Below are 67,174 nucleotides of genomic sequence, written 5' to 3' on the forward strand. Positions count from 1 at the left end.
CAGCCCAGTGTCCTGTCTGCCCACAGGGCCAGCGCCGGGTGCCCCGGAGGGGTCAGACCGAAGGGCCATCCAGCCCAGTGTCCTGTCTGCCACAGGGCCAGCGCCGGGTGCCCCGAGGGGTCAGACCGAAGGGCCATCCAGCCAGTGTCCTGTCTGCCCACAGGGCCAGCGCCGGGTGCCCCGAGGGGTCAGACCGAAGGGCCATCCAGCCCAGTGTCCTGTCTGCCCACAGGGCCAGCGCCGGGTGCCCCCAGGGGTCAGACCGAAGGGCCATCCAGCCCAGTGTCCTGTCTGCCCACAGGGCCAGCGCCGGGTGCCCCGAGGGGTCAGACCGAAGGCCATCCAGCCCAGTGTCCTGTCTCCCCACAGGGCCAGCGCCGGGTGTCCCGAGGGGTCAGACCGAAGGGCCATCCAGCCCAGTGTCCTGTCTGCCACAGGGCCAGCGCCGGGTGCCCGAGGGGTCAGACCGAAGGGCCATCCAGCCCAGTGTCCTGTCTGCCCACAGGGCCAGCGCCGGGTGCCCCGAGGGGTCAGACGAAGGGCCATCCAGCCCAGTGTCCTGTCTGCCCACAGGGCCAGCGCCGGGTCCCCCGAGGGGTCAGACCGAAGGGCCATCCAGCCAGTGTCCTGTCTGCCCACAGGGCCAGCGCCGGGTGCCCCGAGGGGTCAGACCGAAGGGCCATCCAGCCCAGTGTCCTGTCTGCCCACAGGGCCAGCGCCGGGTGCCCCGAGGGGTCAGACCGAAGGGCCATCCAGCCAGTGTCCTGTCTGCCCACAGGGCCAGCGCCGGGTGCCCCGGAGGGGTCAGACCGAAGGGCCATCCAGCCCAGTGTCCTGTCTGCCCACAGGGCCAGTGCCGGGTGCCCCGAGGGGTCAGACCGAAGGGCCATCCAGCCAGTGTCCTGTCTGCCCACAGGGCCAGCGCCGGGTGCCCCCAGGGGTCAGACCGAAGGGCCATCCAGCCCAGTGTCCTGTCTGCCCACAGGGCCAGCGCCGGGTGCCCCGGAGGGGTCAGACCGAAGGGCCATCCAGCCCAGTGTCCTGTCTGCCCACAGGGCCAGCGCCGGGTGCCCGGAGGGGTCAGACCGAAGGGCCATCCAGCCCAGTGTCCTGTCTGCCCACAGGGCCAGCGCCGGGTGCCCCGAGGGGTCAGACCGAAGGGCCATCCAGCCAGTGTCCTGTCTGCCCACAGGGCCAGCGCCGGGTGCCCCGAGGGGTCAGACCGAAGGGCCATCCAGCCCAGTGTCCTGTCTGCCCACAGGGCCAGCGCCGGGTGCCCCGAGGGGTCAGACCGAAGGGCCATCCAGCCCAGTGTCCTGTCTGCCCACAGGGCCAGCGCCGGGTGCCCCGAGGGGTCAGACCGAAGGGCCATCCAGCCCAGTGTCCTGTCTGCCCACAGGGCCAGCGCCGGGTGCCCCGGAGGGGTCAGACCGAAGGGCCATCCAGCCCAGTGTCCTGTCTGCCCACAGGGCCAGCGCCGGGTGCCCCGAGGGGTCAGACCGAAGGGCCATCCAGCCCAGTGTCCTGTTTGCCCACAGGGCCAGCGCCGGGTGCCCCGAGGGGTCAGACCGAAGGGCCATCCAGCCCAGTGTCCTGTCTGCCCACAGGGCCAGCGCCGGGTGCCCCCGGAGGGGTCAGACCGAAGGGCCATCCAGCCCAGTGTCCTGTCTGCCCACAGGGCCAGCGCCGGGTGCCCCGAGGGGTCAGACCGAAGGGCCATCCAGCCCAGTGTCCTGTCTGCCCACAGGGCCAGCGCCGGGTGCCCCGGAGGGATCAGACCGAAGGGCCATCCAGCCCAGTGTCCTGTCTGCCCACAGGGCCAGCGCCGGGTGCCCCGAGGGGTCAGACCGAAGGGCCATCCAGCCCAGTGTCCTGTCTGCCCACAGGGCCAGTGCCGGGTGCCCCGAGGGGTCAGACCGAAGGGCCATCCAGCCCAGTGTCCTGTCTGCCCACAGGGCCAGCGCCGGGTGCCCCGAGGGGTCAGACCGAAGGGCCATCCAGCCCAGTGTCCTGTCTGCCCACAGGGCCAGCGCCGGGTGCCCCGGAGGGGTCAGACCGAAGGGCCATCCAGCCAGTGTCCTGTCTGCCCACAGGGCCAGCGCCGGGTGCCCCGAGGGGTCAGACCGAAGGGCCATCCAGCCCAGTGTCCTGTCTGCCCACAGGGCCAGCGCCGGGTGCCCTGGAGGGGTCAGACCGAAGGGCCATCCAGCCAGTGTCCTGTCTGCCCACAGGGCCAGCGCCGGGTGCCCCGGAGGGGTCAGACCGAAGGGCCATCCAGCCCAGTGTCCTGTCTGCCCACAGGGCCAGTGCCGGGTGCCCCGAGGGGTCAGACCGAAGGGCCATCCAGCCAGTGTCCTGTCTGCCCACAGGGCCAGCGCCGGGTGCCCCGAGGGGTCAGACCGAAGGGCCATCCAGCCCAGTGTCCTGTCTGCCCACAGGGCCAGCGCCGGGTGTCCCGAGGGGTCAGACCGAAGGGCCATCCAGCCCAGTGTCCTGTCTGCCCACAGGGCCAGCGCCGGGTGCCCCGGAGGGGTCAGACCGAAGGGCCATCTAGCCCAGTAGCCTGTCTGCCCACAGGGCCAGCGCCGGGTGCCCCGAGGGGTCAGACCGAAGGGCCATCCAGCCAGTGTCCTGTCTGCCCACAGGGCCAGCGCCGGGTGCCCGAGGGGTCAGACCGAAGGGCCATCCAGCCCAGTGTCCTGTCTGCCCACAGGGCCAGTGCCGGGTGCCCCGAGGGGTCAGACCGAAGGGCCATCCAGCCAGTGTCCTGTCTGCCCACAGGGCCAGCGCCGGGTGCCCCGAGGGGTCAGACCGAAGGGCCATCCAGCCCAGTGTCCTGTCTGCCCACAGGGCCAGCGCCGGGTGCCCCGAGGGGTCAGACCGAAGGGCCATCCAGCCAGTGTCCTGTCTGCCCACAGGGCCAGTGCCGGGTGCCCCGAGGGGTCAGACCGAAGGGCCATCCAGCCAGTGTCCTGTCTGCCCACAGGGCCAGCGCCGGGTGCCCCGGAGGGGTCAGACCGAAGGGCCATCCAGCCCAGTGTCCTGTCTGCCCACAGGGCCAGCGCCGGGTGCCCCGAGGGGTCAGACCGAAGGGCCATCCAGCCAGTGTCCTGTCTGCCCACAGGGCCAGCGCCGGGTGCCCCGAGGGGTCAGACCGAAGGGCCATCCAGCCCAGTGTCCTGTCTGCCCACAGGGCCAGCGCCGGGTGCCCCGAGGGGTCAGACCGAAGGGCCATCCAGCCCAGTGTCCTGTCTGCCCACAGGGCCAGCGCCGGGTGCCCCGAGGGGTCAGACCGAAGGGCCATCCAGCCAGTGTCCTGTCTGCCCACAGGGCCAGCGCCGGGTGCCCCGAGGGGTCAGACCGAAGGGCCATCCAGCCCAGTGTCCTGTCTGCCCACAGGGCCAGCGCCGGGTGCCCCGAGGGGTCAGACCGAAGGGCCATCCAGCCAGTGTCCTGTCTGCCCACAGGGCCAGCGCCGGGTGCCCCGAGGGGTCAGACCGAAGGGCCATCCAGCCCAGTGTCCTGTCTGCCCACAGGGCCAGCGCCGGGTGCCCCGAGGGGTCAGACCGAAGGGCAATCCAGCCCAGTGTCCTGTCTGCCCACAGGGCCAGCGCCGGGTGCCCCGAGGGGTCAGACCGAAGGGCCATCCAGCCCAGTGTCCTGTCTGCCCACAGGGCCAGCGCCGGGTGCCCCGAGGGGTCAGACCGAAGGGCCATCCAGCCAGTGTCCTGTCTGCCCACAGGGCCAGCGCCGGGTGCCCCGAGGGGTCAGACCCAAGGGCCATCCAGCCCAGTGTCCTGTCTGCCCACAGGGCCAGCGCCGGGTGTCCCGGAGGGGTCAGACCGAAGGGCCATCCAGCCCAGTGTCCTGTCTGCCCACAGGGCCAGCGCCGGGTGCCCCCGAGGGGTCAGACCGAAGGGCCATCCAGCCAGTGTCCTGTCTGCCCACAGGGCCAGCGCCGGGTGCCCCCGAGGGGTCAGACCGAAGGGCCATCCAGCCCAGTGTCCTGTCTGCCCACAGGGCCAGCGCCGGGTGCCCCGAGGGGTCAGACCGAAGGGCCATCCAGCCAGTGTCCTGTCTGCCCACAGGGCCAGCGCCGGGTGCCCCGAGGGGTCAGACCGAAGGGCCATCCAGCCCAGTGTCCTGTCTGCCCACAGGGCCAGCGCCGGGTGCCCCGAGGGGTCAGACCGAAGGGCCATCCAGCCCAGTGTCCTGTCTGCCCACAGGGCCAGCGCCGGGTGCCCCGAGGGGTCAGACCGAAGGGCCATCCAGCCCAGTGTCCTGTCTGCCCACAGGGCCAGCGCCGGGTGCCCGGAGGGGTCAGACCGAAGGGCCATCCAGCCAGTGTCCTGTCTGCCCACAGGGCCAGCGCCGGGTGCCCCGAAGGGTCAGACCGAAGGGCCATCCAGCCCAGTGTCCTGTCTCCCCACAGGGCCAGCGCCGGGTGCCCCGGAGGGGTCAGACCGAAGGGCCATCCAGCCAGTGTCCTGTCTGCCCACAGGGCCAGCGCCGGGTGCCCCGGAGGGGTCAGACCGAAGGGCCATCCAGCCCAGTGTCCTGTCTGCCCACAGGGCCAGCGCCGGGTGCCCCGAGGGGTCAGACCGAAGGGCCATCCAGCCAGTGTCCTGTCTCCCCACAGGGCCAGCGCCGGGTGCCCCGGAGGGGTCAGACCGAAGGGCCATCCAGCCAGTGTCCTGTCTCCCCACAGGGCCAGCGCCGGGTGCCCCGAGGGGTCAGACCGAAGGGCCATCCAGCCAGTGTCCTGTCTGCCCACAGGGCCAGCGCCGGGTGTCCCGGAGGGGTCAGACCGAAGGGCCATCCAGCCCAGTGTCCTGTCTGCCCACAGGGCCAGCGCCGGGTGCCCCGAGGGGTCAGACCGAAGGGCCATCCAGCCCAGTGTCCTGTCTGCCCACAGGGCCAGCGCCGGGTGCCCCGAGGGGTCAGACCGAAGGGCCATCCAGCCCAGTGTCCTGTCTGCCCACAGGGCCAGCGCCGGGTGCCCCAGGGGTCAGACCGAAGGGCCATCCAGCCCTGTGTCCTGTCTGCCCACAGGGCCAGCGCCGGGTGCCCCGAGGGGTCAGACCGAAGGGCCATCCAGCCCAGTGTCCTGTCTGCCCACAGGGCCAGCGCCGGGTGCCCCGAGGGGTCAGACCGAAGGGCCATCCAGCCCAGTGTCCTGTCTGCCCACAGGGCCAGCGCCGGGTGCCCCGAGGGGTCAGACCGAAGGGCCATCCAGCCAGTGTCCTGTCTGCCCACAGGGCCAGCGCCGGGTGCCCCGAGAGGTCAGACCGAAGGGCCATCCAGCCCAGTGTCCTGTCTGCCCACAGGGCCAGCGCCGGGTGCCCCGGAGGGGTCAGACCGAAGGGCCATCCAGCCCAGTGTCCTGTCTGCCCACAGGGCCAGCGCCGGGTGCCCCCAGGGGTCAGACCGAAGGGCCATCCAGCCCAGTGTCCTGTCTGCCCACAGGGCCAGCGCCGGGTGTCCCGAGGGGTCAGACCGAAGGGCCATCCAGCCCAGTGTCCTGTCTGCCCACAGGGCCAGCGCCGGGTGCCCCGAGGGGTCAGACCGAAGGGCCATCCAGCCCAGTGTCCTGTCTGCCCACAGGGCCAGCGCCGGGTGCCCCCAGGGGTCAGACCGAAGGGCCATCCAGCCAGTGTCCTGTCTCCCCACAGGGCCAGCGCCGGGTGCCCCGAGGGGTCAGACCGAAGGGCCATCCAGCCAGTGTCCTGTCTGCCCACAGGGCCAGCGCCGGGTGCCCCGAGGGGTCAGACCGAAGGGCCATCCAGCCCAGTGTCCTGTCTGCCCACAGGGCCAGCGCCGGGTGCCCCGAGGGGTCAGACCGAAGGGCCATCCAGCCAGTGTCCTGTCTGCCCACAGGGCCAGCGCCGGGTGCCCCGAGGGGTCAGACCGAAGGGCCATCCAGCCCAGTGTCCTGTCTGCCCACAGGGCCAGCGCCGGGTGCCCCGAGGGGTGAGACCGAAGGGCCATCCAGCCCAGTGTCCTGTCTGCCCACAGGGCCAGCGCCGGGTGCCCCGGAGGGGTCAGACCGAAGGGCCATCCAGCCCAGTGTCCTGTCTGCCCACAGGGCCAGCGCCGGGTGCCCCGGAGGGGTCAGACCGAAGGGCCATCCAGCCCAGTGTCCTGTCTGCCCACAGGGCCAGCGCCGGGTGCCCCGAGGGGTCAGACCGAAGGGCCATCCAGCCCAGTGTCCTGTCTGCCCACAGGGCCAGCGCCGGGTGCCCCGGAGGGGTCAGACCGAAGGGCCATCCAGCCAGTGTCCTGTCTGCCCACAGGGCCAGCGCCGGGTGCCCCGAGGGGTCAGACCGAAGGGCCATCCAGCCAGTGTCCTGTCTGCCCACAGGGCCAGCGCCGGGTGCCCCGAGGGGTCAGACCGAAGGGCCATCCAGCCCAGTGTCCTGTCTGCCCACAGGGCCAGCGCCGGGTGCCCCGAGGGATCAGACCGAAGGGCCATCCAGCCAGTGTCCTGTCTGCCCACAGGGCCAGCGCCGGGTGCCCCGAGGGGTCAGACCGAAGGGCCATCCAGCCCAGTGTCCTGTCTGCCCACAGGGCCAGCGCCGGGTGCCCCGAGGGGTCAGACCGAAGGGCCATCCAGCCCAGTGTCCTGTCTGCCCACAGGGCCAGCGCCGGGTGCCCCGAGGGGTCAGACCGAAGGGCCATCCAGCCCAGTGTCCTGTCTGCCCACAGGGCCAGCGCCGGGTGCCCCGAGGGGTCAGACCGAAGGGCCATCCAGCCAGTGTCCTGTCTGCCCACAGGGCCAGCGCCGGGTGCCCCGAGGGGTCAGACCGAAGGGCCATCCAGCCAGTGTCCTGTCTGCCCACAGGGCCAGCGCCGGGTGCCCCGAGGGGTCAGACCGAAGGGCCATCCAGCCAGTGTCCTGTCTGCCCACAGGGCCAGCGCCGGGTGCCCCGAGGGGTCAGACCGAAGGGCCATCCAGCCAGTGTCCTGTCTGCCCACAGGGCCAGCGCCGGGTGCCCCGAGGGGTCGGACCGAAGGGCCATCCAGCCCAGTGTCCTGTCTGCCCACAGGGCCAGCGCCGGGTGCCCCGGAGGGGTCAGACCGAAGGGCCATCCAGCCCAGTGTCCTGTTTGCCCACAGGGCCAGCGCCGGGTGCCCGGAGGGGTCAGACCGAAGGGCCATCCAGCCCAGTGTCCTGTCTGCCCACAGGGCCAGCGCCGGGTGCCCCGGAGGGATCAGACCGAAGGGCCATCCAGCCCAGTGTCCTGTCTGCCCACAGGGCCAGCGCCGGGTGCCCCGAGGGGTCAGACCGAAGGGCCATCCAGCCCAGTGTCCTGTCTGCCCACAGGGCCAGCGCCGGGTGCCCCGGAGGGGTCAGACCGAAGGGCCATCCAGCCCAGTGTCCTGTCTGCCCACAGGGCCAGCGCCGGGTGCCCCGAGGGGTCAGACCGAAGGGCCATCCAGCCCAGTGTCCTGTCTGCCCACAGGGCCAGCGCCGGGTGCCCCGAGGGGTCAGACCGAAGGGCCATCCAGCCCAGTGTCCTGTCTGCCCACAGGGCCAGCGCCGGGTGCCCCGAGGGGTCAGACCGAAGGGCCATCCAGCCCAGTGTCCTGTCTGCCCACAGGGCCAGCGCCGGGTGCCCCGAGGGGTCAGACCGAAGGGCCATCCAGCCCAGTGTCCTGTCTGCCCACAGGGCCAGTGCCGGGTGCCCCGAGGGGTCAGACCGAAGGGCCATCCAGCCCAGTGTCCTGTCTGCCCACAGGGCCAGCGCCGGGTGCCCCGAGGGGTCAGACCGAAGGGCCATCCAGCCCAGTGTCCTGTCTGCCCACAGGGCCAGCGCCGGGTGCCCCGAGGGGTCAGACCGAAGGGCCATCCAGCCCAGTGTCCTGTCTGCCCACAGGGCCAGCGCCGGGTGCCCCGAGGGGTCAGACCGAAGGGCCATCCAGCCAGTGTCCTGTCTGCCCACAGGGCCAGCGCCGGGTGCCCCGAGGGGTCAGACCGAAGGGCCATCCAGCCCAGTGTCCTGTCTGCCCACAGGGCCAGTGCCGGGTGCCCGAGGGGGTCAGACCGAAGGGCCATCCAGCCCAGTGTCCTGTCTGCCCACAGGGCCAGCGCCGGGTGCCCCGAGGGGTCAGACCGAAGGGCCATCCAGCCCAGTGTCCTGTCTGCCCACAGGGCCAGCGCCGGGTGCCCCGGAGGGGTCAGACCGAAGGGCCATCCAGCCCAGTGTCCTGTCTGCCCACAGGGCCAGCGCCGGGTGCCCGGAGGGGGTCAGACCGAAGGGCCATCCAGCCCAGTGTCCTGTCTGCCCACAGGGCCAGCGCCGGGTGCCCCGAGGGGTCAGACCGAAGGGCCATCCAGCCCAGTGTCCTGTCTGCCCACAGGGCCAGCGCCGGGTGCCCCGAGGGGTCAGACCGAAGGGCCATCCAGCCAGTGTCCTGTCTGCCCACAGGGCCAGCGCCGGGTGCCCCGGAGGGGTCAGACCGAAGGGCCATCCAGCCCAGTGTCCTGTCTGCCCACAGGGCCAGCGCCGGGTGCCCCGGAGGGGTCAGACCGAAGGGCCATCCAGCCCAGTGTCCTGTCTGCCCACAGGGCCAGCGCCGGGTTGCCCCGGAGGGGTCAGACCGAAGGGCCATCCAGCCCAGTGTCCTGTCTGCCCACAGGGCCAGTGCCGGGTGCCCCGAGGGGTCAGACCGAAGGGCCATCCAGCCCAGTGTCCTGTCTGCCCACAGGGCCAGCGCCGGGTGCCCCGGAGGGGTCAGACCGAAGGGCCATCCAGCCCAGTGTCCTGTCTGCCCACAGGGCCAGCGCCGGGTGCCCCGAGGGGTCAGACCGAAGGCCATCCAGCCCAGTGTCCTGTCTGCCCACAGGGCCAGCGCCGGGTGCCCCGGAGGGGTCAGACCGAAGGGCCATCCAGCCAGTGTCCTGTCTGCCCACAGGGCCAGCGCCGGGTGCCCCGAGGGGTCAGACCGAAGGGCCATCCAGCCCAGTGTCCTGTCTGCCCACAGGGCCAGTGCCGGGTGCCCCGGAGGGATCAGACCGAAGGGCCATCCAGCCAGTGTCCCTGTCTGCCCCACAGGGCCAGCGCCGGGTGCCCCGAGGGGTCAGACCGAAGGGCCATCCAGCCCAGTGTCCTGTCTGCCCACAGGGCCAGCGCCGGGTGCCCCGAGGGGTCAGACCGAAGGGCCATCCAGCCAGTGTCCTGTCTGCCCACAGGGCCAGCGCCGGGTGCCCCGAGGGGTCAGACCGAAGGGCCATCCAGCCCAGTGTCCTGTCTGCCCACAGGGCCAGCGCCGGGTGCCCCGAGGGGTCAGACCGAAGGGCCATCCAGCCCAGTGTCCTGTCTGCCCACAGGGCCAGTGCCGGGTGCCCCGAGGGGGTCAGACCGAAGGGCCATCCAGCCCAGTGTCCTGTCTGCCCACAGGGCCAGCGCCGGGTGCCCCGAGAGGTCAGACCGAAGGGCCATCCAGCCCAGTGTCCTGTCTGCCCACAGGGCCAGCGCCGGGTGCCCCGAGGGGTCAGACCGAAGGGCCATCCAGCCCAGTGTCCTGTCTGCCCACAGGGCCAGCGCCGGGTGCCCCGGAGGGGTCAGACCGAAGGGCCATCCAGCCAGTGTCCTGTCTGCCCACAGGGCCAGCGCCGGGTGCCCCGGAGGGGTCAGACCGAAGGGCCATCCAGCCCAGTGTCCTGTCTGCCCACAGGGCCAGCGCCGGGTGCCCCCAGGGGTCAGACCGAAGGGCCATCCAGCCCAGTGTCCTGTCTGCCCACAGGGCCAGCGCCGGGTGCCCCGAGGGGTCAGACCGAAGGGCCATCCAGCCAGTGTCCTGTCTGCCCACAGGGCCAGGGCCGGGTGCCCCGGAGGGTCAGACCGAAGGGCCATCCAGCCCAGTGTCCTGTCTGCCCACAGGGCCAGCGCCGGGTGCCCCGAGGGGTCAGACCGAAGGGCCATCCAGCCCAGTGTCCTGTCTGCCCACAGGGCCAGCGCCGGGTGCCCCGGAGGGGTCAGACCGAAGGGCCATCCAGCCCAGTGTCCTGTCTGCCCACAGGGCCAGCGCCGGGTGTCCCGGAGGGGTCAGACCGAAGGGCATCCAGCCAGTGTCCTGTCTGCCCACAGGGCCAGCGCCGGGTGCCCCGGAGGGGTCAGACCGAAGGGCCATCCAGCCCAGTGTCCTGTCTGCCCACAGGGCCAGCGCCGGGTGTCCGGAGGGGTCAGACCGAAGGGCCATCCAGCCCAGTGTCCTGTCTGCCCACAGGGCCAGCGCCGGGTGCCCCCGAGGGGTCAGACCGAAGGGCCATCCAGCCAGTGTCCTGTCTGCCCACAGGGCCAGCGCCGGGTGCCCCGGAGGGGTCAGACCCGAAGGCCATCCAGCCAGTGTCCTGTCTGCCCACAGGGCCAGCGCCGGGTGCCCCGGAGGGGTCAGACCGAAGGGCCATCCAGCCAGTGTCCTGTCTGCCCACAGGGCCAGCGCCGGGTGCCCCGAGGGGTCAGACCGAAGGGCCATCCAGCCAGTGTCCTGTCTGCCCACAGGGCAGCGCCGGGTGCCCCGAGGGGTCAGACCGAAGGGCCATCCAGCCCAGTGTCCTGTCTGCCCACAGGGCCAGCGCCGGGTGCCCCGGAGGGGTCAGACCGAAGGGCCATCCAGCCAGTGTCCTGTCTGCCCACAGGGCCAGTGCCGGGTGCCCCGGAGGGGTCAGACCGAAGGGCCATCCAGCCAGTGTCCTGTCTGCCCACAGGGCCAGCGCCGCGTGCCCCGGAGGGGTCAGACCGAAGGGCCATCCAGCCCAGTGTCCTGTCTGCCCACAGGGCCAGCGCCGGGTGCCCCGAGGGTCAGACCGAAGGGCCATCCAGCCAGTGTCCTGTCTGCCCACAGGGCCAGCGCCGGGTGCCCCGAGGGGTCAGACCGAAGGGCCATCCAGCCAGTGTCCTGTCTGCCCACAGGGCCAGCGCCGGGTGCCCCGAGGGGTCAGACCGAAGGCCATCCAGCCAGTGTCCTGTCGCCCACAGGGCCAGCGCCGGGTGCCCCGGAGGGGTCAGACCGAAGGGCCATCCAGCCCAGTGTCCTGTCTGCCCACAGGGCCAGCGCCGGGTGCCCCGAGGGGTCAGACCGAAGGGCCATCCAGCCAGTGTCCTGTCTGCCCACAGGGCCAGCGCCGGGTGACCCGAGGGGTCAGACCGAAGGGCCATCCAGCCCAGTGTCCTGTCTGCCCACAGGGCCAGCGCCGGGTGTCCCGAGGGATCAGACCGAAGGGCCATCCAGCCCAGTGTCCTGTCTGCCCACAGGGCCAGCGCCGGGTGCCCCGGAGGGGTCAGACCGAAGGGCCATCCAGCCCAGTGTCCTGTCTGCCCACAGGGCCAGCGCCGGGTGCCCGGAGGGGTCAGACGAAGGGCCATCCAGCCCCAGTGTCCTGTCTGCCCACAGGGCCAGCGCCGGGTGCCCCGAGGGGTCAGACCGAAGGGCCATCCAGCCCAGTGTCCTGTCTGCCCACAGGGCCAGCGCCGGGTGCCCCGGAGGGGTCAGACCGAAGGGCCATCCAGCCAGTGTCCTGTCTGCCCACAGGGCCAGCGCCGGGTGCCCCGAGGGGTCAGACCGAAGGGCCATCCAGCCCAGTGTCCTGTCTGCCCACAGGGCCAGCGCCGGGTGCCCCGAGGGGTCAGACCGAAGGGCCATCCAGCCCAGTGTCCTGTCTGCCCACAGGGCCAGCGCCGGGTGCCCCGAGGGATCAGACCGAAGGGCCATCCAGCCCAGTGTCCTGTCTGCCCACAGGGCCAGCGCCGGGTGCCCCGAGGGGTCAGACCGAAGGGCCATCCAGCCAGTGTCCTGTCTGCCCACAGGGCCAGCGCCGGGTGCCCCGAGGGTCAGACCGAAGGGCCATCCAGCCAGTGTCCTGTCTGCCCACAGGGCCAGCGCCGGGTGCCCCGAGGGGTCAGACCGAAGGGCCATCCAGCCCAGTGTCCTGTCTGCCCACAGGGCCAGTGCCGGGTGCCCCGAGGGGTCAGACCGAAGGGCCATCCAGCCCAGTGTCCTGTCTGCCCACAGGGCCAGCGCCGGGTGCCCCGAGGGGTCAGACCGAAGGGCCATCCAGCCCAGTGTCCTGTCTGCCCACAGGGCCAGCGCCGGGTGCCCCGAGGGGTCAGACCGAAGGGCCATCCAGCCAGTGTCCTGTCTGCCCACAGGGCCAGCGCCGGGTGCCCCGAGGGGTCAGACCGAAGGGCCATCCAGCCAGTGTCCTGTCTGCCCACAGGGCCAGCGCCGGGTGCCCCGAGGGGTCAGACCGAAGGGCCATCCAGCCAGTGTCCTGTCTGCCCACAGGGCCAGCGCCGGGTGCCCCGAGGGGTCAGACCGAAGGGCCATCCAGCCCAGTGTCCTGTCTGCCCACAGGGCCAGCGCCGGGTGCCCCGGAGGGGTCAGACCGAAGGGCCATCCAGCCCAGTGTCCTGTCTGCCCACAGGGCCAGCGCCGGGTGCCCCGAGGGGTCAGACCGAAGGGCCATCCAGCCCAGTGTCCTGTCTGCCCACAGGGCCAGTGCCGGGTGCCCCGAGGGGTCAGACCGAAGGGCCATCCAGCCAGTGTCCTGTCTGCCCACAGGGCCAGCGCCGGGTGCCCCGAGGGGTCAGACCGAAGGGCCATCCAGCCCAGTGTCCTGTCTGCCCACAGGGCCAGCGCCGGGTGCCCCGGAGGGGTCAGACCGAAGGGCCATCCAGCCAGTGTCCTGTCTGCCCACAGGGCCAGCGCCGGGTGCCCCGGAGGGGTCAGACCGAAGGGCCATCCAGCCAGTGTCCTGTCTGCCCACAGGGCCAGCGCCGGGTGCCCCGAGGGGTCAGACCGAAGGGCCATCCAGCCAGTGTCCTGTCTGCCCACAGGGCCAGCGCCGGGTGCCCCGAGGGGTCAGACCGAAGGGCCATCCAGCCAGTGTCCTGTCTGCCCACAGGGCCAGCGCCGGGTGCCCCGAGGGGTCAGACCGAAGGGCCATCCAGCCAGTGTCCTGTCTGCCCACAGGGCCAGCGCCGGGTGCCCCGGAGGGGTCAGACCGAAGGGCCATCCAGCCAGTGTCCTGTCTGCCCACAGGGCCAGCGCCGGGTGCCCCGAGGGGTCAGACCGAAGGGCCATCCAGCCCAGTGTCCTGTCTGCCCACAGGGCCAGCGCCGGGTGCCCCGAGGGGTCAGACCGAAGGGCCATCCAGCCCAGTGTCCTGTCTGCCCACAGGGCCAGCGCCGGGTGCCCCGAGGGGTCAGACCGAAGGGCCATCCAGCCCAGTGTCCTGTCTGCCCACAGGGCCAGCGCCGGGTGCCCCGAGGGGTCAGACCGAAGGGCCATCCAGCCAGTGTCCTGTCTGCCCACAGGGCCAGCGCCGGGTGCCCCGAGGGGTCAGACCGAAGGGCCATCCAGCCAGTGTCCTGTCTGCCCACAGGGCCAGCGCCGGGTGCCCCGAGGGGTCAGACCGAAGGGCCATCCAGCCCAGTGTCCTGTCTGCCCACAGGGCCAGCGCCGGGTGCCCCGAGGGGTCAGACCGAAGGGCCATCCAGCCCAGAGTCCTGTCTGCCCACAGGGCCAGCGCCGGGTGCCCCGGAGGGGTCAGACCGAAGGGCCATCCAGCCCAGTGTCCTGTCTGCCCACAGGGCCAGCGCCGGGTGCCCCGGAGGGGTCAGACCGAAGGGCCATCCAGCCAGTGTCCTGTCTGCCCACAGGGCCAGCGCCGGGTGCCCCGGAGGGGTCAGACCGAAGGGCCATCCAGCCCAGTGTCCTGTCTGCCCACAGGGCCAGCGCCGGGTGCCCCCAGGGGTCAGACCGAAGGGCCATCCAGCCCAGTGTCCTGTCTGCCCACAGGGCCAGCGCCGGGTGCCCGGAGGGGTCAGACCGAAGGGCCATCCAGCCCAGTGTCCTGTCTGCCCACAGGGCCAGCGCCGGGTGCCCCGAGGGGTCAGACCGAAGGGCCATCCAGCCCAGTGTCCTGTCTGCCCACAGGGCCAGCGCCGGGTGCCCGGAGGGGTCAGACCGAAGGGCCATCCAGCCCAGTGTCCTGTCTGCCCACAGGGCCAGCGCCGGGTGCCCCGAGGGGTCAGACCGAAGGGCCATCCAGCCCAGTGTCCTGTCTGCCCACAGGGCCAGCGCCGGGTGCCCCGAGGGGTCAGACCGAAGGGCCATCCAGCCAGTGTCCTGTCTGCCCACAGGGCCAGCGCCGGGTGCCCCGAGGGGTCAGACCGAAGGGCCATCCAGCCCAGTGTCCTGTCTGCCCACAGGGCCAGCGCCGGGTGCCCCGGAGGGGTCAGACCGAAGGGCCATCCAGCCCAGTGTCCTGTCTGCCCACAGGGCCAGCGCCGGGTGTCCCGGAGGGGTCAGACCGAAGGGCCATCCAGCCCAGTGTCCTGTCTGCCCACAGGGCCAGCGCCGGGTGCTCCGAGGGGTCAGACCGAAGGGCCATCCAGCCAGTGTCCTGTCTGCCCACAGGGCCAGCGCCGGGTGCCCCGGAGGGGTCAGACCGAAGGGCCATCCAGCCCAGTGTCCTGTCTGCCCACAGGGCCAGCGCCGGGTGCCCCGGAGGGGTCAGACCGAAGGGCCATCCAGCCAGTGTCCTGTCTGCCCACAGGGCCAGCGCCGGGTGCCCCCAGGGGTCAGACCGAAGGGCCATCCAGCCCAGTGTCCTGTCTGCCCACAGGACCAGCGCCGGGTGCCCCGAGGGGTCAGACCGAAGGGCCATCCAGCCCAGTGTCCTGTCTGCCCACAGGGCCAGCGCCGGGTGCCCCGAGGGGTCAGACCGAAGGGCCATCCAGCCCAGTGTCCTGTCTGCCCACAGGGCCAGCGCCGGGTGTCCCGAGGGGTCAGACCGAAGGGCCATCCAGCCCAGTGTCCTGTCTGCCCACAGGGCCAGCGCCGGGTGCCCCGGAGGGGTCAGACCGAAGGGCCATCCAGCCAGTGTCCTGTCTGCCCACAGGGCCAGCGCCGGGTGTCCCCGAGGGGTCAGACCGAAGGGCCATCCAGCCCAGTGTCCTGTCTGCCCACAGGGCCAGCGCCGGGTGCCCCGGAGGGGTCAGACCGAAGGGCCATCCAGCCAGTGTCCTGTCTGCCCACAGGGCCAGCGCCGGGTGCCCCGAGGGGGTGGACCGAAGGGCCATCCAGCCCAGTGTCCTGTCTGCCCACAGGGCCAGGGCCGGGTGCCCCGAGGAGTCAGACCGAAGGGCCATCCAGCCCAGTGTCCTGTCTGCCCACAGGGCCAGTGCCGGGTGCCCCGAGGGGTCAGACCGAAGGGCCATCCAGCCCAGTGTCCTGTCTGCCCACAGGGCCAGCGCCGGGTGCCCCGAGGGGTCAGACCGAAGGGCCATCCAGCCCAGTGTCCTGTCTGCCCACAGGGCCAGCGCCGGGTGCCCCGAGGGGTCAGACCGAAGGGCCATCCAGCCCAGTGTCCTGTCTGCCCACAGGGCCAGCGCCGGGTGCCCCGAGGGGGTGGACTGAAGACAATGATCAAGCGATTTGTCTCCTGCCATCCCTCTCCAGCCTCTGACAGACAGAGGCCAAGGACACCATTTTATCCCCTGGCTAACAGCCTTTTATGGACCTAACCTCCATGAAATTATCTAGCTTCTCTTTAAACTCTGTTCTAGTCCTAGCCTTCACAGCCTCCTCTGGCAAGGAGTTCCACAGGTTGACTACACGCTGTGTGAAGAAGAACTTTCTTTTATTAGTTTTAAACCTGCTCCCCATTAATTTCATTTGGTGTCCTCTAGTTCTTCTATTTAGGGAACTAATAAATAACTTGGCCCCACGCAGAGCCCCAAGCGCCCCGCCAGCCAGAGGGACATCGGGAGCCACGAGCTGGGGCCGGGCGGTTCGGTCACTACCTCTCACTGGGCTCCGGCCCCCGGGGGCCGCATGTCTCGGGCCCGCCCGCCTGACCCGACAGCTCCCTGCCCCCGCGGACGGGCCGCCCTGCTGGGGCCCATGAGCCAGCGCTCACCAGGGCCCGGACCGACCCGCGGGGCTCGACGGCGTCGGGCGATGCTCGGCAGGGTCTGTGGGGCTCCAAGGCTGCCCTGGGGCAGCTCCCCCAGCACTTCGCGGGGCCTGGGGCGGCCGGGGCACAGACGTGAGGTCACCTGCTGCGCCAGCTGCCCGGCCCCTGGCCCAGGGCCTGACAACCCCCCTCCGGCACTGCCCCACCGCCTGACAACCCCCCTCCGGCACTGTCCCCCCGCCTGACAACCCCCCTCCAGCACTGCCCCCCCGCCTGACAACCCCCCTCCGGCACTGTCCCCCCGCCTGACAACCCCCCTCCGGCACTGCCCCCCCGCCTGACAACCCCCCTCCGGCACTGACCCCCCGCCTGACAACCCCCGGCTGGCACTGCCCCCCCGCCTGACAACCCCCCGCTGGCACTGCCCCCCCGCCTGACAACCCCCCGCTGGCACTGCCCCCCCACCAGGCACTGCCCCCCCTGCCTGAAATCCCCCTGCCTGGCACTGCCCCCGCCAGGCACTGCCCCCCCCCTGAAATCCCCCCGCTGGCACTGCCCCCCCCTGAAATCCCCCCGCTGGCACTGCCCCCCCCCGAAATCCCCCCGCTGGCACTCCCCCCCGCCTGAAATCCCCACCGCAGAGCACTACTTCTCCAGGGCCTGAAGCCACCCCCTCCCTCCGCCTCGGGCACTGGCCTCCCCCCCTTCCCCGGCTCTGGGCTCTCGGAACCCAACAGTCCTGGGCCGCAAGAGCCCCGCTCAGCCCCAGGGCCCCGGCTCCGCTCCAGCAGTGCCCGGCGCAGCAGCAGGGCTCCTTCCTCAGCCAGGCCCGGGGCCGCGGTTCGCTTCGGGGCTGCCCAGAGCAGGGGTCAGGCCCGGCCCCGCCGCCGGGGACCCTTGGGGGCACCCCAAGCCAGTGCTGCCCCTGCTCCCCCGGGTCTCAGGCGGGGGCTCATGGGGGAGACACCCCCGGCCTGGATCAGGGAGGGCCCTGGGCTGGGTGTGGGACTGGGGTCCCCTGTCCTCTGTGCTCAGTCTGGCCCCCCAGGCCTTGGTGGGTGGAGCACAGCCGGGAGCCACTTCCCACCCCCTACGGGAGCTGGGCAGCTAGAGAGATTGGGGGGCAGGTCCAGGAATCAGGGAGCAAGGGAATTGCTGGGTCCCTGAGCAAGGTGAGGGGATCCATGCTCCTGGAAGGGGTGGGGCTTGGGCTAGCCCCTCCCCCATCAGCCCTGCGGCGCCACCTGGTGTGCACCACCTGGGGCTCCAGAGGCAATTTGAAGGGCCCTGGGACGCTGCAGTAGCCCCTTTGCCCCGCCTCCCCTGCCAGCAGTGGCTTTTGGCCAAGATGCTCAGGGACGCCACCTCCGGCTGCCAGACACCAGGAGGGGATGGGCCCTCGCTGGAGGCGAGTGGCTGGGCTGCATGGACACTGGTCCCAGCCAGGGGCTGAAGGGCGTAGGCGTGCGCACGGGCCCAGGCACACCCCAATGTCTGGGCCAGCCAGCAGCTGCTGGAGGAAGAGGGGGATTTGTGACGAGCGCCACAGCCCCCCTTGAGATTCCCTGCAGCCGCCTACTGGGCACCGTGGGCAGAGAGCGCATGAGCGGTGCCCTGAACGGCGCGCAACAGCGAGAGGGGGAACGCCGGGAACTGTAACCCTGGCGGCCCAGCTCCAAAAGCAGCGGGGGTGCGACTACACACGGCGGCCCGAGCCATTTTGGGGGCCCGGGCCTCACCCTACAGCACCGTGCGGTGCCCCGGGAGCGCCCCCACCTGTCCCGGCAGCGACCACACGTTCCGGCAGCACCCAGCCCACAGCACCGCGCGGCGCCCAGCCTGGCAGCGACCAGGCGTCCCGGCAGCACCCAGCCCCACAGCGACCGCGCGGCGCCCAGCCTGGCAGCGACCAGGCGTCCCGGCAGCACCCAGCCCCACAGCGACCAGGCGTCCCGGCAGCACCCAGCCCCACAGTGACCGCGTGTCCCGGCAGCACCCAGCCCCACAGCGACCGCGCGTCCCGGCAGCACCCAGCCCCACAGCGACCGCGCGTCCCGGCAGCACCCAGCTCCACAGCGACCGCGCGTCCCGGCAGCACCCAGCCCCACAGCGACCGCGCGTCCCGGCAGCACCCAGCCCCACAGCGACCGCGCGTCCCGGCAGCACCCAGCCCCACAGCGACCACGCGTCCCGGCAGCACCCAGCCCCACAGCACCGCGCAGCGCCCAGCCTGGCAGCGACCACGAGTCCCGGCAGCACCCAGCTCCATAGCACCGCGCGGCACCCAGCCCCACAGCGACCGCGCGTCCCGGCAGCACCCAGCCCCACAGCAACCACGCGGCACGGTCCCCATCCAGCCCCACAGCACCACGCAGCGCCCAGCCTGGCAGCGACCACGAGTCCCGGCAGCACCCAGCTCCATAGCACCGCGCGGCACCCAGCCCCACAGCGACCGCGCGTCCCGGCAGCACCCAGCCCCACAGCAACCACGCGGCACGGTCCCCATCCAGCCCCACAGCACCACGCGGCACCCAGCCTGGCAGCGACCGCGCGTCCCGGCAGCACCCAGCCCTACAGCACCGCGCGGCACCCAGCCCCACAGCAACCACGCGTCCCGGCAGCACCCAGCCCCACAGCGACCACACATCCCGGCAGCACCCAGCCCCACAGCGACCACGCGTCCCGGCAGCACCCAGCCCCACAGCGACCACGCATCCCGGCAGCACCCAGCCCCACAGCGACCACGCGTCCCGGCAGCACCCAGCCCCACAGCACCGCGCGGCGCCCAGCCCCACAGCGACCGCACGTCCCGGCAGCGCCCAGCCCCACAGCACTACGCAGCACCCAGCCCCACAGCGACCACGCGTCCTGGCAGCACCCAGCCCCACAGCACCGCGCGGCGCCCAGCCCCACAGCGACCACACGTCCCGGCAGCACCCAGCCCCACAGCACCACGCGGCGCCCAGCCCGGCAGCGACCGCGCGTCCCGGCAGCACCCAGCCCCACAGCACCACGCGGCGCCCAGCCCGGCAGCGACCACGCGTCCCGGCAGCACCCAGCCCCACAGCACCGCGCGGCGCCCAGCCCCACAGCTACCACGCGTCCCGGCAGCACCCAGCCCCACAGCACCACGCGGCACGGTCCCCATCCGGCCCGGCAGCACCGCGCGGCGCCCCAGGGGTGCCTCTGCCCAGCCCTGCAGCTTGGGCTGGCTCTGACTCCAGCCCTGCAAGCTGTAAGGCAGAAGCTGAAGGTAAGGGGGGGGGAATAAGAGGAGGGGGGGAGAGGAAGGGGCTTTTGCAGTGGGGGAGGGTGGAGGAGGAAGAAAGGGGAAGGGGTGGAAGGTGCTTGTACAGAGGGGGAGGGGACAGGGGGAAGAAAGGGGAAGGGGTGGAAGGTGCTTGTACAGAGGGGGAGGGGAGAGGGGGAAGAAAGGGGAAGGGGTGGAAGGTGCTTGTACAGAGGGGGAGGGTGGAGGAGGAAGAAAGGGGAAGGGGTGGAAGGTGCTTGTACAGAGGGGGAGGGGAGAGGGGGAAGAAAGGGGAAGGGGTGGAAGGTGCTTGTACAGAGGGGGAGGGGAGAGGGGGAAGAAAGGGGAAGGGGTGGAAGGTGCTTGTACAGAGGGGGAGGGTGGAGGAGGAAGAAAGGGGAAGGGGTGGAAGGTGCTTGTACGGAGGGGGAGGGTGGAGGAGGAAGAAAGGGGAAGGGGTGGAAGGTGCTTGTACAGAGGGGGAGGGGAGAGGGGGAAGAAAGGGGAAGGGGTGGAAGGTGCTTGTACAGAGGGGGAGGGGAGAGGGGGAAGAAAGGGGAAGGGGTGGAAGGTGCTTGTACAGAGGGGGAGGGGAGAGGGGGAAGAAAGGGGAAGGGGTGGAAGGTGCTTGTACAGAGGGGGAGGGGAGAGGGGGAAGAAAGGGGAAGGGGTGGAAGGTGCTTGTACAGAGGGGGAGGGGAGAGGGGGAAGAAAGGGGAAGGGGTGGAAGGTGCTTGTACAGAGGGGGAGGGGAGAGGAGGAAGAAAGGGGAAGGGGTGGAAGGTGCTTGTACGGAGGGGGAGGGGAGAGGGGGAAGAAAGGGGAAGGGGTGGAAGGTGCTTGTACGGAGGGGGAGGGGAGAGGGGGAAGAAAGGGGAAGGCACCAAAGGGACAGGGTAGAGGAGACACAAATGCTAGGGGGGAAGTGGAGACTGAGGAAAAGGGCAGGAGGGGACAGAACAGGGAATCCTCACGTGATCCCTCCCGTCGCCCATTCCCAGCCTCTGACAACCAGGCCAGGGACACCACCCCCGCCCAGCCTAGCCATTGATGGACCTAACCTCCATGGATTTATCCAGTTCCTTTTTTGAGCTCTGGTATCGTCTTGGCCTTCACAACATCCTCTGGCAAGGAGTTCCACAGGTTGCCTGTGCATTGTGTGAAGAGACACTTCCTTAAACCTGCTACCCATTAATTTCATTTAGTGACCCTAGTCCTGTGTTGTGAGTAATTAACAATTCATTATTCACTTTCTCCACACTGGTCATGACTTATCGACCTCTGTTGTATCCCCCCGTCTCCTCTTTTTCCAGTCTTTATAATCTCTCCTTGTGCTGCAGCTGTTCCAAACCCCTCAGCACTGTTGTTCCCCTTTTCTGAACTTTTTCCAATTCCAACATACATTTCTGAGCTGCGGCGCCCACGTCTGTCCGCAGTATTCCAGATGTGGGCGTCCCATGGTTTTATACAGAAGCTATAAGATACTCTCCGTCTTATTCTCTAGCCCTTTCTTAATGATTATGTTTTCAGAGAACTGTCCACAATGACTCCAAGATTTCTCTCAGCCGTTAGTTCGAATTAACTTTCCTAGGCGCTGCACTAGCGCTCCGCTAGTTGGAACTTAATTGGAACTAGCGGAGCGCTTAGTTCGAACTAGGAAAACCTCATTGCACGAGGACTAAGCCTAGTTTGAACTTACTAGTTCGAATTAAGGGGTGTGTAGCCCTTTAGTTTGAACTAGTGGGAGGCTAGCCCTCCCCAGCTTGCCCTGGTGGCCACTCTGGGCACCACCAGGGAAACTCGCATGCCCCCCTCCCGGCCCCGGAGCCCTTAAAGGTCCACGGGCTGGCTACAGTGTTTGTGCCAGTTGCAAGGCTGCCAGCACCGTGCCAGCAGACCCTGCACCTGATACCCCATGAGCCAGCCACCCGATGCCGCCCAGCCCTCCCTCTCTTCCCAGGACCAGCCTGGCGGCTCCCAGGAGCCTGCCCGGGGACGCAAGAGGAGGGCGCCCGCGTGGTCTAGTGTGGAGATCGTGGACCTCATCCAGGTTTGGGGAGAAGCCTCCAATGTCCACGATCTCCGCACTAGCCACAGGAACGCGGCCGTCTATGGCCGCATGGCTGCCAGCCTGGTCGCCAGAGGCCACCATCGCAGCAGGGAGCAGGTCTGCTGCAAGATAAAGGACCTGTGGCAGTCCTACTCCTGGGCCTGCCTGCCAGGGGCCGACCCAGAGGCCTGCCCCCACTTTCTGGCTCTGGACCGCCTCCTGGGGGGCTCATGCCGTCCCTGCCCCCCGGGAGGTGATTGACCCTGGGGCAGAGGGACCACTCTCTGACACGGAGGAGGAGGAGGAGGACACCGAGAGCCAGGAGCCTGGCGGCAGCCTGCCCAGGACCCAGGACCCCCGAGGCACCCCACTGAGCCGCTCGCCTGTGTCGTCCGAGGCCGGGGAGGCGTCCACCTGTGAGTACCCTCATGTTCCCCTTATGTGTACGGGGGACTGGGGCGAGAGGGAGCCCAGGGACCATGCGCCTGGGCCTTGCCCACCACGGAGCAGCAGCTGGGGATCCTGCAGGGGCCCTGGCCTTGCAGAGGGGAGCTGGGTTTCACACACCTGGGCCCCTGGGGTAATTGACCGCTGGTCTTCTTACACCACAGCCGCAGCACCTGGGACTGCAGGGCACACCACCCCGCCTGCAGCAGCCGCCCGCGCCCAGGCCAGCAGGAGAGCCAGGAACCAGGAGGAGTACCAGCGGCGGCACCTCCGCTTCCTGGATCACCAGCTCCGCACCCAGGACCACTGGATCCAGGAGGACCTTCGGCTGCGCCAGTGGAGCTTGGAGGCGCTGGAGGAGCAGGGCCCTGCCCTCAGAGGCCACCTCCAGAGCCTCTTCGACCGGTTCCCGCTTCCTCCTGCTCCTGCTCCCCCTGCTCCTGCTTCCTCCGCAGCCCCCGTCCCTCCTGCCCCAACCTCCACACCCATTCCCCCCCGAGGCCCCCGCACCCGCAGTGCTGCAAGACGGGAGAGGCACGCTGACCCCCACCCCTGAGCTTTCCATTCCCTTCCTCCCTCCCCTCCCCTTCCAGCTCCCTCCTCCCAGGTTTCCCCCTCCCCTCTCCCACCCTCACTCCTCCGTCCCCCCACCCCACTTATGTTAAATAAAAAGAGATGTTTTTTGCCAAAACAGGTGTCTTTATTTGACATTAAGAAGGGTGCTTAGGGAGGGGAAAGGGGAAGGGGGGGAGGGTGGAAGAAGGCCCCAGTGGGGCATGCAGGGAGAGGTCAGTCCTCCTCCTCCACCAGGAAGCTCTCCCGCAGGGCTTCCCGAATCCGGACGGCCCCCTGATGGGCTTCCCAAACAGCGGCGGTGCGGGGCTGAGCGTAGTGGCCAGCCATGCGGTCAGCCTCAGCCATCCAGCCTGGCAGGAAAGCCTCCCACTTTCTCACACAAATTGTGCAGCACAGAACATGCTGCCACTACAGGAGGTATATTGTGCTCGGCCAGGTCCAGGCGGGTGAGGAGGCATCGAAAGCGGGCTTTCAGTCGCCCGAAGGCCCCCTCCACCACGATGCGGGCCCTGGTCAGCCTGGCATTGAAGGCCTGGCGGGAGGGATTGAGGTGCCCCGTGTAGGGCTTCATGAGCCAGGGCTGTAGGGGGTAGGCGGCATCCCCCACCAGGCACACGGGCATGTCCACGTCCCCGACCCTGATGTGGAGGCCGGGGAAGATGGTCCCGGCCTGCCGCCTCTGGCACTTGGAGGAGTTGCGGTACACCCGGGCGTCGTGTGCTTTGCCGGACCAGCCCACATTAATGTCCGTGAACTGTCCCCGGTGGTCACACACGGCCTGCAGGATCACGGAGAAGTACCCCTTGCGGTTCACGTAACGGGACGCCTGGTGTTCCAGGGCACGGATGGGGATGTGCGTCCCGTCGATGGCCCCCCCGCAGTTGGGGAAGCCCAGGGCGCCGAAGCCCCGGATGACGGCGTCTGGGTCGGCGAGGCAGACCACCCTGCGGAGCAGCACCCGGTTGATGGCCCTGACCACCTGCGGAGAGAGACACAGCAAAGCGCCAATCAGTGGGGCACCCGGGTGGCTGGGAGCATTCGTGCCCTGGCAGTGCCCCGTGCCCCACTCCCGTAAGCAACCCCCCCCGGGCGGCGTGTAGTATGGCCGGGAGAGACCAGTGCGGGGCACTTTTGCCTCATCCCTCCCCCCTCTTTTTCCCTGGGGCGGCCCATCCCCTCCTTGCAGCCCCTCTCCCCCCCGGTCCAGTGGCCGACGAGCGCCGTACCTGCATGAGCACCGCTCCGACAGTGAATCTCCCCACGCCGAACTGGTTCCTGACGGGTCGGTAGCTGTCCGGCGTGGAGAGCTTCCATAGGGCGATGGCCACCCGCTTCTGGAGGGGGATGGCGGGCCTCATGCGAGTGTCCCTTCTGTGCAGAGCAGGGGCGAGCCACTCGCAGAGCTCCAGGAAGGTGTCCCTCCTCATCCTGAAGTTCCGGGTCCACTGTCGGTCCCACCAGTCACTGCAGATGCAGCGGGGCACGCCAGCGTCCGGGCGCCGCCACGGCTCCTCCACGGCCCCCAGGGCGGCCAGGCGGAGAGGCAGGGGTCTGACGTTCACCAGGTGGTGCCAGGCAGCCTCGAGCCATTGGTGGCAGGCTTGCAGCAGCAAGTCCAGAACGTGCACCAGAAGGTGCAGGGCGAGCTCTGGCTCCATGTTGCCACCTGCGGCGGCGTCCCCAAAGGGAAGCACCGACACAGACGGGCACAGAGACCGACGCTTTGCTGTCCCTCGGCGAGGTTGGCAAGCAAGCGGAAAAGCTGAGAACCGGCTGTCCAGGGGGGGTCCCTTTAAGCACGAGCCTCAGATAGCCTCAGACAGCAGCCACACAAAGCAACTACTGACCTGATGCCCTGCCACAACCGGTTTCAGCTGCCCTTAAATGCCCCCCTGCGTCCAATCAGTGTGGACGCGCTAGTTCGAATTAGCAAAACGCTAATTCGAACTAGTTTTTAGTTCTAGATGCACGAGTTCGAATTAGCTTAGTTCGAATTAACTAATTTGAACAAAGTTAGTAATTAGCGCTGTAGTGTAGACGTACCCTAAATTAGTCCCCATCAGATTGTATGTAGAGTTGGGATTATTGTTTCCAATGTGCATTACTTTATACTAGCCAATTAGCCCATCATAAAACGGGATTTTCAGGTCTCTCCTCCACCTTGGTCTTCTCTCCTGAGCCTCCGGTCTCTCGCTCCATCTCTCTCTCTCTCCTCCTACTGCCTCCCCCCCTCTCTCAGCTCTCCTCCGCCTCCTGCCTCTCTCTCCGTCTCTCTCTCTCTCTCCTCCTACTGCCTCCCCCCTCTCTCAGCTCTCCTCCGCCTCCTGCCTCTCTCTCCGTCTCTCTCTCTCTCCTCCTACTGCCTCCCCCCTCTCTCAGCTCTCCTCCGCCTCCTGCCTCTCTCTCCGTCTCTCTCTCTCTCCTCCTACTGCCTCCCCCCTCTCAGCTCTCCTCCGCCTCCTGCCTCTCTCTCCGTCTCTCTCTCTCTCTCCTCCTACTGCCTCCCCCCTCTCTCAGCTCTCCTCCGCCTCCTGCCTCTCTCTCCGTCTCTCTCTCTCTCCTCCTACTGCCTCCCCCCCTCTCAGCTCTCCTCCGCCTCCTGCCTCTCTCTCCGTCTCTCTCTCTCTCCTCCTACTGCCTCCCCCTCTCAGCTCTCCTCCGCCTCCTGCCTCTCTCTCCGTCTCTCTCTCTCTCCTCCTACTGCCTTCCCCCTCTCAGCTCTCCTCCGCCTCCTGCCTCTCTCTCCGTCTCTCTCTCTCTCCTCCTACTGCCTTCCCCCTCTCAGCTCTCCTCCGCCTCCTGCCTCTCTCTCCGTCTCTCTCTCTCTCCTCCTACTGCCTCCCCCCCTCTCAGCTCTCCTCCGCCTCCTGCCTCTCTCTCCGTCTCTCTCTCTCTCCTCCTACTGCCTCCCCCCTCTCTCAGCTCTCCTCCGCCTCCTGCCTCTCTCTCCGTCTCTCTCTCTCTCCTCCTACTGCCTCCCCCCTCTCTCAGCTCTCCTCCGCCTCCTGCCTCTCTCTCCGTCTCTCTCTCTCCTCCTACTGCCTCCCCCCCTCTCTCAGCTCTCCTCCGCCTCCTGCCTCTCTCTCCATCTCTCTCTCTCTCCTCCTACTGCCTCCCCCCCTCTCTCAGCTCTCCTCCGCCTCCTGCCTCTCTCTCCGTCTCTCTCTCTCCTCCTACTGCCTCCCCCCTCTCTCAGCTCTCCTCCGCCTCCTGCCTCTCTCTCCGTCTCTCTCTCTCTCCTCCTACTGCCTCCCCCCTCTCTCAGCTCTCCTCCGCCTCCTGCCTCTCTCTCCGTCTCTCTCTCTCTCTCCTCCTACTGCCTCCCCCCTCTCTCAGCTCTCCTCCGCCTCCTGCCTCTCGCTCCATCTCTCTCTCTCTCCTCCTACTGCCTCCCCCCTCTCTCAGCTCTCCTCCGCCTCCTGCCTCTCTCTCTCTCTCTCTCTCCTCCTACTGCCTCCCACCCTCTCTCAGCTCTCCTCCGCCTCCTGCCTCTCTCTCCGTCTCTCTCTCTCTCCTCCTACTGCCTCCCCCCCTCTCAGCTCTCCTCCGCCTCCTGCCTCTCTCTCCGTCTCTCTCTCTCTCCTCCTACTGCCTCCCCCCTCTCTCAGCTCTCCTCCGCCTCCTGCCTCTCTCTCCGTCTCTCTCTCTCTCCTCCTACTGCCTCCCCCCTCTCTCAGCTCTCCTCCGCCTCCTGCCTCTCTCTCCGTCTCTCTCTCTCTCCTCCTACTGCCTCCCCCCTCTCTCAGCTCTCCTCCGCCTCCTGCCTCTCTCTCCGTCTCTCTCTCTCTCCTCCTACTGCCTCCCACCCTCTCAGCTCTCCTCCGCCTCCTGCCTCTCTCTCCGTCTCTCTCTCTCTCCTCCTACTGCCTCCCACCCTCTCAGCTCTCCTCCGCCTCCTGCCTCTCTCTCCGTCTCTCTCTCTCCTCCTACTGCCTCCCACCCTCTCAGCTCTCCTCCGCCTCCTGCCTCTCTCTCCGTCTCTCTCTCTCTCCTCCTACTGCCTCCCACCCTCTCAGCTCTCCTCCGCCTCCTGCCTCTCTCTCCGTCTCTCTCTCTCTCCTCCTACTGCCTCCCACCCTCTCAGCTCTCCTCCGCCTCCTGCCTCTCTCTCCGTCTCTCTCTCTCCTCCTACTGCCTCCCCCCTCTCTCAGCTCTCCTCCGCCTCCTGCCTCTCTCTCCGTCTCTCTCTCTCCTCCTACTGCCTCCCACCCTCTCAGCTCTCCTCCGCCTCCTGCCTCTCTCTCCGTCTCTCTCTCTCTCCTCCTACTGCCTCCCACCCTCTCAGCTCTCCTCTGCCTCCTGCCTCTCTCTCCGTCTCTCTCTCTCTCCTCCTACTGCCTCCCACCCTCTCTCAGCTCTCCTCCGCCTCCTGCCTCTCTCTCCGTCTCTCTCTCTCTCCTCCTACTGCCTCCCCCCTCTCTCAGCTCTCCTCCGCCTCCTGCCTCTCTCTCCGTCTCTCTCTCTCTCCTCCTACTGCCTTCCCCCTCTCAGCTCTCCTCCGCCTCCTGCCTCTCTCTCCGTCTCTCTCTCTCTCCTCCTACTGCCTTCCCCCTCTCAGCTCTCCTCCGCCTCCTGCCTCTCTCTCCGTCTCTCTCTCTCTCCTCCTACTGCCTCCCCCCTCTCTCAGCTCTCCTCCGCCTCCTGCCTCTCTCTCCGTCTCTCTCTTTCTCCTTCTCCCCGTCCTGCCTCTCACTCGGGGGACCGCGGAGCCCAAACGGACGCTTGCGCCACTTACTCCCCCACGGCGGCCTGGCTGAGTGGCGCAGAAGTCAGCCGAGTGCCACGGCGGGAGGCGAAGGGGGGCAGGGCGGTGACGTTCATGGCGCACGTCACTGCTCCGCCCCCCTTCGCGCCCCCCTTTTCCTCCCGCCGTGGAGCTCGGCTGACTACTGCATCGCTCAGGGGGCCGCCGTGGGGGAGCAAGTGGCCGTTTGGGCTCCCCCATGGTGGCCCAGCTGAGCGGCGCAGAAGTGAGCCGAGCGCCACGGCAGGAGGGAAGGACATGACTCAGGCAACAGCGCCACCCAGAGGGAACAGCCAGCGTTTCAGCAACAGCGCTGCCCAGAGGGAACAGCCAGCATTTCAGCAACAGCGCCGCCCAGAAGGAACAGCCAGCATTTCAGTAACAGCGCCCCCCAGAGGGAACAGCCAGCGTTTCAGCAACAGCGCCGCCCAGAGGGAACAGCCAGCATTTCAGTAACAGCGCCGCCCAGAGGGAACAGCCAGCGTTTCAGCAACAGCGCCACCCAGAGGGAACAGCCAGCGTTTCAGTAACAGCACCGCCCAGAGGGAACAGCCAGCATTTCAGTAACAGCGCCGCCCAGAGGGAACAGCCAGCATTTCGGCAACAGCGCCGCCCAGAGGGAACAGCCAGCATTTCAGTAACAGCGCCGTCCAGAGGGAACAGCTAGCATTTCAGTAACAGCGCCGCCCAGAGGGAACAGCCAGCGTTTCAGTAACAGCGCCGCCCAGAGGGAACAGCCAGCGTTTCAGTAACAGCGCCGCCCAGAGGGAACAGCCAGCGTTTCAGTAACAGCGCCCCCCAGAGGGAACAGCCAGCATTTCAGTAACAGCGCCCCCCAGAGGGAACAGCCAGCATTTCAGTAACAGCGCCGCCCAGAGGGAACAGCCAGCATTTCAGTAACAGCGCCGCCCAGAGGGAACAGCCAGTGTTTCAGCAACAGCGCCACCCAGAGGGAATAGCCAGCATTTCAGTAACAGCACCGCCCAGAGGGAACAGCCAGCATTTCAGTAACAGCGCCGCCCAGAGGGAACAGCCAGCATTTCAGTAACAGCGCCACCCAGAGGGAACAGCCAGCGTCTCAGCGTTACAGAGTCTCAGACACTGGGCTACTAGCAATAGGATTTATTTATCAGCATTAAAAGTCACCTGTCCTTTTGTTGCCCAATCACCCTCAGTTCGGTGAGACCCTTTTGAAGCTCTTCGCAGGCTGCTCTGCTCTTAGCTCTCTCGCCTGTTGGGATCATTGCAAATGCCACCTCCCTGGTTAGCCTTCTGTCCAGGTCGTCTGTGAATCCGTTGGACAGGGCTGGTTGCAGGGCAGATCCCTGCTAGTTACCGCGCCCCATTCTGTGTCCCAGTTACCAATCCACGAGAGACCTTCCCTCCTATCCCATGCAACTGACTTTGCGTAAGAGCCTGCGGTGAGGGGCCTGGTCAAAGGCTTCCTGGAAATCTAAGTGCACCAGATCCACCGCATCCCCCTTGCCCACGTGTTTGTTGACCCCTCAAAGAACTGGGGAGCCCGCACTGGTGCTCCAGCCTCCCCCGCACTGGAGCACATAAAATCTACTCGCCTGGGCCCCCCCAACTCTGGGGGGGAGGGGAACGTGTCAGTCTCCTCAGGTGGGGGCCACATCAGGGAGGGTTTGGGGGTGTTGGGTTTTAGGGTTTCTTGGGCCCTGACCCAAAAAAGGTCTCTTCCCCCATCCCCGCTCTAGGCCTGGCCTTGTTCCTTGGCACCAGTCTGCTCGAGGCGGCAAATGAGGGGACTAGGAAGCAGAGGTTGGCTGAGGGGGGGCTGTGGCTCGGGGCCTATTTCCACCGGGCAGTCTCCACCGGCTCCCTGGAGGCCTAGGGGGCCGTGGGCACTGTCGGGGGCCATGGGCGCTGTCAGGGCTCTCTGCTCCGTGTCCCCAGCCAGCTCCTAGGGGGCCATGGGCGCTGTCAGGGCTCTCTGCTCCGTGTCCCCAGCCAGCTCCTAGGGGGCCATGGGCGCTGTCAGGGCTCTCTGCTCCGTGTCCCCAGCCAGCTCCTAGGGGGCCATGGGCGCTGTCGGGGCTCTCTGCTCCGTGTCCCCAGCCAGCTCCTAGGGGGCCATGGGCGCTGTCAGGGCTCTCTGCTCCGTGTCCCCAGCCAGCTCCTAGGGGGCCATGGGCGCTGTAGGGGGCCATGGGCGCTGTCGGGGCTCTCTGCTCCGTGTCCCCAGCCAGCTCCTAGGGGCCATGGGCGCTGTCGGGGGCCATGGGCGCTGTCAGGGCTCTCTGCTCCGTGTCCCCAGCCAGCTCCTAGGGGCCATGGGCGCTGTCGGGGGCCATGGGCGCTGTCGGGGCTCTCTGCTCCGTGTCCCCAGCCAGCTCCTAGGGGCCATGGGCGCTGTCGGGGGCCATGGGCGCTGTCAGGGCTCTCTGCTCCGTGTCCCCAGCCAGCTCCTAGGGGGCCATGGGCGCTGTCGGGGGCCGTGGGCGCTGTCAGGGCTCTCTGCTCCGTGTCCCCAGCCGGCTCCTAGGGGGCCGTGGGCGCTGTCGGGGGCCGTGGGCGCTGTCAGGGCTCTCTGCTCCGTGTCCCCAGCCGGCTCCTAGGGGGCTGTGGGTGCTGTCGGGGGCCGTGGGCGCTGTCGGGGGCTGTGGGCGCTGTCGGGGGCCGTGGGCGCTGTCGGGGGTTGTGGGCGCTGTCGGGGGCCGTGGGCGCTGTCAGGGGCCGTAGACGCTGTCGGGGGCCGTTGGTGCTGTCGGGGGCCGTGGGCGCTGTCGGGGGCCGTGGGCGCTGTCGGGGGCCGTGGGTGCTGTCGGGGGCCGTGGGCGCTGTCGGGGGCTGTGGGCGCTGTCGGGGACCGTGGGCGCTGTCGGGGCTCTCTGCTCCGTGTCCCCAGCCAGCTCCGAGGGGGCTGTGGGCGTTGTCGGGGGCCGTAGGCGCTGTCGGGGGCCGTAGACGCTGTCGGGGGCCGTGGTCGCTGTCGGGGGCCGTAGACGCTGTCGGGGGCCGTGGGTGCTGTCGGGGGCCGTGGGCGCTGTCGGGGGCCGTGGTCGCTGTCGGGGGCCGTAGACGCTGTCGGGGGCCGTGGGCGTTGTCGGGGGCCGTAGACGCTGTCGGGGGCCGTGGGCGCTGTCGGGGGCCGTAGACGCTGTCGGGGGCCGTGGGCGCTGTCGGGGGCCGTAGACGCTGTCGGGGGCCGTGGGCGTTGTCGGGGGCCGTAGACGCTGTCGGGGGCCGTGGGCGCTGTCGGGGGCCGTGGGCGCTGTCGGGGGCTGTAGACGCTGTCGGGGGCCGTGGGCGCTGTCGGGGGCTGTAGACGCTGTCGGGGGCCGTGGGTGCTGTCGGGGGCCGTGGGCGCTGTCGGGGGCTGTGGGCGCTGTCGGGGACCGTGGGCGCTGTCGGGGCTCTCTGCTCCGTGTCCCCAGCCAGCTCCGAGGGGGCTGTGGGCGTTGTCGGGGGCCGTAGGCGCTGTCGGGGGCCGTAGACGCTGTCGGGGGCCGTGGTCGCTGTCGGGGGCCGTAGACGCTGTCGGGGGCCGTGGGTGCTGTCGGGGGCCGTGGGCGCTGTCGGGGGCCGTGGTCGCTGTCGGGGGCCGTAGACGCTGTCGGGGGCCGTGGGCGTTGTCGGGGGCCGTAGACGCTGTCGGGGGCCGTAGGCGCTGTCGGGGGCCGTGGGCGTTGTCGGGGGCCGTAGACGCTGTCGGGGGCCGTGGGCGCTGTCGGGGGCCGTGGGCGCTGTCAGGGGCCGTAGACGCTGTCGGGGGCCGTGGGCGCTGTCGGGGGCCGTGGGCGCTGTCGGGGGCCGTAGACGCTGTCAGGGGCCGTAGACGCTGTCGGGGGCCGTGGTCGCTGTCAGGGGCCGTAGACGCTGTCGGGGGCCGTAGACGCTGTCGGGGGCCGTGGGCGCTGTCGGGGGCCGTAGACGCTGTCGGGGGCCGTGGGTGCTGTCGGGGGCCGTAGACGCTGTCGGGGGCCGTGGGCGCTGTCGGGGGCCGTAGACGCTGTCGGGGGCCGTGGGCGCTGTCGGGGGCCGTAGACGCTGTCGGGGGCCGTGGGCGCTGTTGGGGGCCGTGGGTGCTGTCGGGGGCCGTAGACGCTGTCGGGGGCCGTGGGCGCTGTCGGGGGCCGTAGGCGCTGTCGGGGGCCGTGGGCGCTGTCGGGGGCCGTGGGCGCTGTCGGGGGCCGTGGTCGCTGTCGGGGGCTGTGGGCGCTGTCGGGGGCCGTAGACGCTGTCGGGGGCCGTGGGCGCTGTCGGGGGCCGTAGACGCTGTCGGGGGCCGTGGACGCTGTCGGGGGCCGTGGGCGCTGTCGGGGGCCATAGGCGCTGTCGGGGGCCGTGGGCGCTGTCGGGGGCCGTGGGCGCTGTCGGGGGCCGTAGACGCTGTCGGGGGCCGTGGTCGCTGTCGGGGGCCGTGGGCGCTGTCGGGGGCCGTAGACGCTGTCGGGGGCCGTGGACGCTGTCGGGGGCCGTGGTCGCTGTCGGGGGCCGTGGACGCTGTCAGGGGCCGTGGGCGCTGTCGGGGCTCTCTGCTCCCGGGTTCTAGCCCTTTGACCCTCACACCCATCCCTGTTTTCCCGCTCTCCCTCCCCAGTAATGCGTTGGGATTCCGCAGGCTGGGGGAATCCAGCTGCTCATGTCCCAACCCTGCGGGCGGGGCCGTGGGGGCAGAGAGCCAGGCCTGGGGAGGAACCGCTCCGGCTCTCCCGTAGTAATTAGCCCTGATCTCTGGCACGAGGGCTGCACTGCTGAGTGTCTCTGCCACCTCCAGCCCCACTTGGCAAGGGCTGGTCCATGCACGTTGTCCCCTGGGGGTGGGGAGCCCCGGGCCCTGCCCCCCCATCCACAGCCTCATGTGCCCTGTGCCCCCCAGCCAGCCCACAGTCACTCCCCCCCGCAGCACGTCTCTGCGTGCCACCAGCCCCGCCTCCAGGGCCGCCCAGGTGTATCACCTGGTCACACCCCTCCCAGCCTCCAGAGCCTGGGCCAGTGTGAACCTGCCAGGCTGGGGCAGCTTCCCCCCGTGAGTTGCACCCAGGATTCCCAGCCCCATCCAGGCAGCGGTGCCATGCCCAGGGAAACTGAGGCACACACAGGGGGTTACTACAGGGCAGGGCAGCAGAAAGCACATGCAACAAAACAAAGCTCACGAGGAGAGGCTGAGGGATTTGGGCTTGTTCAGTGCGAAGGAAGCGTGCATGTGTCCAAAGGAAGCATGCGAAGGAAGTGTGCACGTGTGGGAAGGAAGCGTGTGTGTGAAGGAAACGTACGAAGGCCGCGTGCAAAGGCAGCATGCATGTGTGTGAAGGAAGCATGAGTGTGAAGGAAGCGTGCATGTGCGAAGGCAGCGTGCATGTGCGAAGGCAGCGTGCATGTGCAAAGGAAGCGTGCGAAGGCAGTGTGCATGTGCGAAGGCAGCGTGCGAAGGCAGCGTGCGTGCGAAGGCAGCGTGCGTGTGCAAAGGAAGCATGCAAAGGCAGCGTGCGTGCAAAGGAAGAGTGCATGCGAAGGCAGCGTGCGTGTGCGAAGGCAGCGTGCGTGCAAAGGCAGCGTGCGTGTGCAAAGGAAGCGTGCGAAGGCAGCGTGCGTGCGAAGGCAGCGTGCGTGCAAAGGAAGCGTGCGTGCGAAGGCAGCGTGTGTGTGCGAAGGCAGCGTGCGTGCAAAGGAAGCGTGCGTGCGAAGGCAGCGTGTGTGTGCGAAGGCAGCGTGCGTGTGCAAGGGAAGCGTGCGAAGGCAGCGTGCGTGCGAAGGCAGCGTGCGTGTGCAAAGGAAGCGTGCAAAGGACGTGTGCGTGCAAAGGCAGCGTGCGTGCGAAGGCAGCGTGCGTGCGAAGGCAGCGTGTGTGTGCGCCCCCCGGAGCGATTACCTTGTTATCTGTATTGCTGTGGGGCCCAGAGGTCCCCGTCAGGCCAGGGTCCCATCATGCGGGCGCTGGCCAGACCCGTCCCCGAGGCAGGTGCATTCCACGTGACCCTGTCCCTGCAGGGGCCAATGCCTGGGCCCAGCCCCTCTCCCCCGCAGCGCCAGCCTGGCGCGCTCGTGCCCTGTTCGCAGGCCGCGCCAGGGCCTGGGTTACGGGAGCCAGCGGTGGGTGGCCAAGCCCCTCGGTTCCCCGCCCCCGCTCCCGGCTCCCTCCCTCGCCCAAACCCGCTGGCAGGGGACAGGCCGCGCCGCGCGGCCACTGGGTTAATTGGGGCTAATTCGATTGCAGCCGGCCCCGATTGGATTACTTGGGCCTCCAGCCCTGGCCTGGAGCTCCCCAGGGAGCTGCTGGCGCCTCCTGCCTCAATCAGACACGTCGTAACCGCATGAGACGCTCCCGGGGCCGCGCCCACCCCGGGCGGGAGCTGGCCCCGGCGGTGACGCGAGCGGCAGGCAGTGACGTCTGCCCCGGCGCCGCGCCCGCCTGGCACGGCCGGAACCTCGCCGAGCCCGCAGGGACCCGTGCGCCGAGGTGGGCGGGCAGAGCCGGGGCCCCCAGCTCCCAGCCTGGCTCCACCCCCAAACTTCAGGGCCGCCCCCTTGGGCCGAGGGCCCCGCTCCTGCCGCCCTGGCTCTCTGCAGCCCGTCTCGCCTGGGCCCGGGCAGCGCCCAGAGCAGCAGGGCCCGGCTCAGCGTGAGGCTGCTGTAGCCCCGAGTGGGCAGGCTGGGAACGGGGTCAGAGCCGGAGCACTGAGGATCCCAGGCGCCGGGCAGGGAGACCCCTGCTCTGACCCCGGGCACCCCGGGCACCTGCCTCTGGGAGCCACCCCGCTTGGCACAGGGGCCACGCCAGGCACTGGGCAGCCCGGGCAGCAGGGCCAGAGCTGGAAGCAGGCCCAGGGGCGCGGGGCCCAGCGACCGACCCCCACGGCTCATTCTGGGCCCCTGCCACAGCTCAGCCCCCTGCTGCCCCCAGAGCAGGAGCCCCAGCCAGGAGCACAGCTGCCCCGCTCCCCCCGGCCGGGCAAACACCCCCGGGCACCAGTGGGGAGCAGCTGCGGGCTGGGAGTGCCGGGGAGGGCGGGGGCCGTGCGCAGGCCCTGGAGCGGCTGAGGGTGGCGCTGCCCGTACAGCCGGACAGGGCGGGAATCCAGGCCAGAGGGACCTGCCCGGCCCGTGCCAGCCCCTCCCCTGTGCCTGCTGCCCCCGGGCTGCTTCCTGGCCTGGCAGTGGCTGCCGGGCGGCGCCAGCTCAGCAGGGAGATGGGGCAGGGCAGGGCCATGTGCTCCCGGCCCGGTTCTGCTGAGCCCCACGGGGCCGGTGGCTCCCCCCCCGCCCGGCCCGGTTCTGCTGAGCCCCCCGGGGCCGGTGGCTCCCCCCCCCCGCCCGGCCCGGTTCTGCTGAGCCCCCCGGGGCCGGTGGCTCCCCCCCCCCCGCCCGGCCCAGTTCTGCTGAGCCCCCCGGGGCCGGTGGCTCCCCCCCCGCCCGGCCCGGTTCTGCTGAGCCCCCCGGGGCCAGTGGATCCCCCCCCCACCCGGCCCGGTTCTGCTGAGCCCCACGGGGCCAGTGGCTCCCCCCCCCGCCCGGCCCAGTTCTGCTGAGCCCCCCGGGGCCGGTGGCTCCCCCCCCGCCCGGCCCGGTTCTGCTGAGCCCCACGGGGCCGGTGGCTCCCCCCCCGCCCGGCCCGGTTCTGCTGAGCCCCCCGGGGCCGGTGGCTCCCCCCCCGCCTGGCCCGGTTCTGCTGAGCCCCCCGGGGCCGGTGGCTCCCGCCCCGCCCGGCCCGGTTCTGCTGAGCCCCACGGGGCCGGTGGCTCCCCCCCCCGCCCGGCCCGGTTCTGCTGAGCCCCCCGGGGCCGGTGGCTCCCCCCCCCGCCCGGCCCGGTTCTGCTGAGCCCCCCGGGGCCGGTGGCTCCCCCCCCCCCGCCCGGCCCGGTTCTGCTGAGCCCCCCGGGGCCGGTGGCTCCCCCCCCCACGCCCGGCCCGGTTCTGCTGAGCCCCCCGGGGCCGGTGGCTCCCCCCCCCGCCCGGCCCGGTTCTGCTGACCCCCCGGGGCTGGTGGCTCCCCCCCCCCCGCCCGGCCCGGTTCTGCTGAGCCCCACGGGGCCGGTGGCTCCCCCCCCCCGCCCGGCCCGGTTCTGCTGAGCCCCCCGGGGCCGGTGGCTCCCCCCCCCCGCCTGGCCCGGTTCTGCTGAGCCCCCTGGGGCCGGTGGCTCCCCCCCCATGCCCGGCCCGGTTCTGCTGAGCCCCCTGGGGCTGGTAGCTCCCCCCCCCATGCCCGGCCCGGTTCTGCTGAGCCCCACGGGGCCGGTGGCTCCCCCCCCACGCCCGGCCCGGTTCTGCTGAGCCCCCCGGGGCCGGTGGCTCCCCCCCCGCCCGGCCCGGTTCTGCTGAGCCCCCCGGGGCCGGTGGCTCCCCCCCCACGCCCGGCCCGGTTCTGCTGAGCCCCCCGGGGCCGGTGGCTCCCCTCCCCCCCATTCCTGGCCCAGTTCTGCTGAGCCCCACGGGGCCGGTGGCTCCCCCCCCGCCCGGCCCGGTTCTGCTGAGCCCCCTGGGGCTGGTAGCTCCCCCCCCCACGCCCGGCCCGGTTCTGCTGAGCCCCCCGGGGCCGGTGGCTCCCCCCCCACACTCGGCCCGGTTCTGCTGAGCCCCCCGGGGCCGGTGGCTCCCCCCCCGCCCGGCCCGGTTCTGCTGAGCCCCCTGGGGCTGGTAGCTCCCCCCCCCCACGCCCGGCCCGGTTCTGCTGAGCCCCCCGGGGCCGGTGGCTCCCCCCCCACGCTCGGCCCGGTTCTGCTGAGCCCCCCGGGGCCGGTGGCTCCCCCCCCACGCTCGGCCCGGTTCTGCTGAGCCCCACGGGGCCGGTGCCTCCCCTCCCCCCCATTCCTGGCCCAGTTCTGCTGAGCCCCCCGGGGCTGGTAGCTCCCCCCCCCCACGCCCGGCCCGGTTCTGCTGAGCCCCCCGGGGCTGGTAGCTCCCCCCCCCCACGCCCGGCCCGGTTCTGCTGAGCCCCCCGGGGCCGGTGGCTCCCCCCCCCCGCCCGGCCCGGTTCTGCTGAGCCCCATGGGGCCGGTGGCTCCCCCCCCACGCCCGGCCCGGTTCTGCTGAGCCCCCCGGGGCCGGTGGCTCCCCCCCATGCCCGGCCCGGTTCTGCTGAGCCCCATGGGGCCGGTGGCTCCCCCCCCACGCTCGGCCCGGTTCTGCTGAGCCCCCCGGGGCCGGTGGCTCCCCCCCCACGCTCGGCCCGGTTCTGCTGAGCCCCACGGGGCCGGTGCCTCCCCTCCCCCCCATTCCTGGCCCAGTTCTGCTGAGCCCCACGGGGCCGGTGGCTCCCCTCCCCCCCATTCCTGGCCCAGTTCTGCGGTCCCACGTTGTGGACACGGGCGGGACGGGACCCACCCCCCCCCCCGCGCTGACAGGCGCCTGGCTCAGAACCTCGTTATCAAAGGCAAAGGGCTGGTAATCACATTGAGCAAATCCAATCAGATGCATTAGGCAGGGAGTGGAGTCTATAAACAGCCCAGCCCCCGGTGCTCGCACACACCCCAGCCAGCGTCTGCCAGGTCCCCAGCCCCTCAGACTCCACCCCAGACTTGTCTTCAGTCCCTCTGTCACGGGAGGGGGAGTCCCCGGCCCTGCCCCCCCCAGCCAGAGCGGACTCTCAGGCGGCAGGTAGGACAGGAACCAGGAGCAGTGGGTACAAGCCCGTCTTGGGAAGAGGGGGCCCAGAGCCGGGGCCCTGCCCTGTCCCCACAAGCCAGCTACAGTCCCCTCTCCCCAAACCCCCAGCCACTGGTCCTAGCCCTCTAGGCAGCTTTGTCCCCTCCCTTGTCCTGCTTCCAGTTCCCAGATGTTACCTGCCCTCACCTGGGCCTCAGGATGTGAGAGACTGAACCTACTTCCCCAGTGAGTCCTGCCCGGCTCCCCTGCCTCGTCCAGATCGTGGTGCAGTACTCGGGGAAACTGAGGCACACACCGTTACTCCAGAACAACCCAGGCCAGTAGAATCACACACACACCAAAGCACCCGGAGTGAATACAATACAGTGACTGCAAGAGAGAATACAATCCCCACTACGGTCTTCCCCAGGACCCCACCCTACGTCCCACGGGGCCCTGTGCCGGGCAGGCTGTTTCCGGAGCCAGCGCTGGTAACGCCCTTCCCCAGGTCACTGGGCCCTGCCAGCCCCTGCTGCCCTCAGGGCACCTGCGGAGAAAGGAGACACCCCCACCCCACCGGGGCACCAGAGCCGCACTGTGCGATGCAGCCTCCTGTGGGCAGGGAAGGAGGATCACATCCCCAGGACACACTGCAAGGAGCAGCCCCTGATCCCCCACTGCTCTGCCCCAGCGCCCGAGCCCGCATGGGACAAGTTCCAGGCCTCAGTGCCAAGTCGCAGGCCAAAGCCAGCAGCACGGTGCCCAGGTACCAGCGGGGGATCGGTGCCAGCGCCGAGAGCGCCCCCTAGAGCTCCGCCCCACTCCCTGCCCCACGGCGCCCCCTAGTGCTGCACTGGGGTCAGCACTGACTGCCAGGTGAGAGCGCCCCCTAGAGCTCCGCCCCGCTCCCTGCCCCACGGCGCCCCCTAGTGCTGCACTGGGGTCAGCACTGACTGCCAGGTGAGAGCGCCCCCTAGAGCTCCGCCCCGCTCCCTGCCCCACGGCGCCCCCTAGTGCTGCACTGGGGTCAGCACTGACTGCCAGGTGAGAGCATCCCTGCTGGGCCCCGCACCTGCACCCCCCCTCCCATCCTGAGCCTGCAACCCAAGCCTGCTTCATGGCACCCCTCTCATACACTGAACCCCTCATTTCTGGCCCTATCTCAGAGCCAAGGGAAGCATCCACAAAATCCTAGAGTCCTAGGACTGGGAGGGGCTCGCGAGGCGTCGAGCCCAGTTCCCCGCCCTCCCGGCAGGGCCAGGCATCGCCTAGAGCAGCCCTGGCAGGTGTCTGCCCAACCTGCCTTCAGTGTCTCCAGGGACGGGGATTCCACAACCCCCGGCAACTTGGTCCAGAGTTTGACCCCCCGACAGGCAGGAAGCGTTTCCTGATGTCCAACCTCAACCTCCCTGGCTGCAGCCTATGCCCCTGGCGGCTTGTCCTGTCTGCAGGGGCCAAAGGGAACAGCCCCCCTCGCGACCCCTTTTAGGTACCTGAAAGCCGCCCGCGCGTCCCTCAGTCGTCTCCTTCCCAAACTCAAGGAGCCCAGGTCCTTCAGCCTCCCTCATGGGCCACTTCTCTGGTAAATCTCCTACTCAGGCTCGGGCACGTGATGGGAATGTGGGGCGTGGCTTTCTGTTTCTCAGTCAGCATGCCCTGCCCCACAGCGCCCCCTGCTGAGCCTCCACCCTGCTCTCTGCCCCAGAGCGCCCCCTGCTGAGCCTCCACCCTGCTCCCTGCCCCAGAGCGCCCCCTGCTGAGCCTCCACCCTGCTCCCTGCCCCACAGTGCCCCCTGCTGGGCCATCAACCTGCTCCCTGCCCCACAGCACCCCCTGCTGGGCCATCACCCTGCTCCCTGCCCCACAGCGCCCCCTGCTGAGCCTTCATCCTGCTCCCTGCCCCACAGCACCCCCTGCTCGGCCATCACCCTGCTCCCTGTCCCACAGTGCCCCCTGCCAGCCTTCACCCTGCTCCCTGCCCCACAGTGCCCCCTGCTGGGCCATCACCCTGCTCCCTGCCCCACAGTGCCCCCTGCTGAGCCTCCTCCCTGCTCTCTGTCCCATAGCACCTCCTGCTGGGCCCCCATCCTGCTCCCTGCTGTGACAGCGCGTTGGGGGTTCCCCGTCTCCTGCACCCCGAAATGGCACAAACAGACTGCACCAGCCAGTGGAATTGAGGGTGGTTTATTGCTCCTCCAGCACAGCGCAGCACAGATGTAGTCTGGTTACAGGAACTGGGGCTAAGAGGTCTCAGTGCCCCCCTTGAGATGGGGGAGTCCCAGCCCCCTCCCCAGCTCCTTATTCCCTGCCTTCCAGATAGGAACTAACTAACCCTCTTCCAGCCCTGCCCCCCAGCCAGGGCAGCATCCCCCTTCCTTTGTTCCTCTCCATGGGGGGTGTCTGGCCACTGGTTCAACAGGTTTGGCCTTACCTCTGCCTAGTGAGGCTTTCCCTGCTGGGTCTTGCTCCAGACAGCAGGGGTCACCCCAGCCCAGCAAGTACCCCCACTACGTCACACCTGCCCCGCAACATACCCTGCTCCCTGTCGCCCAGCGCCCCCTAGTGTTCTACTGGGGTCACCAACTGCCAGGGCAGAGCGCCCCCCTGCTGAGCCCTTACCCTGCTCCTGCCCCACAGTGCCCCCTGCTGAGCCCCCACCCAGCCCCCTGCCCCACAGCGCCCCCTGCTGAGCCCTTACCCTGCTCCTGCCCCACAGCGCCCCCTGCTGAGCCCTTACCCTGCTCCTGCCCCACAGCGCCCCCTGCTGAGCCCCCACCCAGCCCCCTGCCCCACAGCGCCCCCTGCTGAGCCCCCACCCAGCCCCCTGCCCCACAGTGCCACGCTGGACTCAGCGCCGACTGCCAGGGGAGAGCAGAGGTGGATTAAGAAGGGGCTTTAGGGGCTGCAGCCCGGGTCCCGCCAAAAGACCTTATAGAATCATAGAATCATAGGACTGGAAGGGACCTCGAGAGGTCATCGAGTCCAGCCCCCCGCCCTCAAGGCAGGACCAAGCTCCGTCTACACCATCCCTGACAGATGTCTATCTAACCTGTTCTTAAATATCTCCAGAGAGGGAGATTCCACCACCTCCCTTGGCAATTTATTCCAATATTTGACCACCCTGTGTGACGTAGTGGGGGTACCTGGCTGGTTTCTATGCTGCTGGCTCTGGGGTAACCCCCACTGGCTGCCGTGGGGACCACGACCCAGCAAAACAGGATGAGTCACTATGCAAACCAGTGGCCAGACACCCCCCATGGAGAGGAACAAAGGGAGGTGGAGGCTGCCCTGGCTGGGGGGCAGGGCTGGAAGAGAGTTAGTTAGTTGCTGTCTGGAAGCATGGAGGAGACAGCCTAGGGAAAGGGGCTGGAGTTTAGGGGCCCAGTCTCCCCCATCTCAAGGGGGCCTGAGGCATCCTAGCCCAGCTCTGTGACCAGATTCCATCTGTGATGGGCTGTATCCTGGAGAGGCAATAAACCCCCTCTGTTCTACTGGCTGGTGCAGTCTGTTTGTGCCATTTCGGGGTGCAGGAGACGGGGGACCCCCAACGTGCCGTCACACTGGTGTCAGAAGTGGGATGCACTGCACCCCGTGGATGAAGCCTCCAGCGGCAAGCGACAAGGCGCAGTAGAAGCAAGAGCCCTGGAGCCAGGCGTGCTGGAGACAGAGCGAAGCGGTTCCTGGGAATCGTGGGGCGCTGCAGCACTAGACTGGTGAGTCTGCACCAAGGGGACCAGCGGGCAGATGGCCTACGCCCGACTCTTGAAGGCAGAGCTGGTGGGGCTGTGCAGAGAGAGGGGCTTGCCTGTGCGGAAAGCAACCAAGGCCCAGCTGATTACCCAGCTGGAAGAGAATGACCAGCCACAGGGCCAGGATCTTGTCCCCAGGGGAAGCAGCCAGACCCCCCCTGAGAGTGTGTCAGTCTCAGAGAGGGGGAGGAGCACTGGAACCCACCGGAGAGATGAGACAGCGTCTCCCGGGAGGCCTGCAAGCCGTAGCCCATCTAGGGCAGGGGCCAGCCCAGCGGAGCTGCGGCGCCTGGAGATCCAGCTGCGGATCAGGGAATTGGAAGTAGAGGACCGAGAGAAGGAGCGCCAAGATCGAGAGAGGCAGCGACAGCATGAGCTGGCCATGGCAGAGCGGAGAACCGGCGGGGCACCGGCTGCGCCAAGTGCGGATGGGCCCCAAGGTCCCAGGACTGCCAGACGCTTGGAGAGGCCCGTGGTGGCCCAACTGAAGGACATGGGTGACATAGACGGGTTCCTCAGCTCCTTTGAGAGGGCCTGTGGGCTGCAACGGGTCCCCCCAGCTGACTGGCTGCAGGAGCTCATCCCCGCACTGAACCAGGAGGCGGCCGGAGTGCTCAGTCAGCTGGAGGACCTACAGCCAGGGGATTACAACCGAGTCAAGGAGGCCCTGCTGCACAAGTTCGGGCTGACCCCCGAGATGTACAGGAAGAAGTTCCGGGGGGTACAGAAAGGGCCACGGGAGACCTATGTGGATCTGGCCTCCCGCCTGGCGCAATACTGCCGCAAGTGGGTGTCTGGAGTCGGAGCCCAGACCGCAGAGGAGCTGCTCAAGCTGGTCCTGATGGAGCAGTTCTATGAAGCGTGCCCACCCAAACTGAGGCTGTGGCTCAAGGACCGGAGACCAGAGACCCTCCAGGAGGCCGGGAGGCTGGCGGATGAGTTCACGGAGAGCCGGTCCGGGTGTGAACGGGAGTCCCGGAGAGAAAGGGAATCGCGCAGAGACCGGATCTCAGCTGAGCAACGGAGGGAGTCAACTATGGGGCAAGACCAAGGAACAGGTCGTCTGCGCCTCAGAGAACCAGCCAGGGCCTGGACAGAGACAGCCCAAAGCCTAACTTGCCATCGCTGTGGGCAAAAAGGCCACAAGAGGGCTCAGTGCACCAGGTCCCAGGATCGGGGACTTTCCAGGGTTAACTGGCTGGGGCGGGAGGAAGGGCAGGCTGCCCCAGAGGCAGGGGCTGGCAGGCAAACCTCAGCTCAGAGAGAGGGGAAGGATGCTCAGTGCTCCTCCCCTGGGAGGTCTGATTCTCAGGAGGCGGATTTCTCCGTGTACCGGGTGGGGGCAGGACGGCCCCTGCGGAGCGAGTGCCTCATACCCCTGGAGGTGGATGGGAGGAAGGTGACGGGCTTCTGGGACACGGGGGCGGAGGTGACGCTAGCCCGATCCGACATAGTGGCCCCAGAGCGGATACTACCCCACGCGCAGCTGACCCTGAAGGGCATAGATGGGTCCCCGTTTAAGGTGCCTGTAGCCAGGGTGCATCTGAAATGGGGGGCGAAGGAAGGCCTCAAGGAAGTGGGGGTGCACCCGCACTTGCCCACCGAGGTGCTGATGGGGAATGACCTAGAGGAGTGGCCCCATGAATCCCAGCGGGCTCTAGTCACTACCCGGAGCCAGAGCCAGCGGGGGGCTGACAACGTGGGTCCAGGGAAGGACTCCTGGCAGCGTCCTCAGGGTCCCATCCCAGTGGACACGGGGTCCAGCCAGGCTGGGACTCCGGACCTAGGCAAAGGTGGGGAACAGGTCCCGATCCCTGCCTCAGCAGCTGAATTCCAGGCTGAGGTGCAGGCAGACCCTTCCTTGCAGAGGCTGAGGGACCAGGCTGGCCTCCGTGCAGCTCAGCCTCTGGGGAGAGGTGGCCAGGAGAGATTCCTGCGGGAGTGTGGACTCCTGTTCCGTGAATGGCTTCCCCCCAGGAAGGCGAGGGCATGGAGGGTCCAGCGGCAGCTGGTCGTCCCCCGAAAGTATCGCCTCAAGCTGCTGTATTTGGCCCACGATGTCCCCGTTGGGGGCCACCGGGGGATCCGGAGCACCCGGCTGAGGCTGCTCCAGCACTTCTATTGGCTGGGAATCTTTACAGCCGTGCAGCGGTACTGCCGGTCCTGTGACTCCTGCCAGAGGGGCGGGAAGGCCCAAGACAGGAGGAAAGCGGCTTGGGGGTCTCTACCCCAGATAGACCCTCTGGGCTTGCTGAGAGAGTTATGGGAGGGGAAGTCCTCCCTGGATGGAGCTTCGGGGGTGGAAGCCGCCCTGGCTGTCCAGAGAAGGCTCGCTGGGCTCATGGCCCCGGCCCGAGAGACCCTGGCCAGAGATCAAGGCCAGTGGAAGGGTGGGTGTGACCCCCGAGGACAGGCCTGTGCAGTCGCCCTGGAGCGGGGCGGCGAGTGGACAGAGGGAAGCCAGCTCATGTGGGGCCTCGCCACGGCCGGCCCGAGTCAAGGGGAGCACCCATGTCCCCAGGGCGGGTTCCCATGCAGAGGACCCGAACTTCCCTAGGCCACGAGTGGAGTGACCCTGCTCAGTTCGCTCTCGGAGGGGGGAGAACTGTGACGTAGTGGGGGTACCTGGCTGGTTTCTATTCTGCTGGCTCTGGGGTAACCCCCACTGGCTGCCGTGGGTACCACGACCCAGCAAAACAGGATGAGTCACTGTGCAAACCAGTGGCCAGACACCCCCCATGGAGAGGAACAAAGGAAGGTGGAATGCTGCCCTGGCTGGGGGGCAGGGCTGGAGGTGAGTGAGTGAGTTGCTGGCTGTCTGAGAGCATGGAGGAGAGCCTAGGGGAAGGGGCTGGAGTTTAGGGGCCCAGTCTCCCCCATCTCAAGGGGGCCTGAGGCATCCTAGCCCAGCTCTGTGACCAGATTCCATCTGTGCTGCGCTGTATCCTGGAGAGGCAATAAACTTCCTCTATTCCACCGGCTGGTGCAGTCTGTTTGTGCCATTTCGGGGTGCAGGAGACGGGGAACCCCCAACGCGCCATCACACCCTGACAGTTAGGAATTTTTTCCTAATGTCCAATCTAAACCTCCCCTGCTGCACTTTAAGCCCATTACTCCTTGTCCTGTCCTCAGAAACCAAGAGGAACAAATTTTCTCCTTCCTCCTTGTGACACCCTTTTAGATATTTGAAAGCCGCTATCATGTCCCCCCTTAATCTTCTTGTTTCCAAACTAAACAAGCCCAGTTCATGAAGCCTGGCTTCATAGGTCATGTTCTCTAGACCTTTAATCATTCTTGTCGCTCTTCTCTGTACCCTTTCCAATTTCTCCACATCTTTCTTGAAATGTGGCGCCCAGAACTGGACACAGTACTCCAGCTGAGGCCTAACTAGTGCAGAGTAGAGCGGCAGAATGACTTCACGAGTTTTGCTTACAACACACCTGTTGATACAACCTAGAATCATATTTGCTTTTTTTGCAACAGCATCACACTGTTGACTCATATTCAAGTTGTGGTCCACTATGACCCCTAGATCCCTTTCCGCCATGCTCCTTCCTAGGCAGTCGCTTCCCATCTTGTATGTATGGAACTGATTGTTCCTTCCTAAGTGGAGCACTTTGCATTTCTCTTTATTAAACCTCATCCTGTTTACCTCTGACCATTTCTCTAACTTGCTAAGGTCATTTTGAATTATGTCCCTCTCCTCCAAAGAAGTTGCAACCCCACCCAGTTGCCTTGAGGCTGCCAATGGTCCAACTCGTTTCCCAGGCACCACTAGCCAGGACGCCCCTCACCAATCCGGCCCCGCCTGTGGGGAGACGCTGCTGCCCCCCCCCCCCTCCGTTGGGCTGGAGCTGCAAGCGGCGGGAAACCCCCTGCAGCTGGGCAGAGCCACCAGCCTGTCCCGGCCCGGGGGCTGCGTCCCCCCCCCGCTGAGCTCCCAGGGGAGCGTGTCTGGCCCCGGCAGGCGGGTGGGAGGCGCCAAGAACCAGCCAAGCTGCACAGCCGCCAGATCCCCGCCCGTGCGCAGGGCGAGGCGCCCCAGGCCTCCCCAAGTATCGGGGGCCAGCGCTCAGGCCACTGCAGGCAGGGTTGGGCCCCCGCCCGACGGGGCCTCCAGCGCAGGGCGGCCCCCGTGTCCTGTCAGCCAGCCCCAGGCTTTATGGGGCTTTTCTGCACTCCCAGGCCGCCAGGCTTCCAGCTCCCTCCCTGGCTGCCCCCCCGGGGGCCCGTCGGCTCCCCGAGGGGCAGGGCTCACTGCGCCCACCACACGCCGAGCCCTGACGGGCCCCCTGACCCCGAGTTTCACCTCGCTCCCCAAGTGCCTGCAAACGCAGCCTGGCAGCGCGCCCCGCCCCGCCCCGCCCCGCGTGTGGCCCTGGCTCCCCTCTGGCCGGCAGTCGCTGGGGGCGACCCCTGCTGGCCTGTATCTGTAGCACAGCCCCGGGGGTCCCTGGCCAGGGGCGGGGGGTGAGTGCTCTGTGGCTGGGGGCTGGGCCTCTCTGCTCTGGGCCCGAGGAGGTGCCGCTCCCCCCGTGTCCCGGGCCTGGGCGGGGACCGGCCCCTGAAGGGCTCAGGGAGGGAGATCTGGGGCCGCAGGCAGAAGGAGCCAGAGGGACCTGGCCCCCCCCAGCCAGAGCAGGGACGGGCCCCGGTGCTCCCGGCCTGTCTGCGGCTCAGCCCTTCATTCCTCTGCGCACGAGCCGGGGCGCGCCAGCTGGCGGGGAGCGCGAGCGCCGCCGGCTCCGTAAGCAGCAGCTATTGCCGGGCAGGTGTCAGCGCCGGCCGGGGGGCCTGACAGCAGCCGAGTCCGGCCTGGGCCTGTGCGCCTGTCTCCAGGCAGAGGCAAAGCCCCCCCCCCCGCAGGAGCCCCCGGCACTGGGCAGAGGGGCAGCCCTGAGCGGGGCCCAGACGAGACAGCACCAGCCTCGGAGACTCCCCCCCCCCCCGCTCCCCTGGCAGCACTTGTGCCTGGGGATCGCAGCAATAACAATCACCCTAATGCGCCTTTATGGCCTGGAACAGCTTCTGCTTTGCATTAGCGGGGCCGCTCCTTCCCCTCCAGAGCCCTGATCCAATCAGCCCCATTAGCTCGGCTCCAGGCCGGCTGCACAGGGACCCCGAACCCGGCCTGCCCGGGGCCAGCTCCACCTGAGCCTGCTCGCGCCCCCTGCCCACGCACGGGCCGGCCCCTGCCAGCCTCAGAGCCATGCAAGGGGGGCCGGGCTGCAGGGAATGGATGGGGGCCCAGGAGGGGGGCCGGGCTGCAGGGAATGGATGGGGGCCCAGGAGGGGGGCCGGGCTGCAGGGAATGGATGGGGGTCCAGGAGGGGGGCCGGGCTGCAGGGAATGGACGGGGGCCCAGGAGGGGGGCCGGGCTGCAGGGAATGGATGGGGGCCCAGGAGGGGGGCCGGGCTGCAGGGAATGGACGGGGGCCCAGGAGGGGGGCCGGGCTGCAGGGAATGGACGGGGACCCAGGAGGGGGGCCGGGCTGCAGGGTATGGACGGGGGCCCAGGAGGGGGGCCGGGCTGCAGGGAATGGATGGGGGTCCAGGAGGGGGGGCCGGGCTGCAGGGAATGGACGGGGGCCCAGGAGGGGGGCCGGGCTGCAGGGAATGGACGGGGGCCCAGGAGGGGGGCCGGGCTGCAGGGAATGGATGGGGGTCCAGGAGGGGGGCCGGGCTGCAGGGAATGGATGGGGGCCCAGGAGGGGGGCCGGGCTGCAGGGAATGGATGGGGGCCCAGGAGGGGGGCCGGGCTGCAGGGAATGGATGGGGGTCCAGGGGGGGGCCGGGCTGCAGGGTATGGATGGGGGTCCGGGGGGGGGCCGGGCTGCAGGGAATGGATGGGGGCCCAGGAGGGGGGCCGGGCTGCAGGGAATGGATGGGGGCCCAGGAGGGGGGCCGGGCTGCAGGGAATGGATGGGGGCCTAGGAGGGGGGCCGGGCTGCAGGGTATGGATGGGGGTCCAGGAGGGGGGCTGGGCTGCAGGGAATGGATGGGGGTCCAGGAGGGGGGCCGGGCTGCAGGGAATGGATGGGGGCCCAGGAGGGGGGCCGGGCTGCAGGGAATGGATGGGGGCCCAGGAGGGGGGCCGGGCTGCAGGGAATGGATGGGGGTCCAGGAGGGGGGCCGGGCTGCAGGGAATGGATGGGGGCCCAGGAGGGGGGCCGGGCTGCAGGGAATGGATGGGGGCCCAGGAGGGGGGCCGGGCTGCAGGGAATGGATGGGGGCCCAGGAGGGGGGCCGGGCTGCAGGGAATGGATGGGGGCCCAGGAGGGGGGCCGGGCTGCAGGGAATGGACGGGGGCCCAGGAGGGGGGCCGGGCTGCAGGGTATGGACGGGGGCCCAGGAGGGGGGCTGGGCTGCAGGGAATGGACGGGGGTCCAGGAGGGGGGCCGGGCTGCAGGGAATGGATGGGGGCCCAGGAGGGGGGCCGGGCTGCAGGGAATGGATGGGGACCCAGGAGGGGGGCCGGGCTGCAGGGTATGGATGGGGGTCCAGGAGGGGGGCCGGGCTGCAGGGAATGGATGGGGGCCCAGGAGGGGGGCCGGGCTGCAGGGAATGGATGGGGGTCCAGGAGGGGGGCCGGGCTGCAGGGAATGGATGGGGGCCCAGGAGGGGGGCCGGGCTGCAGGGAATGGATGGGGGCCCAGGAGGGGGGCTGGGCTGCAGGGTATGGATGGGGGCCCAGGAGGGGGGCCGGGCTGCAGGGAATGGATGGGGGCCCAGGAGGGGGGCCGGGCTGCAGGGAATGGATGGGGGCCCAGGAGGGGGGCCGGGCTGCAGGGAATGGACGGGGATCCAGGAGGGGGGCCGGGCTGCAGGGAATGGACGGGGGTCCGGGGGGGGGCCGGGCTGCAGGGAGCAGGAGGGGACACAGGAGGGGGGCCGGGCTGCAGGGAGCAGGAGGCGGCCCAGGAGGGGGGCCGGGCTGCAGGGAGCAGGAGAGGGCCCAGGAGGGGGCACAGGAGGGGAGCTGGGCTGCAGGGAGCAGGAGGGGGCCCAGGAGGGGGCACAGGAGGGGGGCCGGGCTGCAGGGAGCGGGGGGGGCACAGGAGGGGGCACAGGAGGGGGGCTGGGCTGCAGGGAGCGGGAGGGGGCCCAGGAGGGGGGCCGGGCTGCAGGGGGCAGGAGGGGGCCCAGGAGGGGGCACAGGAGGGGGGCTGGGCTGCAGGGAGCAGGAGGGGGCCCAGGAGGGGGCACAGGAGGGGGGCCGGGCTGCAGGGAGCGGGGGGGGCACAGGAGGGGGCACAGGAGGGGGGCTGGGCTGCAGGGAGCGGGAGGGGGCCCAGGAGGGGGGCCGGGCTGCAGGGGGCAGGAGGGGGCCCAGGAGGGGGCACAGGAGGGGGGCCGGGCTGCAGGGAGCAGGAGGGGGCCCAGGAGGGGGCACAGGAGGGGGGCTGGGCTGCAGGGAGCAGGAGGGGGCCCAGGAGGGGGCACAGGAGGGGGGCCGGGCTGCAGGGAGCAGGGGGGGCACAGGAGGGGGCACAGGAGGGGGGCTGGGCTGCAGGGAGCGGGAGGGGGCCCAGGAGGGGGGCCGGGCTGCAGGGGGCAGGAGGGGGCCCAGGAGGGGACACAGGAGGGGGGCCGGGCTGCAGAGAGCAGGAGGGGACTCAGGAGGGGGGCCGGGCTGCAGGGAGCAGGAGGGGGCCCAGGAGGGGGGCCGGGCTGCAGGGAGCAGGAGGGGGCCCAGGAGGGGGCACAGGAGGGGGGCCGGGCTGCAGGGAGCAGGAGGGGACACAGGAGGGGGGCCGGGCTGCAGAGAGCAGGAGGGGACACAGGAGGGGGGCCGGGCTGCAGGGAGCAGGAGGGGGCCCAGGAGGGGACACAGGAGGGGGGCTGGGCTGCAGGGAGCAGGAGGGGACTCAGGAGGGGGGCCAGGCTGCAGGGAGCAGGAGGGGACTCAGGAGGGGGGCCGGGCTGCAGGGAGCAGGAGGGGACTCAGGAGGGGGGCCGGGCTGCAGGGGGCAGGAGGGGGCCCAGGAGGGGACACAGGAGGGGGGCTGGGCTGCAGGGAGCGGGAGGGGGCCCAGGAGGGGGGCCGGGCTGCAGGGGGCAGGAGGGGGCCCAGGAGGGGACACAGGAGGGGGGCCGGGCTGCAGGGAGCAGGAGGGGGCCCAGGAGGGGACACAGGAGGGGGGCTGGGCTGCAGGGAGCGGGAGGGGGCCCAGAAGGGGGGCCGGGCTGCAGGGGGCAGGAGGGGGCACAGGAGGGGGCCGGGCTGCAGGGAGCAGGAGGGGGCCCAGGAGGGGGCACAGGAGGGGGCCGGGCTGCAGGGAGCAGGGGGGGCGCAGGAGGGGGCCAGGAGGGGGCCGGGCTGCAGGGAGCAGGGGGGGCGCAGGAGGGGGCCAGGAGGGGGCACAGGAGGGGGCCGGGCTGCAGGGGGCAGGAGGGGGCCCAGGAGGGGGGCCGGGCTGCAGGGAGCAGGAGGGGGCCCAGGAGGGGGCCAGGAGGGGGCCGGGCTGCAGGGAGCAGGGGGGGCGCAGGAGGGGGCCGGGCTGCAGGGAGCAGGGGGGGCGCAGGAGGGGGCCGGGCTGCAGGGAGCAGGAGGGGGCCCAGGAGGGGGCCAGGAGGGGGCCGGGCTGCAGGGAGCAGGGGGGGCGCAGGAGGGGGCCGGGCTGCAGGGAGCAGGAGGGGGCCCAGGAGGGGGCACAGGAGGGGGCCGGGCTGCAGGGAGCAGGAGGGGGCCCAGGAGGGGGCACAGGAGGGGGCCGGGCTGCAGGGGGCAGGAGGGGGCCCAGGAGGGGGGCCGGGCTGCAGGGAGCAGGAGGGGGCCCAGGAGGGGGCCCAGGAGGGGGGCCGGGCTGCAGGGAGCAGGAGGGGGCGCAGGAGGGGGCCAGGAGGGGGCCGGGCTGCAGGGAGCAGGGGGGGCGCAGGAGGGGGCCGGGCTGCAGGTGTGATGTGTGAAGACTTCATTTGCTCTTGCAGTCGCTGACGGTCCCTGCATTCTCTCTGTTTGCTTTGTTGGGTTGTGTGTGATTCTACTGTCCTGTGCTGTCCTGCGGTGTCTCTGTGTGAGAGCGTGCCTCAGTTTCCCTGGGCACTGTGTGATGGCATCAGAGAATCCTGCTGCCCCATACGCAGCCAGATGCGACTCCACCAGCCAGTAGAGTGGAAATGGGTTTATTGCTTCTCCAAGGTCCAGCCCAGCGTAGGCTCCATGTGGGCATAGGCCAGGCCGACAGCCCTAGTGCCCTGGGGGGGTGTTCACAGGCCCCTGAGCCCCCTGGACTGGTTTGTAGTCTGCTTCCTCCATGCTCCCCCACACTCGACTGCCCAGCTCCCAGCCACAGAACACCCCCCCTCGTGGCCACCCCCCTTGCTTTGTTCGCACCCCTTCTCCTGGCCAGGTGGGAAGTTGCTAGCCATGGCCTACGCGCCTCCCCTCAGGGACCCCCCGGGGGCAGTGCTACAGACACAGGCCAGTAGGGGTCACCCCCAGCCCCACACAGCCACCAGCGACTGCCCGCCAGAGTGGAGCCAGGGCCACCCGCGTGGACAGCCCCCTGCGTCACACACTGCAGCTCCGTCTGGGCGGGGGCACGAGGCACTGCAGCCTTGGGTCTCGCACGCCCGAGGACAGGAGAGAACACGCCTTTGCTCGGGAAAGGGAACAAAGGGGAGACGGAAAACCTTCCAGAACGACCAATAGTCTGGCAGCGCCTTGGGGCGAACAAACCCTCGGGCGGTGCCACGAGCTCTCCGGGCACAGCGACGCCTCCGCGGGTCTGGTGGCCTCTAAGCGGCTGCCGGACTATTTGTTGGGTTGAAGTTTTTCCAGTTACAGAATAACTCAGCTTCCCTCTGAAGCTTTCAAAGGGGAGGCAGGGCTGAGAGCAGGCTGGGCACTAGGGCCTGGGGGAAGGGTCAGTCTCGGCTGGTTTGAGGATGGGGGGGTATAGAGTGGGGGGGAGGACCGGGCCCTGAGCCCGCCTCCGGGAGAGAACATAAGAACATAAGAGCGGCCGTGCTGGGTCAGACCAAAGGTCCATCTAGCCCAGTATCCTGTCTGCCGACAGTCGCCAGCACCAGGTACCCCGAAGGGCGTGGACCAAAGACAGTGTCTCCCGCCATCCCTCTCCGGCCTCTGACAGACAGAGGCCAAGGACACCATTTTATCCCCTGGCTAATAGCCTTTTATGGACCTAACCTCCATGAAATTATCTAGCTTCTCTTTAAACTCTATTATAGTCCTAGCCTTCACAGCCTCCTCTGGCAAGGAGTTCCACAGGTTGACTACACGCTGTGTGAAGAAGAACTTTCTTTTATTAGTTTTAACCCTGCTCCCCATTAATTTCATTTGGTGTCCTCTAGTTCTTCTATTATGGGAACTAATAAATAACTTTTCTTTATCCGTCCTCTCTACACCACTCATGATTTTATAGACCTCTATCATATCCCCCCTCAGTCTCCTCTTTTCTAAACTGAAAAGTCCCAGTCGCTTTAACCTCTCCTCATATGGGACCTGTTCCAAACCCCTAATCATTTTAGTTGCCCTTTTCTGAACCCTTTCCAAGGCCAAAATATCTTTTTTGAGGTGAGGAGACCACATCTGTACACAGTATTCAAGATGCGGGCGTACCATAGTTTTATACAGGGGCAGTAAGATGTTCTGGGTCTTATTTTCAATCTCTTTCCTAATAATTCCTAGCATCCTATTTGCCTTTTTGACCGCCGCTGCACTCTGTGTGGAAGTTTTCAGAGAACTACCCACGATAACTCCAAGATCTCTTTCCTGATTTGTCGTAGCCAAATTAGCCCCCATCATACTGTACGTCTAGTTGGGGTTATTTTTCCCGATGTGCATTACTTTACACTTATCCACATTAAATTTCATTTGCCATTTTGTTGCCCAATCACTCAGTTTGGTGAGATCTTGGAGTCCCTCACAGCCTGCTTCTGTCTTGACTATCCTAAACAGTTTGGTATCATCTGCAAACTTACTACCTCACTGCTTACCCCTTTCTCCAGATCATTTATGAATAAGTTGAAAAGGATTGGTCCTAGGACTGACCCTTGGGGGACACCACTAGTTACCCCTCTCCAATCTGAAAATTTACCACTTATTCCTACCCTTTGTTTCCTGTCTTTTAACCAATTCTCAATCCAAGAAAGGACCTTCCCTCTTATCCCATGGCCATGTAATTTACACAAGAGCCTTTGGTGAGGGACCTTGTCAAAGGCTTTCTGAAAATCTAAGTATACTATATCTACTGGATCCCCCTTGTCTGAATGTTTGTTAACCCCTTCAAAGAACTCTAAGGCTGTGTCTAGACTGGCCAGTTTTTCCGGAAAAGCATCTGCTTTTCCGGAAAATCTTGCCAGCTGTCTACACTGGCCTGTTGAATTTCCGCAAAAGAACTGACTTCCTACCGTAAGAAATCAGTGCTTTTTGCGGAAATACTATGCTGCTCCCGTTCAGGCAAAAGTCCCTTTTGCGCAAACCTTTTGTGCAAAAGGGCCAGTGTAGACAGCTCAGATTTGTTTTGTGCAAAAAAGCCCTGACCACGAAAATGACGATTGGGGCTTTTTTGCGCAAAATCGCGTCTAGATTGGCCACGGACGCTTTTCCGTAAAAAGTGCTTCTGCGGAAAAGCGTCCTGCCAATCTAGATGCTCTTTTCCGAAAATGCTTTTAACGGAAAACTTTTCCATTAAAAGCATTTTCGGAAAATCATGCCAGTGTAGACACAGCCTAACAGATTAGTGAGACAGGATTTCCCTTTGCAGAAACCATGTTGACTTTTGTCCAACAAATTATGTTCTTCTACATGCTTCACAATTTTATTCTTTACTATTGTTTCGACTAATTTGCCCGGTACTGAAGTTAGACTTACCGGTCTGTAATTGCCAGGATCGCCTCTAGAGCCCTTTTTAAATATTGGTGTCACGTTGGCTACCTTCCAGTCATTAGGTACGGAAGCCGATTTAAAGGATAGGTTACAAACCACAGATAAGAGCTCAGCAATTTCCCATTTGAGTTCTTTTAGAACCCTTGGATGAATGCCATCCGGTCCTGGAGATTTGTTAACATTAAGTTTTTCTATTTGTTCCAAAAGCTCCTCTAATGACACTTCAATCCGGGACAGTTCCTCAGATTCATCACCCACAAAGGACGGTGCAGAGAGGAATAGGACTGGCTGCTCCTGGCTCCTGCACTAACATCGATCCCGCGCTACGCTGTGTACCTGGGAACCAATACACTTTCTGTCCTACCTGCCTCCTGAGAGTCATGTCTGCCTGCAGATGGGAGGGCAGGGCCTGGAGCCTCCCCCTAAATCCATGACAGGAGGCACTGGGCAGCAGGGAGCAGGGTGGGGCCCAGCAGGGGGTACCAGGCAGCAGGGAGCAGGGTGGGGCCCAGCAGGGGGTGCCAGGTGGCAGGGAGCAGGGTGGGGCCCAGCAGGGGGCGCCGGGCGGCAGGGAGCAGGGTGGGGCCCAGCAGGGGGCGCCGGGTGGTACGGAGCAGGGTGGGACCCAGTACGGGGCGCCGGGCGGCAGGGAGCAGGGTGGGGCCCAGCAGGGGGGGCCGGGCGGCAGGGAGCAGGGTGGGGCCCAGCAGGGGGTGCCGGGCAGCGGGCTGGGGCCCAGCAGGGGGCGCCGGGCAGCGGGCTGGGGCCCAGCAGCGGGTGCCGGGCGGCAGGGAGCAGGGTGGGGCCCAGCAGGGGGCGCCGGGTGGCAGGGAGCAGGGTGGGGCCCAGCAGGGGGCGCCGGGCGGCGGGGTGGGGCCCAGCAGGGGGTGCCGGGCGCCAGGCAGCGGGGTGGGGCCCAGCAGGGGGCGCCGGGCAGCGGGGTGGGGCCCAACAGGGGGCGCTGGGCGGCAGGGAGCAGGGTGGGGCCCAGCAGGGGGTGCCAGGCAGCGGGGTGGGGCCCAGCAGGGGGCGCCGGGCGGCAGGGAGCAGGGTGGGGCCCAGCAGGGGGCGCCGGGTGGCAGGGAGCAGGGTGGGGCCCAACAGGGGGCGCCGGGCAGCAGGGAGCAGGGTGGGGCCCAGCAGGGGGCGCCGGGCAGCGGGGTGGGGCCCAGCAGGGGGCGCCGGGCAGCGGGGTGGGGCCCAACAGGGGGCGCCGGGCGGCAGGGAGCAGGGTGGGGCCCAGCAGGGGGCGCCGGGCGGCAGGGAGCAGGGTGGGGCCCAGCAGGGGGTGCCGGGCAGCGGGGTGGGGCCCAGCAGGGGGCGCCGGGCAGCGGGGTGGGGTCCAGCAGGGGGCGCCGGGCGCCAGGCAGCGGGGTGGGGCCCAGCAGGGGGCGCCGGGCGCCAGGCAGCGGGGTGGGGCCCAGCAGGGGGCGCCGGGCAGCGGGGTGGGGTCCAGCAGGGGGCGCCGGGCGCCGGGCAGCGGGGTGGGGCCCAGCAGGGGGCGCCGGGCGCCAGGCAGCGGGGTGGGGTCCAGCAGGGGGCGCCGGGTGGCAGGGAGCAGGGTGGGGCCCAACAGGGGGCGCCGGGCGGCAGGGAGCAGGGTGGGGCCCAGCAGGGGGTGCCGGGCAGCGGGGTGGGGCCCAGCAGAGGGCGCCGGGCGCCAGGCAGCGGGGTGGGATCCAGCAGGGGGCGCTGGGCGCCGGGCAGCGGGGTGGGGCCCAGCAGGGGGCGCCGGGCAGCGGGGTGGGGTCCAGCAGGGGGCGCCGGGCAGCGGGGTGGGGCCCAGCAGGGGGCGCCGGGCAGCGGGGAGCAGCTGAGAGATTCTGAAAAGCAATCTCAGCAAATCTGAGCAGGTTCTCCCAGACCCCAGCGAGCAGCCGCGTTCCCAGCCCGGTCTGGATCTCAGCTCGTCCGAGAGCCGCTGGGCGGCCCCACAGGAATCCAGGGACACACCAGCTCCGGGAATGGCCCGGCAGCCGTGTGACAGCCAGGCCTGTTGCTCTTAATGAGGTGGCCCCCAGCTTGGGATCATCTGCAAACGTAATAAGCGTCCTCTCTCTGCCCAGAGCCGGTCCCAGCAGACCCCTGCGGATCCCCACTTGTCTGCCCTCCCAGCAGGACTGGGAGCCGTTAATAACGACTCCCCGAGCACGGTTCTCCAGCCGGTTAGGCACCCGCCTTACACAGCCCCATCTAGGCTGCATTTCCCTAGTTGGCTGATAAGGTCGTGCCAGACGGTATCAATGGCCTCACTAAAGTCCAGGTGTCCCACGCCCACGGCTTCTCCCTTAGCCACAGGCCTTGTCACCCTCGCAGAGAGAGCGATCCGATTGGTCTTTCCAAATCCACGCTGGCTGGATTACCTGCTGCGTTCTCTTCCCTGACTGGCTGGAGTTCCCTGGGTTGTTCTTTCCCTCCGTGTAGGTGGGCGCTAGATTTGCCCTTTTCCCGTCTCCTGGAATCTCTCCCCACTTCCGCGACTTTTCAGAGACGACAGCGAAAGGCTCAGTGTGACGTGTTGGGTTCCCCCGACGCTGCAGCCCCGGAGCAGCAGGAACAGGCTCTGCCGGCCGGTAGAACAGGGGGGTTTATTTCTCCTCCCGGACACAGCCCAGCACAGACGTGACGTGTCTACAGGAGCCAGGGCCAGGATCCCTCAGCCCCCTTGAGATGGGGCCCTGGGCCCCTCGATTCCAGCCCCTCCTTAGTCTGTCCCCTGCATGGGTCCAGCCCAAGACTCCCTTCCCCCGCACGCTCACTTCCTTTTCCGTCCCTTCCCTTAGCCGGCAGGACCAGTCCGGTCACTGTCCCGCAAGCCTTTCCCGAAAAGCCAGGACGTCCCCCACCCCCGACACTCCATCCAGGCAGGTCTCCTCCTCCCATAACTCTCTCAGCAAGCCCAGGGGGTCCTTTCCCCTCTGTATCCTGGCTCCGTCGGGGAGAGCCTGGCAGACCCTCGGGGAGCCTCCCCCTGTGCAGACAGCAGGGGGGGCAGGTACTCGTCCCAGTCCTGCGGGTGCCGGTGCATAAAGGCCTCCAGCATTGGCTTCAGGGTCCCCTGGAACCTCCCACCAGCCCGCTGGACCGGGAGCCAAGCGCTGGGGTCCAGGCGAGCCGGGCCCCGTGCTCCTCCCACAACATGAAGTGGGGTCCCTGCTCCCTGAGGACTCCTGGGGGAACCCACCCTGCTGAAAAGGGCCAGCGTCTGCCCCCGTGTCTGCCTGGCTAGAGGGCAGAGCCACGGCCCCGGGGCAGTGGGTAGCGAAATCCACGGACACCAGGGTGCATTTGTTCCCCGTCCAGGTCGCCCGGCCGATAGGCCCCACTATCTCCATTGCTGCCTTCCGGAACCGCTCCTCTATACGGGGTAGAGGCCCCCGAGCAGCTTCCTCCCATCTTGGGCCTTCCCGGCCCTCCAGCGGGAGACGCAGGCCTGGCAGGACCACTGCACGGCCACAAATACCCCCGGCCAGTAGAAGTGCTGGAGCAGCCTCGGCTGGGTGCGCCGGATCCCCCAGGGCCCCGCAAACAGGACGTTATGGGCCAGATACAGCAGCCAGGGGCGCTATTTTTGGGGCACCACCAGCTGCCGCTGGACCCCCCATGCCCTCACCTTCCTTGGGGGGGAGCCATTCCCGGCACAGGAATCCCCGCTCCCATAGGAACCTCTCCTGGCCCCCCCCCCCCAGGGGCTGAGCTGCACCCAGGCCAGCCCGGTCCCTCAGCATCTGTAAGGAGGGGTCTGTCCACACCACAGCCTGGAATTCAGCCGCTGGAGCAGGGATCGGGGCCTGTTCCCGGCCCAGCCTAGGTCCGGAGTCCCAGCCTGGCTGGACCCCGTGTCCGCTGGGATGGGGCCCTGTGCCCCCTGCAGGGAGCCCTCCCTTGGGTCAGGGTCACCAGCCCCTCGCTGGCTCTGGCTGTGGGCGGTGACCAGGTGTGACGTAGTGGGGGTACCTGGCTGGTTTCTATGCTGCTGGCTCTGGGGGAACCCCCACTGGCTGCCGTGGGGACCACGACCCAGCAAAACAGGATGAGTCACTATGCAAACCAGTGGCCAGACACCCCCCATGGAGAGGAACAAAGGAAGGTGAATGCTGCCTTGGCTGGGGGGCAGGGCTGGAAGTTAGGGAGTTGGTTGCTGGCTGTCGGAGGGCATGGATGAGACAGCCTAGGGAAAGGAGCTGGAGTTTAGGGGCCCAGTCTCCCCCATCTCAAGGGGGCCTGAGGCATCCTAGCCCAGTTCCTGTGACCAGATTACATCTGTGCTGCGCTGTGCTGGAGGAGCAATAAACCACCCTCAATTCCACTGGCTGGTGCAGTCTGTTTGTGCCATTTCGGGGTGCAGGAGACGGGGAACCCCCAACGTGCCGTCACACCAGGGTCCTGTGGGGTCCGTCTGGCTACTCCTCTAGGTCCCCCCCACCAGCACCTCCATAGGCAAGTGCCGGTGACCCCCCACTTCCTTGGGGCCCTTGGCCCCCCATTTCAGATGCACCCAGGCTACGGGCACCTTAAACGGCTCCCGTCCATGCCCCTCAGGGTCAGCCGAGTGTTGGGCACCATGTGGTCTGGGGCTACGACCTCGGGCCGGACCAGCGTCACCTCCGCCCCCGTGTCCCAGTGGCCCGTCACCGCCCTGCCACCCACCTGCAGGGGCACGAGGCTCTCGCCCTGCCGGGGCCGCACTGCCCCCGCCCGGTACACGGAGAAATCCACCTCCCGAGGGTCAGACCTCCCAGGGGAGGGGCACTGAGCATCCTCCCCCCACCCTGAGCTGGGGTTTGCCTGCCGGCCCCTCCTCTGGGCAGCCTGCCCTTCCCCCAGCCCAGCCAGTTAACCCCGAGTTGTGGGGCCTGGTGCACTGAGCCCTCTTGTGGCCTTTTTGCCCGTAGCGCTGGCAAGTCAGGTCCTGCGGCCCCTTTTGTGCCGGCTCTGCCCAGGCCCTGGCTGGTTCTCTGGGGCGCAGATGGCTGGTCCTTGTCTCTTGGGTTTGCCTCCGCCCCGTGTCCCAGTAGCCCGTCACCTCCCTGCCATCCACCTGCAGGGGCCCGAGGCTCTCGCTCCGCCAGGCCGCCCCGCCCGGTACACGGAGAGACCTGCCTCTGGAGCCGTGAGTCTCTGGGAGGGGTTGGCCTGACCCACCTCCCCCACCCTGAGCTGGGGTTTGCCTGCCGGCCCCTCCTCTGGGCAGCCTGCCCTTCCCCCAGCCCAGCCAGTTAAGCCCCGAAAGTCGCTGGTCTTGGGACCTGTCCTGGGGCCTGGTGCACTGAGCCCTCTTGTGGCCCCTTCGCCCGCAGCGATGGCAGGTTAGGTCCTGCGGGCCCCTTCGGGCCGGCTCCGCCCGGGCCCTGCCTGTCTCTCTGGGGCGCAGGTGGCTGGTCCTTGTCTCTTGGGCTCGCCCCGTAGGTGACTCTGTGGCTCAGCCGAGAACCGGTCTCTGCGCGATTCCCTCCCTCTCCGGGATTCCCGTTCACACCCGGACCGGCTGCCCGTGAACTCGTCCACCAGCTTCCCAGCCTCCGGGGGGTTCTCTGGCCTCCGGTCCTTGAGCCAGAGCCTCAGGCTGGGCAGACACGCTCCATAGAACTGCTCCAGCATCATCAGCTTAAGCAGCTCCTCTGCGGTCTGGCTCTGACCCCGAGCTCCCACTTGTGGCAGGATTGCGCCAGGCGGGAGCCAGATCCACACAGGTCTCCCGTGGCTCCTTCTGCACCCCCCGGAACTTCTTCCTGAACGTCTCGGGGGTCAGCCCGGACTTGTGCAGCAGGGCCCCTGTGACCCGTTCATAGTCACCCGGCTGCAGATCCTCCAGCTGGTTGAGCCCCCTGCGGCCTCCTGACCCAGCAAGGGGGGGAGCTGCTGCAGCCGGCCAGCTGGGGGATGGTGCAGTTCACAGGCCCGCTCAGAGGAGCTGAGGACCCGTCCATGTCCCCCACGTCCTTACACTGGGCCAACACGAGCTTCTCCAAGCGTCTGGCCGCCCCGGGCCCCCTGGGGCCCTCCCCACTCACCACAGCCGGGGCCCCTCGGCTCCTCCGCTCCGCCATGGCCAGTTCATGCTGCCGCTGCCTCTCTCGGTCCTGGTGCTCCTTCCCTCGGTCCTCTACCTCCAATTCCTTCATCTGCAGGTCAAACTTCAGCCACCGCAGCTCTGCCAGGCTGGACCCTGCCCTGGGCGAGCTGCTGCTGGCAGAGCGTGGCCTGGCGGGCACCGCGTCTCTCTGGGGGCTCCAGTCCCCCCTCCGGTCTGAGAGCCTGAGACACTCCCAGGGGGCGTCTGGCTGCTCCCCGCTGGGACAGGATCCAGGCCCCTGGACGGGTCATTCTCTTCCAGCCGGGCACTCAGCTGGGCCTTGGTTGCTTTCCCCACGGGCAGGCCCCTCCCTCTGCACAGCCCCCCCAGCTCTGCCCTCTGGGCGCAGGCATCTCCCCGCCGGTCCCCGGGGTGCAGACTCACCGCCCGAGTGCTGCAGCGCCCCACGACTCCCAGGAATCGCTTCGCTCTGTCTCCAGCACGCCTGGCCCTAAGCCCCTTCCTCTACTGCTCGTCACTCGCTGCTGGAAGCTCCACCCACGGGGTGCAGGGCATCGCACCCCGACACCCCTGTGACGGCGCGTCGGGGTCCCCCCGATCCTGCCCCCCCGGAGCAGCAAGAACAGGCTCCGCCAGCCAGTAGAACGGGGGGTTTATTGCTCCTCTGGGATCCAGCCCAGCACAGACGTGACGTGTCTGCAGGAGCCAGGGCCAGGATGCCTCAGCCCCCTTGAGATGGGTCCCTGGGCCCCTAGACTCCAGCCCTTCCTTAGTCTGTCCCCTGCATGGGTCCGGCCAAAGACTGCCCCTTCCCCCCAACTCCCTTCCTTTGTTCCATCCCTTCCCTTAGCCGGTAGGACCGGTTCGGTCACTGTCATGGGGGCCCTCAAAGGCCCCCCCCTCCCCCCCGCTGGCCCGTGCTCACAGACAGAAGCCAGTAGGGGTCACCCACAGCTCAAGCACAGCGACCAGCAAGGTACAGACACTGCATCACAGGGGGTCTACGGAAGAGATGGGGGGCCAGGTGTGACGTAGTGGGGGTACCTGGCTGGTTTCTATGCTGCTGGCTCTGGGGTGGCCCCACTGGCTGCCGTGGGTACCAGGACCCAGCCAAACAGGATGAGTCACTATGCAAACCAGTGGCCAGACACCCCCCATGGGGAGGAACAAAGGAAGGTGGAATGCGGCCCTGGCTGGGGGGCAGGGCTGGAAGTTAGTGAGTTAGTTACTGTGGGGGAGCATGGAGGAGACAGCCTAGGGAGAGGAGCTGGAGTTTAGGGGCCCAGTCTCCCCCCAACTCAAGGGGGCCTGAGGCATCCTAGCCCAATTCTGTGACCAGACTACATCTGTGCTGTGCTGTATCCTGGAGAGGCAATAAACCACCCTCAATTCCACTGGCTGGTGCAGTCTGTCTGTGCCATTTCGGGGTGCAGGAGACGGGGAACCCCCAACGCGCCGTCACACTGGTGTCAGAAGTGGGATGCACTGCACCCCGTGGATGGAGCTCCCAGCGGTGAGCGACAAGGCGCAGTAGAAGCAAGAGCCCTGGAGCCAGGCGTGCTGGAGACAGAGCGAAGCGGTTCCTGGGAATCGTGGGGCGCTGCAGCACTAGACTGGTGAGTCTGCACCGAGGGGCCCAGCGGGCAGATGGCCTACGCCCGACTCTTGAAGGCAGAGCTGGTGGGGCTGTGCAGAGAGAGGGGCTTGCCTGTGCAGAAAGCAACCAAGGCCCAGCTGATTACCCAGCTGGAAGAGAATGACCAGCCACAGGGCCAGGATCTTGTCCCCAGGGGAAGCAGCCAGACCCCCCCCCGAGAGTGTGTCAGGCTCAGAGAGGGGGAGGAGCGCTGGAACCCACCGGAGAGATGAGACAGCGTCTCCCGGGAGGCCTGCAAGCCGTAGCCCATCTAGGGCAGGGGCCAGCCCAGCGGAGCTGCGGCGCCTGGAGATCCAGCTGCGGATGAAGGAATTGGAAGTAGAGGACCGAGAGAGGGACCGCCAGGACCGAGAGGAGGAGCGCCAAGATCGAGAGAAGGAGCGCCAAGATCGAGAGAAGGAGCGCCAAGATCGAGAGAGGCAGCGACAGCATGAGCTGGCCATGGCAGAGTGGAGAACCGGCGGGGCACCAGCTGCGCCAAGTGCGGATGGGCCCCAGGGTCCCAGGACTGCCAGACGCTTGGAGAGGCCCGTGGTGGCCCAACTGAAGGACGTGGGTGACATAGACGGGTTCCTCAGCTCCTTTGAGAGGGCCTGTGGACTGCAACGGGTTCCCCCAGCTGACTGGCTGCAGGAGCTCATCCCCGCACTGAGCCAGGAGGCGGCCGGAGTGCTCAGTCAGCTGGAGGACCTACAGCCAGGGGATTACAACCGAGTCAAGGAGGCCCTGCTGCACAAGTTCGGGCTGACCCCCGAGATGTACAGGAAGAAGTTCCGGGGGGTACAGAAAGGGCCACGGGAGACCTATGTGGACCTGGCCTCCCACCTGTCGCAATACGGCCGCAAGTGGGTGTCTGGAGTCGGAGCCCAGACCGCAGAGGAGCTGCTCAAGCTGGTCATGATGGAGCAGTTCTATGAAGTGTGCCCACCCAAACTGAGGCTGTGGCTCAAGGACCGGAGACCAGAGAATCCCCAGGAGGCCGGGAGACTGGCGGACGAGTTCACGGAGAGCCGGTCCGGGTGTGAACGGGAGTCCCGGAGAGAAAGGGAACCGCGCAGAGACCGGATCTCGGCTGAGAGACGGAGGGAGTCAACTACGGGGCGAGACCAAGGAACAGGTCGTCTGCGCCCCAGAGAACCAGCCAGGGCCTGGACAGAGACAGCCCAAAGCCTAACTTGCCATCGCTGTGGGCAAAAAGGCCACAAGAGGGCTCAGTGCACCAGGTCCCAGGACCGGGGACTTTCCAGGGTTAACTGGCTGGGGCTGGGGGAAGGGCAGGCTGCCCCAGAGGCAGGGGCTGGCAGGCAAACCTCAGCTCAGAGAGAGGGGAAGGATGCTCAGTGCACCTCCCCTGGGAGGTCTGATTCTCAGGAGGCGGATTTCTCCGTGTACCGGGTGGGGGCAGGACGGCCCCTGCGGAGCGAGTGCCTCATACCCCTGGAGGTGGATGGTAGGAAGGTGACGGGCTTCTGGGACACGGGGGCGGAGGTGACTCTGGCCCGATCCGACATAGTGGCCCCGGAGCGGATACTACCCCACGCGCAGCTGACCCTGAAGGGCATAGACGGGTCCCCGTTTAAGGTGCCTGTAGCCAGGGTGCATCTGAAATGGGGGGCCAAGGAAGGCCTCAAGGAAGTGGGGGTGCACCCGCACTTGCCCACCGAGGTGCTGATGGGGAATGACCTAGAGGAGTGGCCCCATGAATCCCAGCGGGCTCTAGTCACTACCCGGAGCCAGAGCCGGCGGGGGGCTGACAACGTGGGTCCAGGGAAGGACTCCTGGCAGCGTCCTCAGGGTCCCATCCCAGTGGACACGGGGTCCAGCCAGGCTGGGACTCCGGACCTAGGCAGAGGTGGGGGACAGGTCCCGATCCCTGCCTCAGCAGCTGAATTCCAGGCTGAGGTGCGGGCAGACCCCTCCTTGCAGAGGCTGAGGGACCAGGCTGGCCTCCGTGCAGCTCAGCCCCGGGGGAGAGGTGGCCAGGAGAGATTCCTGCGGGAGCGTGGGCTCCTGTTCCGTGAGTGGCTCCCCCCCAGGAAGGCGAGGGCATGGGGTGTCCAGCGGCAGCTGGTCGTCCCCCGAAAGTATCGCCTCAAGCTGCTGTATTTGGCCCACGATTCCCCCGTTGGGGGCCACCGGGGGATCCGGAGCACCCGGCTGAAGCTGCTCCAGCACTTCTATTGGCCGGGAATCTTTACAGCCGTGCAGCGGTACTTCCGGTCCTGTGACTCCTGCCAGAGGGGCGGGAAGGCCCAAGACAGGAGGAAAGCGGCTTGGGGGTCTCTACCCCAGATAGACCCTCTGGGCTGGCTGAGAGAGTTATGGGAGGGGAAGTCCCCCCTGGATGGAGCATCAGGGATGGAAGCTGCCCTGGCTGTCCAGCTCACTGGGCTCATGGCCCCGGCCCGAGAGACCCTGGCTAGAGATCAAGGCCAGCGGAAGGGTGGGTGTGACCCCCGAGGACAGGCCTGTGCCAGTCGCCCTGGAGTGGGGTGGCGAGTGGACGGAGGAAACCAGCTCATGTGGGGCCTCGCCATGGGCGGCCCGAGTCAAGGGGAGCACCCATGTCCCCAGGGCGGGTTCCCACGCAGAGGACCCGAACTTCCCTAGGTCACGAGCGGAGTGACCCTGCTCAGTTCGCTCTCGGAGGGGGGAGAACTGTGACGTAGTGGGGGTACCTGGCTGGTTTCTATGCTGCTGGCTCTGGGGTGGCCCCACTGGCTGCCGTGGGTACCAGGACCCAGCCAAACAGGATGAGTCACTATGCAAACCAGTGGCCAGACACCCCCCATGGGGAGGAACAAAGGAAGGTGGAATGCGGCCCTGGCTGGGGGGCAGGGCTGGAAGTTAGTGAGTTAGTTACTGTGGGGGAGCATGGAGGAGACAGCCTAGGGAGAGGAGCTGGAGTTTAGGGGCCCAGTCTCCCCCCAACTCAAGGGGGCCTGAGGCATCCTAGCCCAATTCTGTGACCAGACTACATCTGTGCTATGCTGTATCCTGGAGGAGCAATAAACCACCCTCAATTCCACTGGCTGGTGCAGTCTGTCTGTGCCATTTCGGGGTGCAGGAGACGGGGAACCCCCAACGCGCCGTCACACCAGGGCAGTGGGGGGGGGATCGAGGCCAGCGGTGTGTGGCCAGGGCAGTGTCAGGGGGTCTAAGGAAGAGATGGGGGGCCAGAGCAAAGTGTGTGTGGAGGGGTCTAGCGCAGACGTGTGGGTCCAGGGCAGGGTGGGGGGAGTCTAGGGAAGAGATGGGGGCGGGGCCAGGGCAGGGCAGGGGGGTCCAGGGCAGGGTGGGGCGAGTGTAGGGCAGAGATGGGGGCGGGGCCAGGCCAGGGCAGGCCAGGGGGGGGGTCTAGGGCAGAGATGGGGGCGGGGCCGGGCCAGGCCAGGGCAGGCTGGGGGGGGGTCTAGGGCAGAGATGGGGGCGGGGCCAGGCCAGGGGGGGTCTAGGGCAGAGATGGGGCCAGGGCAGGGCAGGGGGGGGGGTCTAGGGCAGAGATGGGGGCGGGGCCAGGCCAGGGCAGGGCAGGGGGGGGTCTAGGGCGGAGATGGGGGCGGGGCCAGGCCAGGGCAGGGCAGGGGGGGGGTTCTAGGGCAGAGATGTGGGCGGGGACAGTGGCAAGACGGGGCGGGGCCGGCGGTGGGTGGAGCACTGTAGTGACAGCGCCCTAGCCCCGCCCCTGAGCTCTGCGCAGTTCCAGCCCCACCCGAGACGTCATAGCATCGTTTCCAAGAGACACGCGCCACGCACGTGACGCGAAGGGCGGAGCCGGCAGTGGCCGGGCCTGGCCGCGCGGGGCACGGCGGGAGCTGTAGTTCTTCCCGTTGCCACGGGAACAGACCCTGCCCAACCCGGAAGTGGGCGGAGGCGGCTGTAAGATGGCGTCCCCTCCTCAGGGGGGCCCGATGGCGATCGCCATGCGGCTACGGAACCAGCTCCAGGCCGTCTACAAGATGGACCCGCTCCGCAACGAGGTGAGGGACCCGGGCCCCGGCCCGGCCCGGCCCGGCCTGGCGGCGGGCGGCACAACGCGCATGCGCGGGCGGAAGAGGCACTCCCGCGCCGGAGTGGGCAAGGGGATGGTGTCGCGCATGCGCACCACTGAATGGTGGGCACGTGCCGGCGGGGCCGGGTCGGAGGAGGGCTGGCCGTGCGCATGCGCGGCCCTGGGCGCTAGTGGGCGGGGTGTAGGGTGTAGGCCCCGCCCCCAGTCGGGCCGGGGCAGAGTTAAGGTGATGTCAGTGTGAGGGTGAGGCCCTGGGGGAACCAGCTGTGGAGCCCCCCCCCCCGTCCCTTGGCGGATTGGCCCAGCCAGGGCCCCTGGGGCTGGGAGCGGCGCTGTGCGGGGGGGCCGAGCGAGTCCCTGCTCACAACCCCAGAAGTGCAGGTCCCGAGGCTGCCGGCCCCTCCCCCGAGGCTGCCGGCCCCCCTGACCCCGACCCCGAGGCTGCCGGCCCCTCCCCCGAGGCTGCCGGCCCCCCTGACCCCGACCCCGAGGCTGCCAGTCCCCCCCCTCCCCCGAGGCTGCCGGCCCCCCCCTCCCCTCCCCCGAGGCTGCCGGCCCCCCCCTCCCCCGAGGCTGCCAGTCCCCCCCCCTGACCCCGAGGCTGCCGGCCCCCCTGACCCCGAGGATGCCGGCCCCCCCTCCCCGACCCCGAGGCTGCCGGTCCCTCCCCCCCCGACCCCGAGGCTGCCAGTCCCCCCCCTCCCCCGAGGCTGCCGGCCCCCCCCCCTCCCCCGAGGCTGCCAGTCCCCCCCCCTCCCCCGAGGCTGCCAGTCCCCCCCCCTCCCCCGAGGCTGCCGGCCCCCCTGACCCCGAGGCTGCCGGCCCCCCCTCCCCTCCCCCGAGGCTGCCGGCCCCCCCCTCCCCCGAGGCTGCCGGATCCTGGCCCCCCCCCCAGCCCCCGAGGCTGATGCCCTGTGAGCGAGTAAGGACTTCAGGCGGCCCTGCCATGGGCACAAGCCACATGGGGCTGTGGGTGCTGGGGCTCCGCTGCCCTCACTCAGCCCAGGGGGCCTAGGGCCACAGGCAGACCCTGGCCACTCTCCTGCGCTCCCTGGCCATGTGGTGAGAGCACGGTGTGACGGCGCGTCAGGGTCCCCCCGATCCTACAGCCCCGGAGCAGCCAGAACAGGCTCCGCCAGCCAGTAGAACAGGGGGTTATTGCTCCTCTGGGATCCAGCCCAGCACAGACGTGACGTGGCCCAGGAGGCAGGGCCAGGATGCCTCAGCCCCCTTGAGATGGGTCCCTGGGCCCCTGCTTAGACTGTCCCCTTCATGGTTTGCCCCAGTGGAAACTGACCCTTCCCCCGAACTCTCCCTTCCTTTGGTCAGTCCCTGCCCTCAACAGGTAGAATGGGTTGGGTCTTTGTCTACCTGACCTCAGGGCCCTGCTACAGACACAGGCCAGCAGGGTCACCCACTGCCCGACCTGCCCAGCCAGAGCGTACTGCCTGCCCCCTGCATCACACACGGCTGCCCCATGAGCCAGCGACCTGCCTGCCGAGGTGCAGGGACTGCGGGATGGTGCTGAGGGACACAAGCAGAGGAGGGAAGCCCAGGGCTGGGCTCTGGGGGCCTAGGGACATGGGGGCAGGCTGGGACACATGGGCTGCAGTGCAGGGCCCAGTGGCTGGAGTTGTAGTGGCTGTGAGGCCAAGGGGTTGAGAGGCTGTGGGGCAGGGTCAAGAGGCTGGGATCTCAGGGGCAGAGCGGCTGTGGGGCATAGCAGCTTGGGTGTGGTGCTGGGGTTGCAGAGGCTGTAAAGCCAAGGGGCAGGGCCGTGGGGAGGGGCTGTGAAACTGAGGGGCCGAAGGCAGGGCTATGGAGTGTGGCGGTGAGGGACAGGGCCATGGGGCAGGATGGAGGGACAGAGCCGTGGGGCAGGATCACAGGGAGGACAGAGGGGCGGGGCTGCAGGGGCAAGGTCACGGAGGATGGCGGGGCGGGGGCAGGGCCACAGGCAGGACGGCGGGGGCGGGAGCACAGGCAGGACGTGGGGGGCGGAGCCGGGGGCGGGGCACAGGCAGGATGCGGGGCCGGAGGCTGGGCACAGGCGGGGCAGTGGGGCGGGGCACAGGCAGGACGCGGAGCCGGGGGCGGGGCACAGGCAGGATGCGGGGGCGGGGCACAGGCAGGACGCGGGGCCGGAGGCTGGGCACAGGCGGGGCAGTGAGGCGGGGCACAGGCAGGACGCGGGGCTGGGGGCGGGGCACAGGCAGGACGCGGGGCTGGGGGCGGGGCACAGGCAGGACGCGGGGCTGGGGGCGGGGCACAGGCAGGATGTGGGGGCGGAGCTGGGGGAGGGGCACAGGCAGGATGCGGGGCCGGGGGCGGGGCACAGGCAGGACGCGCGGCCGGGGGCGGGGCACAGGCAGGACGCGGGGCCGGGGGCGGGGCACAGGCGGGGGCGGGGCCGGGGGCGGGGCACAGGCAGGACGTGGGGCCGGGGGCGGGGCACAGGCAGGACGCGGGGCCGGGGGCGGGGCACAGGCAGGGGGCGGGGCTGGAGGCGGGGCACAGGCAGGGTGGCGGGGCCGGGGGCGGGGCACAGGCAGGACGCGGGGCCGGGGGCGGGGCACAGGCGGGGGCGGGGCCGGGGGCGGGGCACAGCAGGATGTGGGGCCGGGGGCGGGGGCACAGGCAGGGGGCGGGGCCGGGGGCGGGGCACAGGCAGGGGGCGGGGCTGGAGGCGGGGCACAGGCAGGGTGGCGGGGCCGGGGGCGGGGCACAGGCAGGACGCGGGGCCGGGGGCGGGGCACAGGCAGGCCGGGGGCGGGGCACAGGCAGGACGCGGGGCCGGAGGCGGGGGGTGGGGCCGGAGGCGGGGCACAGGCAGGATGCGGGGCCGGAGGCGGGGCACAGGCGGGGGCGGGGCCGGAGGCGGGGCACAGGCAGGACGCGGGGCCGGAGGCGGGGCACAGGCGGGGGCGGGGCCGGAGGCGGGGCACAGGCAGGGGGCGGGGCCGGAGGCAGGGCACAGGCAGGACGCGGGGCCGGAGGCGGGGGTGGGGCCGGAGGCGGGGCACAGGCAGGATGCGGGCCCGGAGGCGGGGCACAGGCGGGGGCGGGGCCGGAGGCGGGGCACAGGTGGGGGCGGGGCCGGAGGCGGGGCACAGGCAGGGGGCGGGGCCGGGGGCGGGGCACAGGCGGGGGCGGGGCACAGGCGGGGGCCGGAGGCGGGGCACAGGCAGGATGCGGGGGCCGGAGGCGGGGCACAGGCGGGGGCGGGGCCGGAGGCGGGGCACAGGCAGGACGCGGGGCCGGAGGCGGGGCACAGGCGGGGGCGGGGCCGGAGGCGGGGCACAGGCAGGGGGCGGGGCCGGAGGCGGG

The 67,174-nt window shown here is 68.7% G+C and overlaps 2 protein-coding genes across 2 annotated transcripts in view; one reads left to right on the plus strand and one right to left on the minus strand.

Annotated features, from left to right (window-relative positions):
• Nucleotides 1–30,816: 30,816 nt before the first annotated feature.
• LOC142825977 (uncharacterized) lies at nt 30,817–59,197 on the minus strand. Its single transcript, XM_075918334.1, has 3 exons — nt 58,156–59,197; nt 52,987–54,704; nt 30,817–31,440 (listed from the first exon to the last, which is right to left on the minus strand). Exons 2-3 carry the CDS (start codon nt 54,343–54,345, stop codon nt 30,817–30,819), a joined length of 1,983 nt encoding a protein of 660 aa, XP_075774449.1. The 5' UTR covers nt 54,346–54,704; nt 58,156–59,197.
• Nucleotides 59,198–63,556: 4,359 nt separating this feature from the next.
• The window catches only part of PCGF1 (polycomb group ring finger 1), a gene marked incomplete at its 3' end in the record, with an annotated part of 7,346 nt that continues 3,728 nt past the window's right edge, over nt 63,557–67,174 (plus strand). Inside the window, 1 exon segment of the mRNA XM_075918336.1 lies at nt 63,557–63,815. Coding sequence (XP_075774451.1) covers nt 63,720–63,815 — 96 coding nt within the window.

This window comes from Pelodiscus sinensis, unplaced genomic scaffold, assembly GCF_049634645.1.
Source record: "Pelodiscus sinensis isolate JC-2024 unplaced genomic scaffold, ASM4963464v1 ctg174, whole genome shotgun sequence".
NCBI classification, from domain to species: domain Eukaryota; kingdom Metazoa; phylum Chordata; order Testudines; family Trionychidae; genus Pelodiscus; species Pelodiscus sinensis.

Coding starts and splice junctions, on each gene's coding strand:
- LOC142825977 (XM_075918334.1), bottom strand. CDS start 54,345: ATGCAGCCTAGATGGGGCTGTGTAAGGCGGGTGCCTAACCGGCTGGAG. Junction 31,441..52,986: donor CGCCCGGCGCCCCCTGCTGG/GCCCCACCCTGC, acceptor GGCCCCCGACAG/CGACCACGGCCCCCGACAGC.